The sequence below is a fragment of the Hyperolius riggenbachi genome, chromosome 10 (genome assembly GCF_040937935.1).
Source record: "Hyperolius riggenbachi isolate aHypRig1 chromosome 10, aHypRig1.pri, whole genome shotgun sequence".
In the NCBI taxonomy this organism is placed as follows: Eukaryota; Metazoa; Chordata; class Amphibia; order Anura; family Hyperoliidae; genus Hyperolius; species Hyperolius riggenbachi.
In genome coordinates, this window is record NC_090655.1 from 36,093,980 (window position 1) to 36,166,068 (window position 72,089).

Below are 72,089 nucleotides of genomic sequence, written 5' to 3' on the forward strand. Positions count from 1 at the left end.
CTTAAAGACAGAAGAGTTAACTTTAGGTTTGCCTGAGGTAAAATGTTTCCTGAATACGACATGCCTCATCACCATGGTGATAACTCTAGAAGAGTTATTAAAGACAGGAGATAAGGTTAGTGAATTGAGGCCAAAGACTAAAAACCAGAAATAAGTCTTTAAGTGAACCTGTCCCTTCTTACCTCATTAAGTTGCTCCTACAGGCCAACTATCGCCATCATCTAAGGTTGGCAACAGTCTACTCACAGCTGGCCAATGGAAGCAGCTTAATGAGGGAGGAAAGTGCGGGCAAAATATACAAGTCTGGCTTGAGTCTCACTAAATAAACAGCTGGACACTGGTTCACCTTAGATACCAACTCTAGGTACCAAAGTTGTGATACACGCAGGCACCACACCACCTGCATTTATAGTAATGCATATGCTTATTCAATGGCTGACTAGAGGATTCCAAACTATCACTGTTCAGTCCATTTTCCCTCACACAAGCTGACTAGACCTTATTGCACTGTGTGATTCTGGATCAGGTTGTCCGTGACACTCCCCCATTCACTTGAATGTTCAATGCTTGTTAGCAGAGGCATATTTAGAGGTGTGCAGGCATGGCTTGTGCCATGGGCGCCACAGCACCATGGGCGCCATTCCTGCCCTTGTGCTGCACCGCCATGCCTGCCCACTGTGCTGTGCCGCCATGCCTGCCTTCATGCCTCCCTGTCATTCAGATTGTGTTAGTTAGAAAAGAGGACAGAGAGGGAATAAGAAGAGCCATTTCCCCCCCAAAAAACCTCAGCAAAATCCTGAGCCAAAAATATACTGGCCACCATAACACATGTACAGAGCGAGAAGAGATGCTATTTTTAGAGGGGAAGAGACTCTGAAAGGGGGAGGCGCAATTTCAGTGTTATATTACCCAGATACGCCCCTGCTTGTTAGCATTCAATGCTGTGTCTGACCTCCAAGGAGACTGGATACAGTAGTGGTAAATGGACCAAGTAGTCACATGACCAAAATATGGAAACTATAAGCTAGGGGATTTGGCTTCTTAGAATAGTCATTAGGTTAGGAGTTGGGGTGTCTGGAACTGGCCTTCAACTCTTTCTCAGTGTTTCTTGCAATTTGTGTTAAAGGATCAACATTTTCCTTAGATTCATAGCTTTAAAGAAAAAACGTAACCAGGGATTGAACTTCATCCCAATCAGCAGCTGATACCACCTTTCCCATGAGAAATCTATTCCTTTTCTCAAATGGATCATCAGGGGGCTCTGTATGGCTGATTTTGTGGTGAAATCCCTCCCACAGTGCGATGTCAGCGCCTCACAGCTCTGAGGTCCTGACATCACACTGTGGGAGCCTTGTTGCATTGTGGGAAATGACAGCTGTTTACAACTGCCAAAAAAGCAAGCAGCACAGCCTCTCCTTCCAGTGACATCACCTGCCAGCAGTAAAAATGTCACCATGTCATAAATGTCTGAATGTAAATCAGGGAGAGGAAAGATTTTACAATGGGCAAACACTGACTAAATCATTTATAAATAATTATTGTAAAAGTGAAGCGCTTTTTTATTACATGATTTTCACTGGAGTTCCTCTTTAAGGCACAAAACAGAAATGTTAACCCTGCCCAAATCCTTAAAGGGAACCAGAGATGAATGATTCACACAAAATAAACATATCAGTTGATAGCTTGTAAAGAATAAATGCTCTACCTCAGCCGTGCCCAACCTACGGCCCGCGGGCCATTTGTGGCCCGCGAAGCCAGTTTCTGTGGCCCGCGCGGTGTCTGCCTGCGGAGGGGGAGAGGATCGGGTGGTATTGCGTTGTATCAGCACTCGGCGGGACGCGCATACACCAGCGTGTACTCGTATTCAGCCCCGGGTAGCGCTGGGATAGTCAGAAAGCCTCACTCATTGGTTACTGGAGGAACCTTCCTCCAATAGGAATTAGCCTAATTCCTATTGGAGGAAGGCTCCTGCAGTAACCAATGAGCGAGGCTTTCTAACTATCCCAGCGCTACCCGGGGCTGAATACGAGCGCACGCTGGTGTATGCGCGTCCCGCCGAGTGCCATACTACGCAATACCACCCGATCCTCTCCCCCTCCGCAGGACACCGCGGGCAGACACCGGGGCACACGCTGTGCCAGCCTCCTCAGCCCCAAACACAGAGCTGCCAGCCTCCTCAGCCCCAAACACAGAGCTGCCAGCCTCCTCAGCCCCAAACACAGAGCTGCCAGCCTCCTCAGCCCCAAACACAGAGCTGCCAGCCTCCTCAGCCCCAAACACAGAGCTGCCAGCCTCCTCAGCCCCAAACACAGAGCTGCCAGCCTCCTCAGCCCCAAACACAGAGCTGCCAGCCTCCTCAGCCCCAAACACAGAGCTGCCAGCCTCCTCAGCCCCAAACACAGAGCTGCCAGTCTCCTCAGCCCCAAACACAGAGCTGACAGCCTCCTCAGCCCCAAACACAGAGCTGCCAGCCTCCTCAGCCCCAAACACAGAGCTGACAGCCTCCTCAGCCCCAAACACAGAGCTGACAGCCTCCTCAGCCCCAAACACAGAGCTGACAGCCTCCTCAGCCCCAAACACAGAGCTGACAGCCTCCTCAGCCCCAAACACAGAGCTGCCAGCCTCCTCAGCCCCACACAGAGCTGCCAGCCTCCTCAGCCCCAAACACAGAGCTGCCAGCCTCCTCAGCCCCAAACACAGAGCTGCCAGCCTCCTCAGCCCCAAACACAGAGCTGCCAGCCTCCTCAGCCCCAAACACAGAGCTGCCAGCCTCCTCAGCCCCAAACACAGAGTTGCCAGCCTCCTCAGCCCCAAACACAGAGCTGCCAGCCTCCTCAGCCCCAAACACAGAGCTGCCAGCCTCCTCAGCCCCAAACACAGAGCTGCCAGCCTCCTCAGCCCCAAACACAGAGCTGCCAGCCTCCTCAGCCCCAAACACAGAGCTGCCAGCCTCCTCAGCCCCAAACACAGAGCTGCCAGCCTCCTCAGCCCCAAACACAGAGCTGCCAGCCTCCTCAGCCCCAAACACAGAGCTGCCAGCCTCCTCAGCCCCAAACACAGAGCTGCCAGCCTCCTCAGCCCCAAACACAGAGCTGACAGCCTCCTCAGCCCCAAACACAGAGCTGACAGCCTCCTCAGCCCCAAACACAGAGCTGACAGCCTCCTCAGCCCCAAACACAGAGCTGACAGCCTCCTCAGCCCCAAACACAGAGCTGCCAGCCTCCTCAGCCCCACACAGAGCTGCCAGCCTCCTCAGCCCCAAACACAGAGCTGCCAGCCTCCTCAGCCCCAAACACAGAGCTGCCAGCCTCCTCAGCCCCACACAGAGCTGCCAGCCCCCTCAGCCCCAAACACAGAGCTGCCAGCCTCCTCAGCCCCAAACACAGAGCTGCCAGCCTCCTCAGCCCCAAACACAGAGCTGCCAGCATCCTCAGCCCCAAACACAGAGCTGCCAGCCTCCTCAGCCCCAAACACAGAGCTGCCAGCCTCCCTAGCTCCAAACACAGAGCTGCCAGCCTCCTCAGCCCCAAACACAGAGCTGCCAGCCTCCTCAGCCCCAAACACAGAGCTGACAGCCTCCTCAGCCCCACACAGAGCTGACAGCCTCCTCAGCCAGCACACTACAGGCCACTCTGATACCATTGCTGCATTAATCTGCCCTGTGCATACACCCAGGTACCGTACTGGACTCTGATACCATTGCTGCATTAATCTGCCGCAAACTTCTCATTAAGAAAATGTGCATCAAATGGTGAGTACAACAATTCTTGTCGTTTTCTTCCCATTTCCAACACCATGTTAACTGTTACTAGAAAAACGTTAAAAGTTTTACATCGAAATTTTGTATGCATGTGTTCCGGCCCTCGAGATTTTTCTTGATTTGAAGTTCGGCCCTCGGGCCAAAAAAGGTTGAGCACCACTGCTCTACCTGATCTTTTCGCCACTCTGGTGTGCCTTTTTGAGTGTTTTTTATCCATTATTGCTCCAGGAAATATCCAATATGGACGCCAGCTCATATCTCTTCTGCTTCCAGGTTATAAACTGTTCTGGATGTGCTGTCTAGCCTCTATGAGACTATAGACAAGCAGGGCTGCTGCAGCCTTTCATCTGTCTGCTTTCAACTTTATTATTCTGGTATGTTGTGTGGCTGCCTGTAGGAAGTGTCTCTCATAGAAATGAAACTGCATACAGTAGATAATGACTGGCTGCACACTGCACACAGATACACTTTCTCTGCAGCAGCAGCCCCTCCCATGTCAACAGCTCTGAGTAGGGGGCCAGGAGGGGACAGGCTTGGGCTTGAAAAGACTCCACAGAAGAGTGACTCAGCTATAATGATTCCAGGTCAAACCTCGACTGAATAGTCGGTGGATTCTTATCACAGTTGATAACAGATAGATTAGACTGAGAAGAATAAAACTAAAAGCATGATAGGTGTTTACTGTCATGTTCCCACTGAAAAATGTAATAAAATACATGAGGGTGCTTCGTCTCTGGTTCTCTTTAAAAAGGACATTTGTTTGGAGTTCCACTTTAAACATGTTGCTATTTTTCATTGGAAATTGGCATAATGGCATGTTTCCTTCCTCTCATCCATTCTCATGGTTTGTATATCAATTAAAACACATTTCTAACTACAATGTTGATTAGAGAATGTATTATGCACAAACAATTGTTGCCAGTAAGGTAAATCTCTGTTAAAACTGCCAGTCTGCTTGACCTACTGAGAAAGTGAGCATTGATTGTTTAATCGCTGCACGTTGGAAAAGATAAATATCACGATAAGGCCACAATCTCTCGCGCATCAAACGAGCAGCTTATCTCTTTGCAATCCATTTGCACACGCTGATATAAGCGAGAGGAGTCCAAACCACAACCTCTGTCATTTCCTATGCAGCGATGGCACAGATAACTGTTCTCTCTGTGGTTATCTCTGCTTTTGTGTTTTCTAAGACAACTGAAAGAAATGTTACAGAGCTACAAAGCAGAATATAAGCCCACCCCAAGCTTGCATTTTATCCATGTATCATGGCTGCAATAAAATTCTTAAAACAAAATGTGCACGCATATATTTTCTAATCTATGTAAACTTTTTTTTTTTTGCATTTTAAAATGTCTAAAATAAATCCTGACTGCATCAGTTTTTCTTGATAACTGACCAGAGCATCCTCACTCCTCCTACCTCCCCAATCACCCCCCCCCCTACATTTACCCCTACCGTAAAGTCATCCATGATGGTTGGTCTAAATCTTATGCCTAGTACACACCATACAATTTTCTGTTAGATTTTTCTTTTAGATTTTCTGTAAGATTTTCCGTAATTAAATTATTTTCTCTAAAGTACTGGTAGAAAATGGTCATTATCTCTGGTGCATTGTCTTCTGGTTATCTCCTGCTGAGTAGAACAATGCTTAATTGCTCGGCAGATAGATGGTTAGATAGATAATTTCCAACATGTTGGAAATTATCTATCTGGCAGGTAAATCTTACAGAAAATCTTACAGAAAATTGTATGGTGTGTACTAGGCATTAAACGATACCAGAGGTGACATGTGACATGATGAGAAAGACATGGGTCTGTACAGTGCCTAGCACAATAATAACTATGCTATGTTCCTTTTTTTGTTTCTCTGCCTAAAAGAGTTTAATATCAGGTATGTATGTGGCTGACTCAGTCCTGACTCAGACAGGAAGTGACTACAGAGTGACCCTCACTGAAAAGAAATTCTAACTATAAAACACTTTCCTAGCAGAAAATGGCTTCTGAGAGCAGGAAAGAGATAAAAAGGATCAATAGTTCATAGATTTTTAGCTCTGGCATACTAATGAATGTGTCATTGAGCAAAAACAATAAAACAGTTAAAACTAAAACTTAGAAAGTAGATTTAAACATAAAATAGAACTGTGGAATATCTTAAAAAGTAATTTTTTGGAGAAGGAAGATAGATACAATCATTTATTTCATTAGTTTATTTTCACTACAGGTGTCCTTTACTATCGCTCCTACTGATTGATGAGCAATTTGAATTTTAAGGGACTGTAGGCAGCACACATCCGAGGTGAAAATAAACTGATGAGAAAAACAATTGTATCTATCCTCATTCTCCTAAAAATGACTTTTTTTTAGACATCCCAAAGTTTTATTTTATATTTAAATCTAATTTTACTGTTTTATTCTCTCTGCTCAACGACACCTTCATTGAAGTATGCCAGAGCTCAAATCTATGAATTATTGACCCATTTTATCTCTTTCCTGCACTCAGAAGCCATTTACTGACAGGAAAGTGTTTTATGGCTGTAATTACTTATCAGTGAGGGTTATGCTGTAGTCTGGTACAGTCCAACCCGGACAGAAACTGTCACTTGCATACCTGATGTTTAACTTTTTCAGGCAGAGAAAGAAAAAAAGGAACACAGCTGTGTTATTAGTGTGCTTGGCACTGTACATAAACATGTCAATCTCATCATGTCACATGTCACCTCGGTTGTCCTTTGAATGGAAGGTGCAAGCTCAACCCCCCCCCCCCCCCCCTTATCTACTTACCTAGGACTTCCTCCAGACCCTAGAAGCCTAAGTGTCCCTCACTGCAGCTCCGGTGTCCCGGGATCCTCTCCGTTGCAGATTCCGACCTTGCCACTGACCCTGTATGAACGTGCGCGGCCACGTTGCTGGTGATCACAAGTCTTGGAGCATTCTGCGCAGGCGCAGAGTGCTTCAGACCACGAGAGTGTAAGAGTGAATCATGAGCAGAGTGGACATACGCTCGTGCAAGAGATGCCAACCTGGTGAGGTCTGCATCTGCAACAGAGGGGATCCCCGGACACTGGAGCTGCGGTGAGGGACAAATAGGCTGCCAGGGACTGGAGGAAGCCCCGGTAAGTAGATCTGTTTTTTTGTTGGAGCTTGCAGCTTACTTTTATAGCAGATCCACAGAAGTTATAATAGAGTAGCATGAATAAATGTCCTTTTGTGGCAGAAAATACAGGTTTTGTTATGTAGGCATGCCCCTACTACAAAAACTAACACAACAGTTGTCTGCCTTTGCAAGGGTAGTGATTGTGTCGTTGGAGAGTGGGAGGCAGCTCCAGAGTAGCCTAGATGTGTAATGTACAACTGAGCCAGTCAATCAAAGGATGGGTGGAGGGGAAGATAAAAGGAGTGTACTGCCAACTACAGTGTTCACAGTGAACACTGTCTCAGTCAAAGTAGGTGTAATTTTTGGATCTGTATTGCACAAGCGCGAGTCTGGGCTGGATGGCATTATGGATGCGCCCGTCTTTGGAAGCACTTCAACACGAGTATTTCGGAATCCTGCAGAGGAGTCTTGAAGATGCAACTGGGTGTTTCAGGGGCGTAACTAGAAATCACTGGGCCCCCCTGCGGCTGCATCCCTTGCAAGGAGTATTTTTACGCCCTTTGTGTGTTTATTCAACGGGGATAGTGGTGGAATGACAAGAAGGAGAGAGAACCACGGAGGCTCTACGGTATTGTTACTATTAAACTTTATTTAGAAAGTGCTAACAGATGACACAGTGCTGTACAATAGATAGGGGATTACACAGGGGCATTACAGCATTAATGGTACAAAAATAGTGATGTAATAATAATCAACAGTGCACAGATAGCAATGTAAGGATAAATATATGGTGGGAGAGAGGAGCACACAGGGATAAGGGCCCTGCCTTATAGGCTTATACGGGGGGGGGGGGTGGGGGGACACAAAAGGGGGTTGGGTGTATATCCAAGGGAGGGGGTTATAGCTAGTAAGATGGTGGGTAGGCAATGGTGAACAGATGGCTTGCTTGAATATTCAGAGCGTGGGGGCGAGCCTAATGAGGGGAGGAAGTTCCATTGAGTAGGGGCTGCTCTGGAAAAGTCCTGGAGCCTCACAAGTAGAGTTTTGGAGAAGTGGAGAGAGTGGGTTGGGGAGTATCTCTGGACAAGATCTGAGATGTACGCATACAAATCTAAGGGGGACAGGGAGCCAGTATAGGGACTTGCAAAGAGGGACAGCTGAAGGTATCCAGAGAGTTTCCTTTACATAAGTAAGCATATAACCTCAAGTGAATTTGCTTGCTTTACTTTAATGGCCGTAGCAATTTTTATTGGCTTAGACCTAACCGCTATTTAATCGTTACTGCAAGCTGTGTTTTTCCTCCGTATTTCTGTTGATTGCATTCAGGGAAAATCGGAAAATCGGAATTGCAAATCGGAATTGGAATCGCAAAACGGATTTGCAGTGTGCAGGGAGCCTTAAAGATTTTATTATTGGGCGCCTCCACCCACCAATACTAATGGTTTTGTCAGGCTTGTCTGGTCAATGACTATAGGTCAGGCTGTATGCCCATATGACTGACCTATAACCCAGCCCTAACACCTGCACAAACTCCGACCTAACACAATACTACAATACACCCTGTAGGTAGATGTAGCATACAAAATGACAGATAGCATTCACCAAACAAAGCAGTATGAGTAATACAAGGCACAGTGTTGAAGCCAATGTCGGTCCAGGCTGAGTTCATGGGAGTCCTTTAACAAGTGGAGGTCGGTTCAGGCGGCAATCAGGCAAATCCAGGTACAAGCAGAGCCGGCAACAGGTAATCCAATCCGGAGACGTGGTCAGTAACAAGCAGTGGTCGGCAACAGGGATATCTAGAGTGAAGCTTGGTCAGGATACAGGCAAAGTCGGCAACAAGATCAATCAGATGTGTGAGCGCAATCTCAGCAACAAGTCACAGCGTAAACTATCACGGGCGATGACAGAGGGTGCTCACTTTATCTTTATACACAGACTAAATAATCAGAAAGCAAAAGAATCCAAAGTAACCAATTAGAACACAGCGTGTCAGCAGGAAGGCTGACACGCAATGTGCACAAGTGGTCATTGTTTACAGCAGTGGAGCGCGTACTGAGAGCGGGTCCACCGCTTATCCAATGGGAGCCGAGCGCCGTGCGCTCCAGCGACGTCAGATGCTTGTCGAGACCCAGAGGCTTCCGCCTCAACGTGGGTCTCGGCGATCTGCCGCCATGAGTGACCAACAGATCTTACAGGTTTACATCTCTTTCAAGACGTTGTTCCATTAGTTTAGTTTTCCTGTTTAGAGGTCCTACCTAATTAGCGGACGTGTGGCCAGTGAGGATCCTTACAAGCCTGAATGGTGGCGGGTGATCCTTCACAAACCATTATATTATATTGACATTGCAACCAGAAAAGCAAGAGTAGTTTTCCTGACTCTGCTTTCCTTTCATTCCTTATATCAATCACTATTGGCTCTTGGTTTTAACCCCTTGTGTCTTTTTCAGTACTTGGAGTTCTGTCTATGTTTAAACAAGTCCTATTTGGAAAAAAAAAAAAGTTGAGAATATGAATTCAACATGCAATGCAGCTTTCCATCAGGTGTTTTTTTGGTTAAATATAAAAATTGCTTTAATTGGGCAACCAATCCCCGCTCATCCACGCGTGCGCGCGGATCGATTGCCGCTTGTCCCCGCCGGCGCTTCCTTATCAGCGCTCGATTCCCTGCCATTGTCCGCCGGCGGGAATCGAGCGGCATGATCGGGCCAGCTGAATATTATCAGCTGGCCGGATCAGCTGGTCGATACACGGTACAGAAATGTACCGTGTATCCCCAGCATTAGAGACACAGGATCAGAAGGAGAGTCAGGCAACTGGTATTATTTTAAAAGGACAAATCCATATCCTTCTCAGTTTAGGTTCCCTTTAAGCGTCAGCAAATGTATTCAATGTTTCAATCCCTTCAAAGTTAGCAAGAGTATACAATGTTTCAATCCCTACAGCGTCATAAAGTGTATACAATGTTTCAATCCCCTCAGCATCAGTGCCTCGGATTACAGCCTGGAATCTCTTTCAATAGAGGTGCTGTGGCTATTAGGTGTCGAATGAACACATTTACTTTTAAATTACAGTACATAACTAAAAATACAGGGAAAAATAGTTTAGCAAGTTTAGTAACCCTGAACTACCCCCTCCCTAACCCCTAACCTTAAACACCCCTTTTCCCCTCCTTAACTCATAACCTTAACCACCCTCCTCCCTAACCTAACCCATAACCTACCAACTTAACCCCTTATCCCCCTCCTTAAAGAGAGTCTGAAGCGAGAATAAATCTCGCTTCAGACCTCATAAATAGCAGGGGCACGTGTGCCCCTGCTAAAACGCCGCTATAGCGCGGCTTAACGGGGGTCCCTTCACCCCCAAATCCCCCTCGATACACCCGGGGAGCGCTTCCTGGTTGGGGCAGGGCTAACCGCCGCAGCCCTGCCCCACGCGCGTCTGTCAGCGCGTATCTCCGCCTCTCCCCCGCCCCTCTCAGTCTTCCTTCACTGAGAGGGGCGGGGGAGAGGCGGCGATGCGCCGCTGACAGACGCGACTGGAGGCAGGGCTGCAGCCGTTAGCCCTGCCTCCAGGAAGGGAAATTCTGCGACCTTTCTACGACACACTTTTGCGGGGGGTGGGTTGGGGGTGAAGGGACCCCCGTTTAGCCGCGGGATAGCGGCGTTTTAGCAGGGGCACACGTGCCCCTGCTATTTATGAGCTCTGAAGCGAGATTTATTCTCGCTTCAGAGTCTCTTTAACTCCTAACCTTAGCCCTAACCCTTAACCGATCCCCGATCCTTAACCCCTAACCCTAATCTCTCCAGCCCTTAACTCCTAAACTTAAACCCCTCCTCAACTCCTAACTTTAACCCTCCCTCTCATTAACCCTTAAGAAACTCCCCTTCCTTAACCCCTAACCTCCACCTCCTTAACTCCTAACCTTAACCCCTCAACCTTAGGGAGGGGGTTAGGGTTAAAGTTAGGAGTTAAGGGGTGAGATTAAGGGTTAGGGTTAAGGTTAGGTGTTAAGGAGGAGGGCAGAGAGGATAAGATTAGGAGTTAAGTTGTGGTGGTGGTGGTGGTGGGGGGGGGGGTTAAGGGTTAGGAGTTAAGGAGGGGGGCAAGGAGGTTAAGGTTAGGGGTTAAGAAGGAGGAGGTGAAGGTTAGGAGTTAAGGAGGGGGGAGGTGAAGGGTTAGGGGTTAAGGAGGGGGGGGTTAATATTAGGGGTTAAGGAGGGGGAGGTTAAGGTTATGAGTTAAGGAGGAGAAGGGGGAAGTTAGGGGGGGAATTTAAGGGTTAAGGTTAGGAGTTAAGAAGGGTGAAGGTGAAGGGTTAAAGTTAGGGGTTAAGGGGGGAGGTTAAGGTTAGAAATTGTAAGGCTTGGTGGTGTATTCTCCACAGTCAGCATGCAACGCATGAGCTGACGTGGAGGAGGTACACACACTAGCACCAGGAAACAGGCTATCCCTAGTATAGTGGAGGGGAGGACTGACTCCAATAGGAGATTGTGGCGCACAGAGCCGGTGCAGATCTGACAGCCACAAACAATGCTTTCGTTATAACGTCTCAGCGCAAGGTAGCGCTGAGCGCACAAACCAGAACTGAGGAGATCAGGACAGGTAGACAGAATGAACGCTTGCTAGCTAGCGGCTACTTAGCGACAGCAAGCGTCCAAAACCAGACAGACTGGAGTGAGGCAGCCAATGCGCTGCGGCGATGGCGTGCCTCACAAAGACAGGACAGGACAGTCAGGAAACAGCAGGATCAAGATAGATGAACGTAACACAGATAAATATACAATAAGTATGTTTTCCTAGCGTATTACAATTACAGCTATCAATGAAACTATTTGTAACGTCTGACTAACATATGTATATATCGGCAATGAACCGATATATGACATAAGCAGGAACGCTGACTAGGACTGGAGTAATACAGGGAACAGGACTCAGAAGGATTCGCTATCTCTTCGCAGAGATGAACGCAATCCACAAACAGTAACAGAATAGGATTCAGAAGGATTCGTCATCTCTTCGCAGAGATGAACGCAATCCACAAACAGGACCAGGAACAGGATAACTAGCTCAGCACGGGTGCTCACGGTACGCGCAAACTACCAAAACGTGCTGGAAAACTGACTAACTGAACACAGGAAATAAACAGTTCGTGTACGTATATATCAGCGACACTGATGTATCAACGTAACACGAATACAAGGAAAATAATAAACGTGCTGGTATGCATATATATTGGCAATGAATCAATATATGATGCAAAACCAGCAAAGTATCTTTAGAACAAGAAACACGATCGGGGGCTGAAGCGACAGCAAGACGGGCTTAAACTGAAGCTATGAAAACCCAAGGAAACCCTGCAGGAAGCAGATCTTTATACTGAGGTCATCCAATGGGAGCAGACATGCAGATTCCCACACAGGTGAATGATAATCAGTCACAAGCTGACAGCAGGGAAAGACAGACAAAGCTATGCAGCTTGCATGGAAATAGATCAGAACTGCCTGAGCTGCAGCACTACTACTTCCAGCAACAGCTGCTGCAGCAGCGATCATCACAGAAATTAAGGAGTAGAAGGGGGGAGGTTAGGGGGGAATTTAAGGGTTTGTGTTAAGGGGGGGGGGGGAGTTAAGCGTTACTGATTTTACTAAACTATTTTTTTCCTGTTACTTTAGTTGTGTACTGTAATTTATTATGTAAGTAAATGTGTTCATTCTGCACAGCCACAGCACCTCTATTGAAAGAGATTCCAGGCTGTAATCTATCTGAGACTAGAGATAGCCCGAACGGTTCGCCAGCGAACAGTTCCAGGCGAACTTTGGGTGGTTCGCGATCGCATGCGAACGCGAACTTTCCTGGAAGTTCGGTTTGCCCCCATAGTGCACCATTATGGTCAACTTTGACCCTCTACATCACAGTCAGCAGGCCCATTGTAGCCAATCAGGCTACACTATCTCCTGGAGCCACCCCTTATATAAGGCAGCCTCCACCGGCCATTACAGTCACTCGTGTCCCTGCAGTAATTAGGGAAAGATTAGTTAGACTCTTGTTCCTGGCTGATTCTTATTCTTAAAATAGCACCCCACAACAGCTCTTTTGAGAGCTAATCTTGTTCTTGTGATCTATTTTTTTTTCTCCTCCCTTCCTCCTCTTCCTCTCTTGTCTTCCAGGGATCTTGTCTTCCAGGGATTTGTAGGATGTCAAAAGCCAGCTCACATACATTGGCCAGGAATTGAACCCAGGTCAGCTGCTTGGAAGGCAGCTATGCTCACCACTATACCACCAACACTACATGCTGAAACTTCTTGGAGCAGACTTACTTCCTCCCTCCAAAAGACACACATACATCCCCATAAAATAATTCAACAGCAACTGCATGCACAGTCTCTGTGACACAATCGGTTAGCGCATTCAGCTGTTAACCGAAAGGTTGGTGGTTCAAGCCAACCCAGGGACAGCCCAAGAAGTTTAACGCCACTTTAAACAAAACCTGTATATATCAAATTTCTACATATATTTATATGATCCTTTCATGATGACAAAGGCCAGAAAGAAGTAGGCAAAGGAGTGCCCATTTTTCCGTGCGGCTAAGCGGTCTCACCCACTTTTTACTACAACGAAGCATCTGCTGTACAGCAGAGGAGTGGCGCAGGGGAAGTGTGCTGAGCCCATAACCCAGAGGTCGATGGATCGAAACCGTCCTCTGCTAGGTGTACTTTGGTTTTTACACCTTGCTTTACCACATGGGCCAATCGGTGGCCATAGCCCCGTAAGAGAAAGTGTCATTAGGGACTTGCTGTAACATAGATAGTAGTGTAACTATTTCAACTAATGTACCCTTCTTAAATGTGAAGGTTATATACAAACGTAAGCAGAGTGGTGCAGCGGAAGTGTGGTGGGCCCATAACCCAGAGGTTGATGGATCGATTCGAAACCATCCTCTGCTAGGCATGATTTCATTTTTGCACCTCGCTTTATCGCATGAGCAAAACGGTTTCCATAGCCCTGTAAGAGAAAGTGTAATAAGGGCCCTGTCGTAACATAGATATTACGGTAGCTAAGACTACTCCTGGGCCTTTCTTGTAGTTGAAGAGATGAGTGAACTGTGACACCACACTTAAAAAAAAAAGCAAACAGAGAAGCTTCCCCATATTGGAGCATTGGATTTGGTAAAGTTTTAAGCCAATGTGTTGTAAGACACAAGTAAGCTTTAGGTTAGCAGGAATGGTTGCATGGCCACCTAGCTTTTCATCCTTCCCACCCTTGCCCTGGAATCTTTCAGACTTCAAATTGCTGTCCTTTGCTGTGTGTGTTACACCAGCATCATCCAGGGGGGCACATGATCATTCTGAAGTCTTGAATTGAAGCCTGTAAGCAGTATCACCATGTGTCCCACTGCTTTCATCTAGCAAATTAGGCAAATAAGCAAGCTCCTTTTTCTCTTGGGTATATCACAATGGTACATGCTAGGCTGGCTTCAGCATGTAGCGTTGGTGGTATAGTGGTGAGCATAGCTGCCTTTTAAGCAGTTGACCTGGGTTCGATTCCCGGCCAATGTATGTGAGGTTGCTTTTGACATCCTACAAATCCCTAAGCAAGCTCCTTTTTCTCTTGGGTATATCACAATGGTACATGCTAGGCTGGCTTCAGCATGTAGCGTTGGTGGTATAGTGGTGAGCATAGCTTCCTTCTAAGCAGTTGAACTGGGTTCGATTCCCGGCCAATGTATGTGAGGTTGCTTTTGACATCCTACAAATCCCTAAGCAAGCGCCTTTTTCTCTTGGGTATATCACAATGGTACATGCTAGGCTGGCTTCAGCATGTAGCGTTGGTGGTATAGTGGTGAGCATAGATGCCTTCTAAGCAGTTGACCTGGGTTTGATTCCTGGCCAATGTATGTAAGCTGGCTTTCGACATCCTACAAATCCCTAAGCAAGCTCATTTTGCTCTTCGGTATATCACAATGGTACATGCTAGGCTGGCTTCAGCATGTAGTGTTGGTGGTATAGTGGTGAGCATAGCTGCCTTCTAAGCAGTTGACCTGGGTTCGATTCCCGAACAATGTATGTAAGCTGGCTTTTGGCATCCTACAAATTCCTGGAAGACAAGACAGGAGGAGGAGGAAGAAGGGAGGAAGGATTACACTCCCTGATTGATGTATACACATGCAAGATGTTATAAAGCAGTTTACGCCTGCAATTCAGCATTGAATGTGATTTCTGCCCTTAAAACACTGCTTTGCGTGAAATCTATATTTTTTACGGGACTTTTGACATCTATCCCACCCAACCATGCCCCCCTCCAGGTGTTAGACCCCTTGAAACATTTTTTCCATCACTTTTCTGGCCAGCATAAGTGTTTCTAGTTTTCCAAGTTCGCCTCCCCATTGAAGTCTATTGCGGTTCGCGAACGTTTGCACGAACCGAACTTTCGCGGACCTAAAATCGGAGGTTCGGGCCATCTCTATCTGAGACACTGATGCTGAAGGGATTGAAACATTGTATACACTTGCATATACTGAAGGGATTGAAACATTGTATACACTTTTCCTGAGTGTGTAACTGCCTGGATGGCATAATAGGTAAGTTACGAAAAAAAGTCCTATTTCGCAGGACAGGAAGTAGAGAGGAGTCGTCTGCCTAGGAGATGCGCGTAGGTGAAGAACACAAAATCCGCCCGCTGCGCCAGTACTCTGCATCAGGAGACACAGGAGGGGGGGGGGGGGGCATGGAGAGGAAGGAATGATGTCGGCCGCCTACCCAGATTACGCCACTCATCTGTGCCACTGCTGTGTGTCACCCCTCCCATGGTGACACTACAGTACAATTTGCTCTCCCCCCCCTCCCCCCCCCCCCTTACAAAGCCACTGTGTAGATATACAGTATTTATTTGTACAATTATACTTTTTCAACATATACTATCATGCTGCATGGTGGCGTAGTATTTAGCGCTCTCGCCTTGCAACATTGAGTCCCCGGTTGAAATCCCTGCCAGAGCAACGTCTGCAAGGAGTTTGTATGATCTCTCCCTGTCTGTGTGGTTTTTGGGCACTCCGGTTTCCTCCTACATCCCAAAATCACAGATAAGTTAATTGGCCCTAAACAACAATACATACATAGACATATGTCCATGGTAGGGATTAGATTGTGAGCTCCTCTGAGGGACAGTTAAGTGACAAGACAATATGCTCTGTACAGCTCAGCGGAAGATGTTGGTGCTATTAAATACTAACGTAAATAACAATTATCATAATAATGCTGTATACAAAATGCTAAATTTTTCCCATTATTTTTTTGCACCAGAAAATCTTACAGTCTAATGTCCTCACCACAGCCTCACACTTGCATAGCTCCCAACTGTCCCTCCCTCTTTGTGAGCCCTGTCCCTCTTTCCTCCTCATTTGTCCCTCTTTCAGGACTTTGTCCCTCTTTATATGTAAATTTATATATTTCTCTACTAAAAAATGTGTTTAATTGGCTCTAAACTTTATTCCCATCCTTTAAATTGAAATATTACTAATATTGAATCAGGATAGAAAGGACCAGTGTGGGTTGAATTATAAAACAACATATTTTCCTTATAAAATCTTTATGGTATGTGTGACTAGGGGTGTGGCAGAGGCGTGGTTGGAGGTGTGACAGGGGCGTGGCTTAAGTGTCCCTCTTTCTCATCTCAAAAAGTTGGGAGGTATGCACTTGGTGTATAAATATTTCTGACATATTCCACTGTGCTGTACACTTCCACTTCCAGGTGAAATGATGTTGCTGTGCATGAGTTGCAGCCATTCACCTATGCCCATTGTCCTGAGTATACATCACATTTTCCACTGTGAATGGAACAGGTGTGGTTAGCAGCCATCCCCTAGAAATCTCAGAATCTGTGTGCACACAGCTCCAGCCAGCAGCACAGGGTAGGCGGGGCCCCAGAGAAGTTCTGGCCTAGTGACGGCTGGTGGGCGGTCCCGTCTCAGCGCTGTTTACATCACACGGGTGCCGCCGAGTCAGCTGACCGGTCATACGGATCTGGTGGCGTCAGGCGGTACCCGCCCCCGGTGTCACGTGACGGCGGCGGGTGGAGCTGGTCGGTCGGTGCGCACGGTTGGGCGAGGAGTGCGAACATGGTGAGTGCAGGCAGGTGGGAGGGGGACGTGTGTAGCGGGTCGGCGTCAGAGCGCCCCTCGCAGCCTGACAGGCAGGGCATGTGTCCGGGCCTAGCTGAGCCTGAGCTGTCACTGCTGCACTCCGGGAAGTCCTGCTGAAGTTTCCCTGCGAGTCTCGGGCTGTGTTCTGCCGCCAGTGCCCCACTTCCGGAGCCCAGGGGGTGCTGCCAGGCGGTGCTGGGCTCCTGCTGATTGCATGATGAGGATGGGAGGGCTGCTGGCATTGTGCAATCCTCAGGGCTGCAGTGACAATGAATTGGGAGGTGTGGGGCCATGTCCTGAGCAGTGGCCACTTACTTCCTCTCTGGACTGCAGCTTCACTTTCAGCTGTTGCTTTGTAACTGCATTAGATTATGTTGTTTTTCTACAGAGTGTGAGCTGTTGCAAGGCCTAACAAACTCAGCAGTAAATGCTTTTTTATCAGTTACAAAGCTTCTGTTGCTTTAAAAATATTCAGAAATACAAAAGTTAAGCACAAACAGCATTATATGCAAATCACAAGGGTCGTGCAGAAAGTACTAGTGGAATGGTTTGATATTCCATGCTAGGTACTTCAAGGTGATTTGACCAACTGGTTGTCATGATTGCTGAATGCAAGTAAATGTTTGTTCAGTGGCTTTAACATGAAGTCCCTCCCCATCTCAATTTCACCAACTCCTAGATAGAGGGTGATGCAACTTATGGCTGGTACACATGAGCTACAAATGTAGCTGGTTGCTAGCACACGGGAGCGTGTGCGTGACAGATCGGCGACAGTTTGGGGCGTGTGCGCCATACTCACGGGCGACCTGTCGCTGCACCACGCGCGTGCCACGTGGTTGTGGCGACAATTGTAGCCCGTGAGTATGAGGCTTAAGGGATTGAAAACTTTGTTAAAGAAACTCTGAAGTGAATCTAAAGTCCTTTTTTTAACTTGTAGTTATGTGAAGCAGTATAACCCCGGCTAAAATGCTGCTATCCTGCAGCAAAACGAGGGGTTTTTACCCCCCCAAATCCCCTCTGTGGTGCCCAGGGAGTGCTTCCTGAAGAGGCAGAGCTAAGCCCTGTAGCTCTGCCTCTCAGCGTGTCAATCCCTGCTGATCGCCGCCTCTCCCCGCCCCTCTCAATCTGCCTTCACAGAGAGGGGCGGGGGAGAGGCGGAGATCCGCACGGCAATTGATGCGCATGGAGGCAGAGCTGCAGCCGTAAGCTCTGCCTCCATGAGCAGCAAAATCCACGGCCAAGAAAGTCTTAGATTTTGCAGAAGGGATTTGGGGGGTATTAACCCCTCGTTTTGCCGCGGGATAGCAGCGTTTTAGCAGGGGTTATACTGCTTCACATAACTGCATGGTAAAAAAGGACATTTAGACTCCCTTCAGTGTTTCTTAAAAAAAAAAATTATACATGCTTAAATTAAACCTGTGAGTTCTTTCAAATTCCAATACCTCGGGAGGGGGAAGCCTCTGGATCCTAATGTGGCTTTCCGATCCAGCGCTGGCAGCCCCTGAAAAACAATAAGTTGCTGGTGCGCTTGTTGGCGGTGTGCACAGGCATACTACTAACGCACCGCTCTGTCTCCGGTGGAAATAGCTGAGCCAGATCGGGTCAACTCTGCAGTGCAGGCTTCAAGCCTTTCTTGCTTGCTGGTGGCTCATAGGAAACCTGAAGATAATTAGAGGAACTGTCGTGAAAATCTTAAAATGTAAAACACATACAAATAAGTACATTTCTTCCAGAGTAAAATGGGCCATAAATGACTTGCCTATCTCCTATGCTGCTGTCACTTACAGTAGGTAGTAGAAATCTGACATTACCGACAGGTTTTTGGGTTAGTCCATCTCTTAACCTTCCTGGCGGTAACCCCGAACGTAGTTCAGGGTAAGCCGCGCAGGAGGTTTTCTCAGGCCCTACTGGGCCGATTTACTTAATTTTTTTTTTTTTTGCTGGACGCAGCTAGCACTTTGCTAGCCTTGTCAGCACACCTATCGCCGCCCCCCCGCGCTCGATCGCCGCTATCCGTCGCGGCGCGCGCCCCCCCAGACCCCGTGCGCTGCCTGGCCAATCAGTGCCAGGCAGCGCCGAGGGGTGGATCGGGACTCTCAATGACGTCACTACGTCGGTGACGTCATCCCGTCGCCATGGCGACGGGGGAAGCCCTCCAGGAAATCCCGTTCTTTGAACGGGATTTCCTGATTGGAGATCGCCGAAGGCGATTGAAGCGGGCGGGGGGATGCCGCTGAGCAGCGGCTATCATGTAGCGAGCCCTGGGCTCGCTACATGATATAAAAAAAAACAAAACAAAAAAAACTGCTGCGCTGCCTCCTGGCGGAATTTTTTATACCGCCAGGAGGGTTAATGGGAGATTCTCAGCTTTGCCTTTATTGTTTATAAAGACATTCCCTGAAAAAGATTTGTACAAAGATGCTGGCCAGCCTCCCTGCTCCCCATACACTTTTTAGCAGTTGGACGGAGCAACTGCCATTCACGAAGTGCTTTTAAAAATAAAGAAAACCCTTAGAACCCCCTATGAGAAGATGGGATAGTCCAAAATCTGTCGGTAATGTCAGATTTCTACTACTTGCTGTAAGTTACAGCAACATAGGAGAAAAGTAATTTATGGCTCATTTAACGCTGGAAAAAAAGTACTTCTTATTTATATATGTTTACATGTATTTACAATTTTAAGATTTTCAGGACAGAGGTACTTTAAGTTTCACTTACCTGGGGTTTCTGCCAGCCCCTCCAGCTGCTCTGTGCCTGCGCCGGTCCTCAATGATTCAATGATCCTGCGGTGCAGTTTCGGTATCGCCGACTTGCAAGTTGCCATCCTCTGAGCGGACCTGGCCGCATGCATCCTCGTTCACACTTCCATTGCTGGGAGCGTCCTGCACAGTACGAGGTTTTCTCTACATGTTTCCTCAGTTAAAACATTTCAAATGGTTGTTTCTTTCTGGACGACCCTTATACAAGAGAAGGTATGCTGGAGTTTAAATCCAACCCACCTTGGCCAGTTGCTGGAAATCGGGGGCAGTGTACAAGTTTGCTAATGCTGGTCACTTGTGGGCAGATTGTTCTGACAGGTATTTGTAAGATCAACGGATTACAGCGCGAGTCTACTTTAGGTGACACTGCAGGAAAACTCATAGGGAAGTGTTATTCAATCACCGTACCCTCTTACAGCACAAAGCGGCGTGATTGGCTGAATAGTGTGGGCGTAGTTTACTACAACCTATCTAAAATCTAGCAGTTTGAGAGAGTGTTGTCCACCCAATCACGTCACTGGCTTTTGGAGCGGTGTACTATAGATTTTTAATACATTTCATGATGAAATCTATTAATCCATGTGACAGATCTGGATTATTCTTTGATCAGATGTCGATCAGAAAGGGATAGATCTTCTGGGCACGAGTGCCAGTGTATAGCAGGCTTAACCCTTTGGGGACCGGCGGCCTAACCCCCCCCCCCCCCCTCCTTAAGGACCAGGCGTTTTTGCATGGGGGGGTGCGTTTTGGGGGGGGTGCGTTTGGGGGGAGGGGGGGGGGTCAGGCAGCCGAATCCCTGTTAGGGTTTGCTGGGCTGTGTGAAATGAGTCATGGTTTAGTACAGGCATGGGCAAACTTGGCCCTCCAGCTGTTGAGGAACTACAAATCCCACATTGCATTTGCCTTTATGCGGCATGACTGTGGCTGTCAGACTCCTGCAATGCATTGTGGGACTTGTAGTTCCTCAACAGCTGGAGGGCCGAGTCCCACAATGCATTGCAGGAGTCTGACAGCCACAGTCATGACTCATAACGGCAAATGCAATGTGGGATTTGTAGTTCTTTAACAGCTGGAGGGCCAAGTTTGCCCATGCCTGGTTTAGTATGTCAAGTACAGTGAAAAATGTCATAGCGCTGTAAATGCATGAGTGGTTTTTTGTTGTTTTAAAATTCTCCCTTTTCCCACCATATGAAAGAAGACCCCCTATTTACATCAAGTTGTGCTTTAGGGATGATCAATGAGATGCAAATAATTTTGAGTTGATGCAGCATTAGCCAGACATTGGCCTCGATTCATAAAAGTGCCGTCGAGCGGGGAAAGTTGAGCGGGGAAACACCGCTGTCGGTATTTCCGCCTTCAGGGTGGTAATTCATAAAAATGTAGCTAGATGTGACAGGCGTGCGGAGATATTCCACTGTAGGCAGGCGTTAGGCTGTCCTACGCATGCGGAAACAGGAGAAGCAGGCGGAGTCCCTCCGTGCGGTGTTCTCTCTGCAGCTGCTTGGGAGGTCTGTCCCATTCACTGCAATGTATTCCGCACGCTTCTCGCCACATCAGAGGTAGCGGTAATACCCGTCCGCATACCGCTACCTCTAATCTTTATGAATTGACTACTTGTTACTTTTGCTATGATAATCACCGCGCAAGGCGGTGATTTATCACTCTGCTCGCGAATGTCGGCTTTTCATGTGGAAAAAGCCTTTATGAATACAGATTTTGCTGTGTGGTTGGTAAAGTGAGCTGTTTTCAGCATTTCCGAATGCGGGAATGCTTTATGAATCGAGGCCTTTGTATGTAAAATTTTATGCAGCTTGAAAATAAGCCAATCAAATCCTGTTGAGGTAAAATTCGATTGGTCCGTTTTCAAGCTGCAAAAATCGAATTTGACCTCCAACAGGATTTGATTGGCTTATTTTCAAGCTGCATACATTTTACATACAAAATCTGGATAACGCTGCATCAACTCCAATTATTTTAGATCTCATTCACCATCCCTATTGTTCAGATCTTCCCTTCTGCTTGATGTGCACATTCGGCTGTATATTTTATGACCATTTATGGAACTGCTGTAAACAAACCTCACCTGGGTAAGGAAGATGTACTACAGGTTACAGGAACAGCTCAGGCTGGTAGGCTGAAACTTCCAGCAAGCTGGCATATTGACTGCTAAGGATAAACTAGCTAGAGTGCAATGAGCGTTCATTGAGGGTACACCCTTATGTTACAACAAGCTCTCATTTTATACTTCCTGTTCTTTCCGTTTCACCAGTGCATGTAAACATGGCTTAAAGCTGTGACCTGATTACACTCATGAAGCCTCTTGTACACGCTTGAGCATACATGTCAAACTGGCACTCAGAGCCATTACATGTGGCCACCAAGTGATTTCCCCACTTTGCATTACGTTTGGCCCACTCTAGACCACCAGAGAAGCTGTATTGATGGTAAAGCCCTGGATCACCAAGGAAGCCATGTGGGGTAGGTAGGTAGAAAACACTAAACACTGGTGAACTGTATAGGGCAGGGTGGGGAATACTAGCGACTAGACACCAGGGAACTGTATAGAGGAGGGAGGTCCACTAGACACCAGGGAACTGTATAGGGGAGGGAGGGGGCTATTAGACACCAGGGAATGTTATAAGGGAGAAAGGTGGCCAGTAGACATTGAGGTTGGCCCGCGACTAGGTCTTAGAGTTCAGTTTTGGCCCACTTCGTATTTGAGTTTGACACCTCTGCGCTAGAGGGAACTCAACCAAGACGGCCGGTCTGTGCCCTCTTTGCTGAGGATCTAGTGTGCACAGGAGTCCCATCATGCTTGTTAAAGATAAACCCCAGATCTCCCAAGTGACTGCAATGGATGACCACATTGTTTTGGAGCTTACCCTTCCTGTTGGAAGCAGCTCTGTTGTGTGCTGCTCCTCCACCTCTCTTCCCTTCCCCAGCAGTGTCCCCCTAATGATTGAACACAATTGTTATAGGCATCAACGATGGTATATGCACTTTAAAGAGGCTCTGTAACAACATATACTAGACTAGAGTGTACAGCATTATGCAAGATACACCATTTTAAAGGCCACCTGAAGTGAGAGGCATATGGAGTTTGCCATATTTATTACCTTATAAACAATACCAGTTGCCTGACATCTGGCTCCACGACTCCGGCTCCTTAGTCTAATATTTAACAGGGCTGTGGATTTTGTACAAGAATCACCCGACTCAGACTCCTCAGTTTATGAAACCACGACTCCGACTCAACTCCGGGTGCCCAAAATTGCCCCGACTCCTCGACTCTGACTCCACAGCCCTGATTTAAACAACCAGTCTTCAGAGCTGTATAGACATATGTACTGGCGCAATACTGTTTAAGGCTGGATTCACGCTGTGCATGTTGCATAATGCACACATTAGGAGTCTGAACTGCAATAGAGACTGGCCATAGACCTTTATCCAAAGTCTGCATTGCAGCGAGTTAGAATAACATGATCCGTTACAACACAAGGGGGTTGATTCACTATAACAAATAGCATGCCTTATCAGAGTTAGCGGGCCTTATCAGAGTAGCACAGTGAGCGCTACAAACGTATGCCTGCTAATTGGCAATGACGAGAGCTCCACTCCTCCTGCCCTGAGCCCCTGCGAGTCCAATCACTTTAAGGGCCCTTTTCCACCAGCGCGTTTGCGCTGGCTGAATCGCAAAACCGCAAACCGCTAGCGATTTTACAATCGCTACGGTTTGCTTTTTAACATAGGAATCGCGGTAGGTCATTTCCACTACCGCGATTCGCTTTTGTCGGGAACGCGAACGCGCGGCGGAGCGATAATTGCCGCGATTTTGCTATGCAGTGCATAGCATAGCAAAATCGCGGCCGCAAATGTCGGGGGAATCGCCAGTTTTGCGATTCAGCAATCGCTAGCGTTCAGCGTGAACGCTAGCGATTGCTGGTGGAAAAGGGCCCTAAAGGACATTATCCCTTCACTTTGGTCAAATAGGCTGCCTGTCACTGTCAAGTGACAGGCAGCCTATTGGGCCAATCAAAGTGAAGGGATAATGTCCTTTAAAGTGATTGGACCCTAAGGGGTTCAGGGCAGGAGGAGTGGAGCTCTCGTCATTGCCAATTAGCAGGCATACGTTTGTAGCGCTCACTGTGCTACTCTGATAAGGCCCGCTAACTCTGATAAGGCATGTAGAATTATTCTGCAATGTAAGGGATGTAGTGTGAAAGGGCCCTAAGTCCATAAACCTTGTTTGAAAGAAACTCTTATTGCTTGCAAAGTACTGCAAACTGTCACAGGCATTGACAGATTCATTCCATGGCTGTTAGCACTGAGGTAGGCTACAATCTCTTCATGGCTCCTGATGAGTTTCAGTAATCCTACATGCATCGGATGTAAAAAAAAAAAAAAAAAAATGGCCTAAATATCTAGCTCAATTTAGAGCAGGGACTTCAAATGTGCGTCCCACGGCAAATTTCTGCGCAGCTGGTACCTGAGTAGTTACTGACAGTTGGGAGGGGTTTTGAGTGTTCATTAATGAGACTGTGAATGAGCTACCTATGCAGATTCTGGATCAGCCTCCCCATGCATGTAGGTTTTCTGGTATTCATTTATTTACTTAAAGTAAAAAGAGAGGAAAGTTACAGTATCAATATACAGTGGTTTGCAAAAGTATTCAGAGACATACCCTAAGGGCTCGTTCCCACTGTTGCGACGCGATTTCGGCCGCATTCCGACGCTTGTAAAACGCATGCGGATGCGTTTCCACATGCGTTTTTACCCGCGATTTCACCTGCGATTTCGCATGGCAGGGTGCCATGCGAAATTAACCATGACACTGCCAGGGCTAAATAAAATTGAAAAAGGTGCGAAATCGCGGGTAAAAACGCATGTAACAAACGCATGCGTTTTTACTATTAAATACATTAGCGGCGATTCGCACGGATTCCCGACGCAGGCGAAATCGTTGGCTCTTTTGTGCGTTTTTTTCACGCTGAAAAAAACGCACCTCAACAACGCTACAGTGGAAACAGGCCCATCCACTTGTATTACATGTGCGGATCTGCATGCGTTGGACGCATGCAGATTCGCGATAGTGGAAACGAGCCCTCAAAGACTGGCAGCTGTAATTGCAGCAAAAGGTGTTGACTCAGGGGGCTGAATAATTACGCACACCCCACATTGCAGTGGTTTTTTTTATTATTATTTTTTTTAATGTTTGGAATCATGTATGATTTTTGTTCCACTTCTCACCTGTACACCACTTTTGTGTTGGTCTTTCATGTGGAATTCCAATAAAATTGATTCAGGTTTGTGGCAGTAATATGACAAAATGTGGAAAACTTCAAGGGGGCCAAATACTTTTGCAAACCACTGTATACAGAAATAAAAAGAAATGTATTGCCAAAAGAAGATAATAGACACTATATGAAAAACAAACTCTGCAGTAACTGTTGGTAATAAGATACACAATAACAGGGAGGTTCCCAGCTCCCCAGTCTGACGTGCACTGCTGCTCGTCCCTCCATAGCAGCAGACACGTCGCTAGCCTTTAGGCTAATGGGGTATCTGTAAAGAACTCTGCCCCAAACTGTCGCCTAAGGGATCGACCCCTGCAGTGAATGTGTGTATACAAGGTCTAAATGCTGCAGAGTTTTTTATAAAGATGATAGGTGATGTATTGAGCATTTGGGGACAGGAGGAGGCAGAATTAACACTGTATTGTAAAGTTTGTTCTACTTTGAATGAAAAATAAAGTGATGTTCCTGTACACAAAGCTTAAGCATTTCTTCATAAGAGACCCAGAGATGAAGAAAGGGGACTTTTTTTTTTTTTTACTTACCTGGGGCTTCCTCCAGCCCCATAAGCATAGATACATGCCTCAGTTAAGCCACAATCTTCTCCGGGATTCGGCTCTGTGACATCACCAGGGGGCCTTCTGCGCACGTACGGACTTTCTGCGCAAGCACAGAATACCCCGACTGACGTCACTCGATCAGACTGAGCCGAGTTCCGGGGGTTGATTGGGGCTGAACGAAGGATTGTGTGAGGACAGCAAGGGACGCATCCATGCCTCTGGGGCTGGTGGAAGCCCCGGGCAAGTAAAACGGTCCCTTTCTTCATCTCTGGGTCTCTTTAAAGGACAACTGAAGTGAGAAATATATGGAGGCTGCCATATTTATTTCCTTTTATACAATATTAGTTGCCTGGCAGTCCTGCTGGTCTATAAGGATGCAGTAGTGTCTGAATAATGCCAGAAACAAGCATGAAGCTAATCTTTCAGATCTGATAATAATGTCAAACACTTGGATCTGCTGCATGCTTGTTCAGGGTTTCTGGCTAAAAGTATTAGAGACAGAGAATTAGCAGGATAGCCAGGCAACTGGTATTGCTTAAAAGGAAATAAATATGGCAGTCTCCATATCCCTCTTGCTTCAGTTGCCCTTTAAAAGGAATCTGATGTGAGAGCGATATGGAGGCTGCCATATTTTCTTTTAAACAATACCAGTTGCCTGGCAGCCCTGCTGATCTGTTTGGGTGCAGTAGTGTCTGAATCATACGCCTGAAACAAGCATGCAGCATTTTCCAGTCAGACTTCACTAAGAAACACTTGCTCTACATGCTTGTTCAGAGTCTATGGCTAAGATTATAAGAGACAGAGGATCAGCATAAAAATGGCAACCATATCCCTCTCACTTTAGGTTGGTTTTAGTGAAAGGATCTGCAGTTAGAGCCCTTCAGCTTACATTTGCTCTTCTGCTTTGCATATCTAAGTATGATAAGGCCATATGGAAGCTGGCATAAACAGTATGAAGTGATTAGCTTTTCTTCTGGTCTTGTTTACATCTGTGGCCAGGTCAGTGGATGCACCCGCTGTATATGTTTTTATTTGCTGCCAGAACTACAGCACTTGTTAAAGTGGCTAGTCATGCATTTGCATTGTGGCTAAAAACCTGCGATAGTGGCTGTGACTTCAGAGGAGGCCATCATGCAGAGTTTTTCACTGGCTGATTTTTGGCAATAGACAATGTTCATTTTAATGTTTTATAAACCTTGTTCATTTTTTAATGAGTTACTTTCTTCTTATTCAAGCTACAGAAAATGTTTTTCACTCCAAAGAAAAATAAGTTGCCATATAGTCCTGGTTATCTGGAACTCCGCTAACCAGCAGTCTCAGCCAACCAGCACAAATCGTCGGCAGTGCTCAATGGTGAATGCCAGCTTGTTATGCTGTTTGGGGCATCCTCCAGCCCCCTTCAGGGCAATGGCTCCCTTGCCATCTCCCGGGATCGCTATGATCCCCTACTGGCCAGCTCGGTACATTCGTTCAGTCGCAGTTGGCCTCCCAGCCCCTGGCCAGAAGCATTCTGTGCCTGTGCCTGTGCAGTAGTACTGCGCAAGTGCATAACTCTCTCGGGCTGCGGGAGAATGCGTCCGACCGCAACTGAACCAATGGGCCTGGCAGCGGGACATCGGAGTGGCCCATGGAGGCGGCACTTTAAAGACTGGGTACCACGGCTCCCCCGAATATAGTGCTGTATTAGCTAGGCCTGGTTTTAACATTAAGGCCTCTTCCACGGACTGTTTATAGGCAGTAAAATGCCTCACAAACTCTCACAACTGCCCACTGCTGCCTGGTAATTGCTTGCTGAGCACACAGCTCAACAGTCCGTGGAAAAGAGTCCTACGTCTCAAGCAACAAGAAAGCACACTTATCTGGCTGGACAACCAAGATTCTATTGTATATGACCGTTGTCAGGTGGATGGGAAGGCCTGAATATTTATTTTTTTTGTACTGTGGATGAAAATTACACAGTGCAAGTTAAATCTGATAGTTGTGATACAAACTGTAAAGGAAAGGGATATACAGCTGGGTCCCCAGATTCCTAATACAGTGCCTGATCAAAGATGGGCAATCCACACCAACTTGTACAAGACGAGGATCTGCACGATGTATAGGAGCATTTTATTAAAGGCCATATCTAAAAGCAGCACCAGTAAGGGCTCGTTTCCACTGTTGCGGTGCGGAATCGCCTGGATTCCACCGCTGATGAAATCGCATGCGGATGCGATTCCCCGTGCGTTTTTTACCGTGAATTCGCATAGGTGAGGGTATATGTGATTTTAACCATGTCACTGCCTGTGTGAATTTACATCGGTACCTATGCAAATTCGCGGCAAAAAACGCATGGGGAAAACGCATGCGATTTCCCTATCACCAACGCAACAGTGGAAACAGGCCCATCCACTTGCATACCATGTGCGAATCTGCATGCATTGGACGCATGTGGATTCGCGATAGTGGAAACGAGCCCTCAAACACACAGCCTCATCTTGTGCATGTTGGGATACTAACTGTAATCTTCTTGCAGGCTCTTTCCATAATAACCATTCTTTTCCAATGACCGAGAAAAGGCGCGCTATACAAGCTAATCTTTATTAGCTAGCTATCAATGCTTGAGTTGGCTGATAGTGATTGGCCACTTTTCTCACTGTGCTGAAAATAATACAGTACTGTAGTGCGGGAATCAGTCGGAGACCTAACAGGCTGGCTTGTCATGTATGTACAGTTGTAGTTTGACCTGTGATTTGTACAGTAAGCAGTAATGGGCCATGTGTTGGGCAGTGAGAGGCATTTCTCAAACTGATCATCAGGGGGCCCTGTATGGCTGATTTTGTGGTGAAACCCCTCCCACAAATGTCAGCATTTCACACTGAGGTATTGACATCACACTGTGGGAGCCTTGTTGCATTGTGGGAAATAAACAATGTTTCCAAATGTATCATTTCTTTTCAGAAGTCACCTGCCAGCAGTAAAAATGTCACCATGTGATGAATGTCAGAATGTAAATCAGGGAGAGGAAAGATTTTACAATAGGCAAACACTGACTAAATCATTTATACATAATTATTGTAAAAATTAAGCACTTTTTGCATTACGTTATTTTCACTGCAGTTCCTCTTTAAAGTCGCCGCAAACAAATAAGCAAAGTCAGACAAATGACATTACTCCCAACAAAGAGAAACAGCGAGTCTTTCAGATGACTTGGTCCACACACTGATTCTAAAAGACTGTCCTTTAAATACTGCGCACTGTAGTGACATTCTACACAATGGGTGCATGCTATAGAGCAGTGGTCCTCAAACTAAGGCCCGCGGGCCGAATGTGGCCCTTTGAGACTTTTTTTTTACCAGCCCCCCACACACAAAATGTATTACTTATAGATGCGATCAGCTACATCTTTAAATATTGGCAGCCCACATATAGAATAGCAGTGCTTGCACCTGCCATCCACATGGAAGCCAGAAAGTAGTCATTTGCTGGTTTCCAATCAAATTCCACATCAGGTGACACTGCTGTCCATTTGGACTGCAGGTTGTCACCTGGGTATGCTTCACTGTCTGGCCTGCAAAGACTTCTACATTATCTAATGTACAGTATACTCCGGCCCCCCAGCAGTCTGAAGTATGTTGACCCGGCCCTCGACCCAAAACGTTTGGGGACCCCTGCTATAGAGAATTGTTGTTAGAACGATGTTGTAAACACTTGACCAACTGTACAATGTCTGTAGTAGTCTGAGTTGATCTGCAAGGTGGATTGAGAAAAATGACCCAAATCAGTCACGTGTCATTTGGCTACATTTTCCTCAGCGATTGCTGTAGTTTGGACATTTCTTCTGACTTTTGTAAAGCATATGTACATAACTTTAGAATCGGTTATGTTCTTACCAGTAATGCTTTTAGGATGTTACAAATCCTTATGAAGGCAATATACAAATGCCAGAAAAGCTCAGGAAACTTCCTCTTCCCTAAAATGTCTCGAGTCTGACCTGAATTTTACATTGAGAAATAAGTGACCTAGAAACCTCTGTTACTGCGACTTGCAATGTTTATCCTAGAAAATTATTGGAACCCTGACAAGCCCTGACCTCCCCGCTGCTATAGACTATTACAGTGTGTGGAGGAGTCAGTGGCTGTTTGCTGCACTGTGCCAGAAGAATGGCAGCTCACTTTCATTTTTTTTCAATTCACTTTACTAATTTACAATATTTGCTATAGTTTAGGTAATGGTCTTTAATAATTTAACTTTAATGTGGTTTAGCTAATGGTGTTTGATAATGCATTGGTTGTAAGTTCTATGTAATAAGGGTTGGGTAGTGCATTCAGAGCATGTAGAAGATAATCTGACTACTGACAGATTCCATGTGGACTGTGCTAATCTGCAGAACATATACTGGCTGGAAATGGGACTTGCAAACAGTTTTTTTTGTTTGTTTGTTTGCTATTCAACACTTTAGCAGCCAATTTATTTAGAGGCTTACAAGAGCTCTAGGCCTATTTATTTTAAAACCTTTTTTGTATTTATTACATTTTCTTGTTTCTAATTAGTACTGCTGTAATGTGTATTTATGGGCACTTGTCCCTAGGGGGGCAGTGTGAGATAACAGAGGACTTCTGCTTTCAACTTCTATATTTTCTGCTAAAGTGAGAGATCAGAGCATTCAAAGAATTTTCAGCACGGGTTCTGCCAACTGAGGTGGAAAGCAGTGCGCTTATCTCAAACTAGATAACTTTATTGAAGCTGCTATATAGGAGAGAACAGAGGCGCCAAAAGGATAAAAGGGGTTTTAAAAGAGCTTAAAGAGACTCCGTAAAAAAAATTGCATCCTGTTTTTTATCATCCTACAAGTTCCAAAAGCTATTCTAATGTGTTCTGGCTAACTGCAGCACTTTCTACTAACACAGTCTCTGTAATAAATCAATGTATCTTTCCCCTGTCAGACTTGTCAGCCTGTGTCTGGAAGGCTGCCCAGTTCTTCAGTGTTGTGGTTCTGCTATTAACTCCCCTTTATGCACACTGCCTGTGTGTTATTTAGGATTAGAGCAGCTTCTCTCTTCTCTCTCATCTTTTACAAGCTGGATAAATTGTCCTCTGAGCTGGCTGGGCTTTCACATACTGAGGAATTACAAACAAGGGCAAAGCTGTTTGCAGGAAGAAAAGAGCAGCCTGAAACTTCAGTGCATGGGGGAAAGAAACACACAAATGATCTCTTGAGATTCAAAAGGAAGGGTGTATACAGCCTGCTTGTGTATGGATGTATTTTCTATGTGTGGACATACTGTACATCAACCTACTTCCTGTTTTGGTGGCCATTTTGTTTGTTTACAAACAAACTTTTTTTAAAACTATTTTTAACCACTTTTAATGTGGCGAGGAGCGGCGAAATTGTGACAGAGGGTAATAGATGTCCCCTAACGCACTGGTATGTTTACTTTTGAGCGATTTTAACAATACAGATTCTCTTTAAAAGCCAAAAATTTGGTAATTAGAGGAGGCAGTGGTGGACTTACCTCCTCCAAGCAGACACAACATGACTGTACATTCAGTCTATTTATTAACGAACTCCAGATAAAACAAAGCAACGCGTTTCACGGGTCAGCGCCCGCTTCCTCAGGCAATAGAAAAAGGAGTTACAGCATCTAGCAAAACAAACACTCGGCACCTCTGTCAAGTCAAGCTGCTAATGGGTTAAATGAAAACTATTTTTTTTTCTACAGAGTTTTCTAAGTGGATTATTTGGTCCGATTTGCGAGATCGATGTTGTACTGAATGATGCGGAATCGAGGAAGCTGTCCGAGATAAAAACAGAAGAAGGCAAAATAGAGAAGCACTTCTTGTTTTATGATGGTGAATCAGTGGCTGGAAAGGTAAGCTTTTTATTCATAGATGGTTAATATGCTCTTTTTACTAGAGCAGCTAATTATCTCAGGTATTTTATGCTTTTGTTGGGCTGTTGGAAAATCTGTGGTGCAGATATTCGCTTGTGAGTCTCCTGAGATTAAAAGACCACTCTAACAAAAAAAGTAAAACTTGACAGAACTGACATGTTTTGGACTAGTCCATCTCCTCATGGGGGATTCTTAAGGTTTTCTTAGTTTTCAAAAGCATTTTTCGAACGGCAATTAACAAGTCTAACTGCCAAAATAGTGTGTAGGGAGGCTCGCATCTTACTATTCGGCACTTAAAGAGAAACTCCAACCTAGAATTGAACTTTATCCCAATCAGTAGCTGATACCCCCTTTTACATAAGAAATAGAATGATTTTCACAAACAGACCATCAGGGGGCGCTGTATGACTGATTTTGTGCTGAAACTCCTCCCACAAGAAGCTCTGAGTACCGCGGTACTCTAGGCAAACTGCCACAATGTAACAAGGTTCACAGACAGGAAATGGCTGTTTACAGCTGTCTCTAACAGCCAAAACAGCTAGGAGCAGCTACATAACCTGCCCACAGTAACAATGTTACCATGTAATACATGTCAGAATGTGAATCGGGGAGAGGAAAGATTTTACAATGAGCAAACACTGACTAAATCATTTATCCATACTTATGGTAAAAAATGAAGCACTTTTTTTACTACATTATTTTCACTGGAGTTCCTCTTTAAAGAGGAACTGTAACGACAAAACGGCCCCTGGGGGGTACTCACCTCGGGTGGGGGAAGCCTCCGGATCCTAATGAGGCTTCCCACGCCGTCCTGCATCCCTCGGGGGTCTCGCTGTAGCCCTCCGTGCAGCTGTGACGTAATATTTACCTTCCTGGCTCCTGCGCAGGCGCTCTGACGGCTGTCGGCGCCGAAGTAGGTGGAAATACCCGATCGCCGTCGGGTCCGCTCTACTGCGCAGGCGCAAGTTTCCGGCGCCTGCGCAGTAGAGCGGACCCGACGGAGATCGGGTATTTCCGTCTATTTCCGTGCCGAAAGTCGCCACAGCGCCCCCGCTGGAGCCAGCAAAGGTAAATATTGAGCTGACAGTCGGCACAGTCGCCGGCTGTTCGGAGGGCTGCGGCGAGACCCCCGTGGGACAGAGGACGGCGTGGGAAGCCTCATTAGGATCCGGAGGCTTCCCCCACCCGAGGTGAGTACCCCCCAGGGGATCTTTTTGATGTTACAGTGTCTCTTTAAGCTTAGCAACTGCCGTTCAGGAAATGCGTTTTTAAGAAAAAAGGAAAACTGCAAACGGCCCATCTGCCCCTTATCTATGCATGAACTCCTACCCCATCTTGGGTTGCTATTGAAAACCATATCTTGAAATCTTACACCCTAAAGGGCCTAGTCATTTAACTTTAACTCCGCAGAGGTTTCTCTTCGATCCCCAGTAACTACCCATACTTTTCGAGTCTGGAGTAAATTCCGGCTGTGTGTTTTTTGTTTTTTTTTGTTTTTTTTTTCTTTTTAAATCTAGCTTTAATAACAGCTGTTGTATGAACACACCTGCAATATGTAGTAAAGCTGACACCCTCTATGTTCCTATCATAACTGTAAACTTACAGCAACTGTCAGGTCTGAAACATCCTAGGCTGCTTTGCTTCTGGTGTAAAGCAAAATAGAGAATTTGGAGTAGCCAAGGCTGGTGTTCAGACTGGTTTTAGCTGGTCATGTGGTGATTTTTCTCCACCTCAGCACATCTCCAGTGAGGTTTGTCTTGCATACGAAGCCTCTTCAGAGATTGCGTAAAGAGAGGAGGATTTGGGAAGTAACCTCTGAAGTCTGAGTATGCACAAACTCCGCAGCACAGAAAAGTGCAAGGAATAATTGGAGGAGACCATACCCATTAGCAACATTTGTATCCATTCATGTACCATATATTGGATCTGTGAGTGACACGTGTCCTGTCTCTGGTGTGCACCCTGGAAATCACAGAACGGGCGTCTCACAAGGCTGTTTATCTGACTGTTGAAAGTAGATCTTTACCACATCCATGTTTTACTAGTGTTCTTAGCAGTCATATTGCACGACGTGTACAGTAGAATCTAGCTATAGTAAACTCTGCTGTTGTAAACCTCTGGCTATAGTAAACTCAGTTCCCATGTCACAACCACACGCCTGTATGTATATACATTGTGTTACCAATTCTGATATAGTAAACTACTTGGCCAGGTCCCTTGAAGCTTATTTTATTTACACTATATTTTTAGGATTTACTGTATTTTTCTGTAGTTATAAATGGGGAAAATGTATGCCTGTCTCATCTGTTAAAAACTTAATGACAACATAGTTTTAGGGTCGAGGCCCATGTTTTGTGTATTTTTTTTGTCACAAAGTGAATCAAAAGCAATTACATTTTTGCATATTCTTTCAAAACATAAGACTTGTAAAATGAAAACAGTGTCAAAATATGAAAGAAAAAAACATATGTTACCTTAGGAACGTGGCTTTTTAAATATGTATGCCTTGAGGGTATGTTAATAACCTCCCTAGCGGTATGGACAGATTCTCCGTCCAAGCAAAACATGCTGTGAACAGTATAAACGTGCATACACATCAATACTCTCCTGCACTGTATACTAGACCCTTGCTTAACACATTTTGGCAAGTTACAGGGAAATTTTTTTTTAAAATGTATTTTATCACTTTTTGCACAGAAATCCTGGGGAAATTGAACGCCAGGGAGGTTTTAAAGAACACCCATACTTCTGCTGGCTGTTTTTTTCTTTTTTTTTTTTTTTCTTTTGCCAAGTAAGCAAGGTGTTAATAGGTAAATCATTTGCTAATCAAGTTAAGATCACTCCGAAGTTATTGTATAATATGACATTAATAGATCAACTGGAAAAATAACAAAATATGCATCTCTGCTTTTTCAAAGGATAACATAATACTATTAACATGTAGTTAAGAGTACTTTTAACCACATGAGCACTGTAGGCTTTTACACCCCCTAGTGACCAGGCTATTTTTTACAATTTAGGCCACTGGCAGCTTTAAAAGGAACCCAAGGTGTGAGACCTATGGAAGCTACCATATTTTTTTCCTTTTAAACCATACCAGTTGCCTGGCAGTCCTGTTGATTTTTCTGGTCAGTAGTGACTGATTCACACACCTCAAACAAGCAGGCAGCTAATCTTGTCAGATTTGTCATAGACATCTGATCTGCTTGTTCAAGGTTTACGGCCAGAGCATTAGAGGCAGAGGATCAGCAGGACAACCAGGCAATGTGCATTATTTAAAGAAAGCCTCCATATCCCTCTCATCTCGGGTTCCATGTAAGGCCTTGCTGCAGGGCTGTAACTCAGTACAAGTGATGTCCAAACATCTTCACCCCCCCCCCCTTTTCTGCCCACTAACAAAGATTTCTGTTGGTGGGCTCTGTTCCTTGCTGGCATGTTTAATTTTTATTTATTTTTAATTTATACCTGTGTCTCCCCAGGGGACAGCTGAGTGACATGGCTGTCCCCAGTACAGCGCTGCCTTAGATTGCATCGCTGTACAAAACCCCGCCCCAGGACTTCACGCCAATTGGCATTGAGCAGTCCTGGGGCTGCCGCCGTGTCCATGCCATTTGCCGTGGAGCAGTTTGGAAGTAGTTAAGCTTTATTAACACAAATCTACCTGTGATTACTCTAGTGTATTCTCACTGCAGTAGCTCTGCTGAATTCATTGTAACAGCTACATAGCTACATTGCACATGCAAGAAGTTTTGAATCGGCATGATACCATTTATTGGGCAACTTAAAACAATAAGCATAAGCTTTCGTCTAGTTAGCCTTTTTCAGCCTCGAATTCTGTAAAAGAATTATGGCATTAAATACCATCAATCACTTTCTTATACTGGTATGAGGTTGATGCCATAATTCTTTTTCAGCCTAGACAAATACTGCATCCATTCTACTAGAAGCTTGAAGAGAATCTGAACTCTAAAATTCTTACAATAAAAAGCATACCATTCTATTCATTGTTCTCCTGGGCCCCTCGTTGCTGTTTCTGCCACTCCCTGCTGCAATCCTGGCTTGTAATTGCCAGTTTTAGGCAGTGTTTCCAATCAAAAATCATGGCTGCTAACCAGCATGTGATAGGCTGAGAGAAGCTCCGTCTGTGCGTCATACAGAGCCTGGAGGTGGCATGGAGAGGGTGTGTATAACTTCTACCTATCACAGCAGAGCAGCACATTCCTGCCTGAGCCAACAAAGCTGACAAAGGAAAGAATATTCTATTACATAACAGAGATAATACAGCCACTGTGCAACTAGGAAAGGCTGCAGTAAGACCTGACCACATTAGAACAGGTATAGGAACCTTATAGGATAGAAGAAATAAGGCTGAACATTTTGTTACAGAGTCTCTTTAAAGTGGATCTGAGATAAACTTTTACTCATCGCATAATTGTGTTTCTTTCATATAGTTTATAGGGCATTCCTCAAGCCCAATATTTTTTTGTTTTTGTTTGTTTTAATACTCCAATTCCCTATAAACTAAACAAGCCTCGCCCACAGCTTCTCCACTGCCATGGCATTCTGAGACTCATGTAGCACGGGCTTATGGGACCTCAGTCTGGGCAGGAGAAGGAGGTGTTACTAGCCAGAGATTTCAGAGCGAGGAGGAGAGGGGAGTGAAGTTTTCACTGGCTGACGGTTGGAGATGCAGAGCAGCTTTGCCTGTGTGTAATGACAAACAGAACATGGCTGCTCTCATTGTCTCAAAGGAAGAAGAAATATTCATATACTGTTGAAGCCGTTTGCAGCTAGATTTGTTGTGTAAACTATATCTAAATGTTAGATAAGACGCACGCACGCGCGCTACTTGTTATAGTTATTCATCTTGGATCCGCTTTAAGGTGGCCATACATCTAGCGATCATAGGCAGATTTGACCAAGAGATCAATCTCTCACTAATCGAATCTGATGGAAGTGTAAGCTATTAATTTTATTAATATTGTGTATATGTGTATGTGTAATTTTACTTTTTTGTCCACAAGATGGTGTTAGTGAACACTCTCCTGTTTAGGAAGTGTTCACTTGTTTTTTTTTTTTTTTTACTAAACTCTGACGGCTTCCTGTTTTATGAATGAACGCGGCCGCTGATTGCGGTCACGTTCATTCACTCCAGGCATTGTGATTGGGTAGAGGAGCGCTCAGTCCTCTTCCCCAATCACGGAACACAGATACCCGATGGTAAACGGCGGCGGGAGCGGCGTGCACCGCACACGTGCTGAGCAGCGGCGGGAGCAAGCGACTTATACAAATGTTGCTGTTAGCCGGCTCAAACAGGACGTTTTAATAAGTCAGTTTGCCTTTAATAAGTTACCTGTCAGTGTCCGCTGCTGGCTCCGTCTCTGCACTCTTCCTCAAATACACACACCCCATGTGGTTGTCTGTGCATAACATGGGCACATGTGAAAATTATTCTGTATACTCTATCCCTTTGAGTGAGATGCTATGAATTAGTTGCACTTTTTTTTAAATGAGATTTCTTTTGTACTACATAATGTTTTGTATTTCAGCAATTGCAGTATGATGGGGTTGTTTTGAAGTTACAGTAGTTTTGGTGACTGTGATTTAATTCAGACCTGTACAGCAGTGGGGGATTGTTGGGGAGTACTCTTTTTATGTGTGCTCTTAATGGTTTTTAGATTTTAAAGCTCCATCTACACCATACCATTTTTTTTTTTTGTGCGATTCGGTTAATTGATTTGATTAAAGCGGAACTGTAAACTTTATTTAGACACATAGTTTCACTTACCTGGGGCTTCCCTAAGCCCCCAGCAGCCGCCCTGTCCCGCGCCGGTCCTGCCCGAGCCTCCGTTCTCCCGCCGCCAGCTCCGTTCTTTGCCGTAGACTTTTAAGTCGACGCAAGCGCAGCCCTGCCACGCGTATCTTTTCATTGCGTTCCCCTCTGCAATAGCGGGGACGCGAAGAAAGGATGCGCGTGGAGGGCTGCGCTGGCGTCGACTTAAAAGTCTACGGCACAGAACGGAGCTGGTGGCGGGAGAACGGCGGGACAGGGCGGCTGCTGGGGGCTTAGGGAAGCCCCAGGTAAGTGAAACTGTGTCTAACTAAAGTTTACAGTTCCGCTTTAAATGTCCGATCTGGATTTGATCAGTAATGTGATCGATTTGCTATTGTTTTGCAATGACATTTGACCACACAATCGAATCAAATCCTGATCAGACATGTCTGATTTAATTGAATCGATTAATCGAATCAAATCGCACACAAAATTGTATGGTGCAGATGGGTCTTAAAAACCGAATTGTCCATATACTGCCTGCATATTGTGCATCTACTTTTGAGTATTCAGTGCCTTAAATTGTTGATGATGACATTTTCTTGATTCATAGGGATCTGAGAACCAAGTTTACTATATCCAGAGGTTTACTATATCACAGCTCACTGTAATAAGATTCTACTGTGTGTGGATAGCTTGTCCCTATAGGATACTGAGCTACTCTGTTTATCTGCCTAGGTCAATATAGTCTTCAAGCAGCTTGGCAAAAGACTAGAGCATCAAGGAATTCGAATAGAATTTGTTGGACAGATTGGTAAGATTGCTATTCTACTTTACTAAGTGATTTGCCTTATTAAGCAATTGCAGTTATAAAGATTTATTCATTAATATGTCAAACTACAGTAGCAGGATTCCTTGCGTGGGACATTGCGGTTATTCAAAGTAATGTCTTCCATGTTTTGACATTCCTCAAACTTCCAAGCATTGAACAGTACTGTACAGAATTACAAATATATGCACAGACTATGATAAACAAGAAAGCGGCGCTCACCCAGTAAAACACTACTAACAATTACGGTATATTATTGCCAGAATTAAGTACCCATATAGCTCATGGTGACCCAGAACACGTAGAAGCATCAGGAGACCAAAAAACCCTTTAATTAAAAAAGCTACGCAAACAATAAATTTGCCTTCTTGAAACAGAAGGTATTTGCAGTAATTCAGCTTTTTTATGAGGTCTTTAAGGATACCCGTAGTGGGGGGGAAAAAAAGTTCAGATGTCCAGCCCCGTACAGTCTATCAGGTCCCTCAGAGTCATCCTGATCCAGTTCAGTGTGCAGCTGCCCCCTCTGAAAGATCCGCTAGTTGTGGCTAATGCACATGCACAGTCCTGGCCATGCACCTCCTTGCGAGCGTTAGTTTTTTCTCAGGACAAACTAGGCTTCCTCTGGGTAAAATATATATTGTAATATATTTATTTTAGAAGAATTTTTTTTATTTCAAAGGTAGTTTTTTTTTTTTTTTTTGTTTTTTTTTTAGGAAAGTTGGGCATAAAAAGCAAAAATCATGTAGTTTTTCCCCTCCCACTTTTTCCGTAAGTGCCACAGTTGTAAAACTCATTACTTAGCTCATCAAGGTGTTAAAACGAAACCATACTTCATTACTAGTTGGGAATGTAGCGTACTATTATCGTCAGCCTGTAGCAAATGCATGCGAGTCTCATGTCAAGTAACCAGTAAGTGGCTAAACACTTCCAATCAAATATCGAACACCCCCCCCCCCCCCCTCAGGTTTGCACTGAAGGGAGCCAAAGCCGTTGCAAAGAGTTTCACTTACCGGGGATGTCTATTAGCCCCCCGCAGCAGTCATGTCCCGCGCCAGTCCTCAACGATCCTCTGGTCCCCCTCTGTGGCCTAGTTTCGGTTCTGCTGACTGATCAGTCAGGCATTTCACTGCTGCACCTGCGTGTCTCTGGCTGTTCACGACAGCGAAAGCAAAACCTCATAATGTGCCTGCGCAGTATGCTCTCGCCACCGTGAACGCATACAAGATTGGGCACGGACACGCAGGCGCAGTGGACCTTTGACTGATCAGATGGAAGAACCGAAACTGAGCCGTGATGGGGGAACGGAGGATCGTTGAGGACCGACACAGGACAGGATGGCTGCGGGGGGCTGGTAGAAGCCCCAGGGAAGTGAAACTTATTTACTATGGTTTAGGTTGTCTTTAACCGCTTCGGGACCAGCACCCTCTGCCCCTTTAAGGACCAGAGGGTGCTGGTCCAGTAAACCGCCGCTGCCCGACGAATCGCCGCTAAAATCAGTCGCTCCCGACGGTCACGCCGCTCTGTCCCCACCGCAGGCTGCTCTCTCTGCTGTCGCTATGACTGCAGAGCGCTGTGCGCCGGTCAGGAGCCGCTTTCATTGGCTCCTGACCCTGTCACTCCATGTAAGCCAATGGGAACGGCTTACAAGAATGACAGGGCCAGGAGCCAATGAAAACTGCTCCTGACCGGCTCGCAGTGCTCTGCTGTCATAGAGGCGGCAGGGCAGCATTTAGCAGCGGAGATCGAGGGGGCACAGGGGCGGGGGCGCGCGGTGAATAGGACGTAGAGTTTACGTCCGGTCAGAACCGCAGCGCCCCCTACCCACCGTAGATTCATACTGCGGCGGTCCACAGTAGGTTAATATTACAAACCCACTGTAAAGGTAAGTTAAAAGCCAAAATAAACAAACCTTACTTTTACATATTTTTTTTTGTTTTTTTTTTTTCCCCCTTCCTCAGAACTTTTCAATGACAAAAGCAATACACATGAGTTTGTCAACCTTGTGAAAGAATTGGCTTTACCTGGTGAGCTGACGCAAAGTAGAAGTTATGATTTTGAATTCATGCAAGTTGAGAAGCCATATGAATCCTACATAGGCTCCAATGTTCGATTGCGGTATGTATTCTTTCCTAGTGACGTGTTCATGTATAATTGATGTGCTAGCAGTGTTTCTCAACATTCTATTGGTATGTACCCCTTTTAAAACCCTGAACTCACCAAGTACCCCCTAGCATAGTAAACATTATTACAAGTACCTCTTGACAAATATATATTTAATGATAGTACATAATTGGTTCTAAACAATTTCCAAGCATTTACTATTCCTTTTTAATTATTATTTTTATTATTTAGTATTTATATAGCGCCAACATCTTCCGCAGCTCTGTACAGAGTATATCGTCTTGTCACTAACTGTCCCTCAGAGGAGCTCACAATCTAATTCCCTACCAAAGTCCTATGTCTATATTGTGTAATGTATGTGTTGCAGTCTAGGGCCAATTTAGGGGGGAGTCAGTTAACGTATCTGTATGTTTTTGGGGTGTGGGAGGAAACCGGAGTGCTTGGAGGAAACCCGCGCAGACACTGGGAGAACATACAAACTCTTTGCAGATGTTGACCTGGCTGGGATTCGAACCGGGGACCCAGCGCTGCAAGGCGAGAGCGCTAACCACTACGCCACTGTGCTGCACGGTTAATTAGCGAAAACACTAATTTGGTTGTTTGTGTTTTTTTTTTTTTTTTAAATAAGATTTATAATTTTCTAAAACTCTAAATTTAGTTTTCTTGGTCAAGTATATCAAGCCAGAGTACCCCCTGGAACCATCAGAAGTACCCTCTGGGGTACTCATACCCCACGTTGAGAACCTAGGTGCTAGAATAAGCAGTGCAGGTGTTGAACCTTGCTTCGTAGACACATCAGCGTCTGTTATTACTGATAGGAATTGCATGAGCTCATGTTGATCTTGTCTTACAGGTATTTCCTCAAAGTGACCATAGTAAGGCGCATTTCAGACCTGGTGAAGGAGTATGACCTTATTGTTCACCAGCTCGCTACCTATCCAGACGTCAATAACTCCATCAAAATGGAAGTTGGAATTGAAGACTGTTTGCACATAGAATTTGAATACAACAAATCTAAGTGAGTATTCAGACTAGTCAGGCTCTATGCAAGCGGTTGCCAATGTTTTTGCTGCACAAAGCAGACCCGGACCTGGCAGCTGACACACCCGTCAGGCTTCCTTGTATGGGCGTGTGATGCAGGCGGGGCTACTAAGACTGTAACATACAGTCTGTTATGTGCAATGAATTGGAGAGTGTAAATTTTGCAATGTCTTTGGCCATTTATTGGCTGTGGACAAATATTTTGCAGTTGCTGAGGAAATTTTTATTGACATGCTGTCATTTTAATGTTTGATTTAAAGGGCTATTTTTGTGCAGTGGTGGTGCCAGCTTAAAGGGGAACTGAAGAGAAAGGTATATGGAGGCTGCCATGTTTCCTTTTAAGCAATACCAGTTGCCTGGCAGTCCTGCTGATCCTCTGCCTCTAATGCTATTAGTCATAGCCCCTGAACAAGCATGCAGCAGATCAGGTGTTTCAGACTTTAAAGTCAGATCTGACGAGACTAGCTGCATGCTTGTTTCTGGTGTTGTTCAGATACTACTGCAGAGAAATAGACCAGCAGGGCTGCCAAACAACTGGTATTGATTAACCCTGCTGGCGGATTGCTAAAAAATCGCCAGGGGGCAGCAAATCTTTTTTTTTTTTTAATTTTTTTTTTTTTCATGTAGCGAGACAAAGTCTCGCTACATGATAGCCGCTGCTCAGCGGCATCCCCCCAGCCCCTCCGATCGCCATCGGTGATCAGGAGATCCCGTTCAAAGAACGGGATCTCCTGGAGGGCTTCCCCCGTCGCCATGGCGACTGGGCGGGATGACGTCACCGACGTCAACAACGTCGTGACGTCATAGGGGATTCCGATCCACCCCATAGAGCTGCCTGGCACTGATTGGCCAGGCAGCGCACGGGGTCTGGGGGGGGGGGGGCAGCTGCGGCGCGACGGATAGCGGTGGATCGGCGGGTAGCGGCGGCGATCGGGCACTGCACGCAGCTAGCAAAGTGCTAGCTGCGTGCAGGAAAAAAAAATTATGCAAATCGGCCCAGCGGGGCCTGAGCGGTGCCTTCCGGCGGCATAGCCCGAGCTCAGCTCGGGCTTACCGCCAGGAAGGTTAAAAGGAAATAAATATGGCAGCCTCCGTATACCTTACTTCAGTTCCCCTTTAACTACACGGATTCTATTTTTAGTCATGTAGCCTATTGAGGCCTGACCTGTTAACATATCTTAAAGAGCTTTTTTCACCGTCCAATATACCGATAGTTACAAACAAAATTGTCTTGTAATTTAAGCCTGAATGTTGCTTGCTATCGTATCAGTAAAAATCCAACACCAAAGCATTAACCTTCCTGGCGGTAAGCCTGAGTTGAGCTTGGGCTATGCCACGCAGGAGGATATCTCTGCCCCTGGTGGGGAGATTTGCCCCATTTAAAGTGCTGTGCGCGCAGCTAGCACTTTGCTAGCCGCGCGCACAGCTTGATCCCCGCCGCTCTGCGGCGATCGCCCACACGCAGCGGCGGAAGAGGCCCCCCCCCCCGCCAGAGCCCTGCGCTGCCCGGACCAATGAGTTCCAGGCAGCGCTATGGGCTGGATCGGAGGCGTCTGACGTCATGACGACAGGAGAAGCCGAACGGGAACACGTTATATACGCGTTCCCCTGTTTGCTATTGATGCTGGCGACGATCGCACTAGAGGGACACATGCGCCTTCTAGTGGTGTTTCATGTAGCTGCCACTCTGGTAGCTTTACATGAAACAAAACAAAAAAAAAAAATGGATTTCTGCCTATGTGGCAGAAAAAATTAACCGCCAGGAGGGTGAAAGGGATACTGAAGTGACAGGTATGTGGTGGCTGCCATATTTATAATACCAGCGATCGCCGCTAGGAGACTGTTATATGGCGAAACCGCCAGCTATTTACATGGTACAGCACTGCAATCTATGCTCTCCTGCCTCCCAAGGGGACAGCTGTGTCACATGACTGTCCTCCTGGGAGGCAGGAGACCGATCAGCTCTCATAGGCTGATGTCTGTGAGAGCCGATCACATTGATTAGGTGATTTGGGAAGGGGGGGGGGGTTGTTACAAAAGTAGAAAAAAAATAGCAATATTTATATAAAAAAAAAAAACAAAAAACAAAAAAAACAAAAACAAATATTTGTTAAAAAAAAACCTTTAAGAGCGATCAGAGCCCACCAACAGAGAGCTCTGTTGGTGGGCAGAAAAGGGGGAGGGGGGATCACTTATGTGCGAGTTGTATGGCCCTGCAGCAAGGCCTTAAAGCTGCAGTGGCCTAAATAGTGAAAAATCGTGTAAGCCTACGGTCCTCAAATGGTTAAAGGACATTTTTAAATAAAATTCTAAGTCACCAGTTACTTTACCTGGAGCTTCTTCCAGCCCCCTGAAGTCCTCCTGTTCCCTCACCATCCATCTGTGCTGCTCAGTTAGTCCACCTTCCCCCTCCGAATGCTGCACGCCTCCTTCATCGCACTTGTGCAGGAATTCAAAGTTTCTACTGCACAGAATTGCTCCCTGCAATGGGAGTAACAATCATGGAGTCACAATCGTAACAGGGCAATCATGAGTAACCATGTCACACCCAAAGGAAGTAGAGATCAGAGGACATTTCCCAGCATTACTGTAGAAAAAATGTGACTGTGCTAAAGATAGAGGGGCTGTGATTTAGGCGGAGCATTGAAATAGTTTGCAACATTTTTTCCTTGGTTGCACGGTTCACTGCCCAGCTCATCCACATTCAGTGCTATGGCCTCACTTTCTGAACAGGAAGTCAGCCAGTGTAGCAGTCTTACACCCGCCTAGATGGGTGTACAGCTGCAGGCAACCTCAGCAATAAAATGGATCTTTAAAGTGTACCCGAATTGAAGGCCCTATTTCCACTGCCCAGATGCGATCGCAATGCGCCACATCTAGCCACGGTGACTTCCGGAAGTCTGGATGTGGCTGTCTGTGCAAAGGGGAATCTGATGCGTGCTGCGGATATCTGCAGCATGCCATCTATAATTTCCACGGGTTGCATTGCAAATGAAAATTCACATGCAGTGGAAACTGCTCCATTGACATGCATTGGCTTCAGTTTTGATGTGATGTGAATTCGTGGCTAATGGAAACAGGCCCTAAAAAAAAAAAAAAAACCAAAAAAAAAAACCCCTAGACACTTACCGCCGTAGAGAGAATAGTCTGGAATCTTCTTGCTACCTTTCATTGCCGCACGGTGACCCTCTGAAGATGCCCAACAATATTTTAGAATTCGGTGCTCATGGCTGCACACCCCTCCGTGTATGAGCGCAGCCGCACTGCGCAGGTGCGGCCCACGGCATAGTATTGAGTCACTTGTACACTGCTTATTCCTTTGTGTACAAGTGGCTCAGTGCTACTATGCAGCAGGCGAGAACCCTACTGGCACCTGGGCAGTGCAGCTGCTCTTGTACTTGCATGGGAGTGTGGAAGGCTCAGTGAGGACTGGGGAAGACTCTGGAGTATCCAGAGATTGTGTGTGTGTGTGTGTGTAGTGTGTGTGTGTAGTGTGTGTAGTGTGTAGTGTGTAGTGTGTGTGTGTGTGTGTGTGTGTAGTGTGTGTGTGTAGTGTGTGTGTGTAGTGTGTGTGTGTGTGTAGTGTGTGTGTAGTGTGTGTGTGTAGTGTGTGTGTGTAGTGTGTGTGTGTAGTGTGTGTGTGTGTGTAGTGTGTGTGTGTGTAGTGTGTGTGTAGTGTAGTGTGTGTGTGTGTGTGTGTGTGTGTGTGTGTGTGTGTGTGTGTGTGTGTGTGTGTGTGTGTGTGTGTGTGTGTGTAGTGTGTGTGTGTAGTGTGTGTGTGTAGTGTGTGTGTGTAGTGTGTGTGTGTAGTGTGTGTGTGTAGTGTGTGTGTGTAGTGTGTGTAGTGTGTGTAGTGTGTGTAGTGTGTGTAGTGTGTGTAGTGTGTGTAGTGTGTGTAGTGTGTAGTGTGTAGTGTGTGTAGTGTGTGTAGTGTGTAGTGTGTAGTGTGTGTAGTGTGTGTGTGTGTGTGTGTTTTTATTTATTATATGCCTTCAGATTTGCTTTAAACTTGAAAAGTGCCACAAGTAGTAACTTGCACTCAAAATGTGTTTTCCAACTTCAGTTTTTGGTTTAGTTGCTTTAAAAATGATGGTTTTTACTTTTTGTTTTCTAGATACCACTTAAAAGATGTTATTGTTGGGAAAATCTACTTCCTTCTCGTCAGAATAAAAATCCAACACATGGAATTACAGTTGATAAAAAAAGAAATTACTGGAATAGGTAAAGGGTTATTTTTTTCCATATTCCAGTTTTTCAGACACCTTGTGTGGTTAGTGTGCGAAAACGTGCGTGCGTGTTCAACAGCATCTCCAGTGTTTACTAGGGCAAAACATGCGTGCGTGTTCAACAGCCTCTCCAGTGTTTATTAGGGCAAAACATGCGTGCGTGTTCAACAGCCTCTCCAGTGTTTACTAGGGCAAAACGTGCGTGCGTGTTCAACAGCCTCTCCAGTGTTTACTAGGGCAAAACATGCGTGCGTGTTCAACAGCATCTCCAGTGTTTACTAGGGCAAAACATGCGTGCGTGTTCAACAGCCTCTCCAGTGTTTATTAGGGCAAAACATGCGTGCGTGTTCAACAGCCTCTCCAGTGTTTACTAGGGCAAAACGTGCGTGCGTGTTCAACAGCCTCTCCAGTGTTTACTAGGGCAAAACATGCGTGCGTGTTCAACAGCATCTCCAGTGTTTACTAGGGCAAAACATGCGTGCGTGTTCAACAGCATCTCCAGTGTTTACTAGGGCAAAACATGCGTGCGTGTTCAACAGCCTCTCCAGTGTTTACTAGGGCAAAACGTGCGTGCGTGTTCAACAGCCTCTCCAGTGTTTACTAGGGCAAAACATGCGTGCGTGTTCAACAGCATCTCCAGTGTTTACTAGGGCAAAACATGCGTGCGTGTTCAACAGCATCTCCAGTGTTTACTAGGGCAAAACATGCGTGCGTGTTCAACAGCCTCTCCAGTGTTTACTAGGGCAAAACATGCGTGCGTGTTCAACAGCCTCTCCAGTGTTTACTAGGGCAAAACATGCGTGCGTGTTCAACAGCATCTCCAGTGTTTACTAGGGCAAAACATGCCTGCGTGTTCAACAGCATCTCCAGTGTTTACTAGGGCAAAACGTGCGTGCGTGTTCAACAGCATCTCCAGTGTTTACTAGGGCAAAAGGTGCGTGCGTGTTCAACAGCATCTCCAGTGTTTACTAGGGCAAAACGTGCGTGCGTGTTCAACAGCATCTCCAGTGTTTACTAGGGCAAAACGTGCGTGCGTGTTCAACAGCATCTCCAGTGTTTACTAGGGCAAAACGTGCGTGCGTGTTCAACAGCATCTCCAGTGTTTACTAGGGCAAAACGTGCGTGCGTGTTCAACAGCATCTCCAGTGTTTACTAGGGCAAAACGTGCGTGCGTGTTCAACAGCATCTCCAGTGTTTACTAGGGCAAAACGTGTGTGCGTGTTCAACAGCATCTCCAGTGTTTACTAGGGCAAAACGTGCGTGCGTGTTCAACAGCATCTCCAGTATTTACTAGGGCAAAACATGCGTGCGTGTTCAACAGCATCTCCAGTGTTTACTAGGGCAAAACATGCGTGCGTGTTCAACAGCATCTCCAGTGTTTACTAGGGCAAAACGTGCGTGCGTGTTCAACAGCATCTCCAGTGTTTACTAGGGCAAAACGTGCGTGTTCAACAGCATCTCCAGTGTTTACTAGGGCAAAACGTGCGTGCGTGTTCAACAGCATCTCCAGTGTTTACTAGGGCAAAACGTGCATGTTTTTATTTTACAATGTGAATATTCAGTTGTCATGGAAATGGTGCATATAGACAAATAACCTGTCCTGTGTGACACCGACAGTGGCCACATATAAATGCACAGTTATACGTTAGGGAACAGCGGCGTGCTTGGTCGATTCCCAAAAGATCTGAAATCGATCAGGAATCGAAAGCTGAAATTGAACGGGAATCTGTGTGTGGTGTATGGGCAGCCGACCTTTCTCTCTGTAATTAGATTTGACTAGAGAGAGATTTGTCTTTTGGTCAAATCTGCTCAATATCACCTGATGTATGGCTTCCTTATATCTTGATACATGATGAAACACCCTTTGATTGAATTTGTATGTGGTTCATTATCAGGAATCACAACTTGTACGCTTCTCTTCCAGGTCCTAGTACTACGACTGAGACTGAAACTGTTGCAAAGTACGAGATCATGGACGGTGCACCTGTAAAGGGTAATTGTTTTCTTAACATAGGAGCTGTTAACTAGTTGCTTCTACAGTACATATTCTGAAAACAGTAATGATTTGATTCAGAGATTTTTAATGTCGTCTGAGCCAAACATCCCAGCCTAGCCTTGTAAGATTACACACAGCGAGCCCCAGTCCCAGGCTTTAGGCCTTTGTGCAACAGATCGTTGTCCTGGTACAAGTTTCTCCGTATTGGGCAAGCACAAGTTTGGTCTGCAATTTTAGTAACAGAACGTGTCTTTAGCCTGTAGGCTAACTATGCATCTGTACAGCCTCGGACCAGTAATATGACAATCTAGCGTGTGTATGGGCATTAACCCAGAGTAGAACACTCGCCATTAGAGATGGTCATTGAGATGCAAAAACTTCAGGCTTCTATGCAGCTTGGAATTGGGCCATTTGGATGAACGTCTTGTGGATTTTGATTGGTCCAGTTCCAAGCATACAATTTTTATGCTAGCCAGGATTTGTCGCATCTTGTTGACCACTTATGCTCACTTTGAGTATTATTGCTACATCAGTTAAAGATTAATCTGGATGGTAAATGAGATGGCAATCTGATTTAATGCAGGATTATGCAAATTTATGCAGCTTGAAAATGGACTAATCGAGTCCCGCCAAGGTGGAATTTGGTCTGTGTGCTGCATAAATTTGCATGATACTGCATAAACTCTGATTTCTTTCCATCTCATTGACCATCCCTATCCAGTAAATGTGTCTTCTGAATTATCGGGATGCTAATGTATGCCTGCTCCAAGTGTATAGCAGAGGTGTTAAATACAAATTGAAATCTGGGACCAAATCGTGGGTAAACCTCAACGTCAAGTTGCCACCTCCTTCCCGTTATACAGTTCTCTGGTGTCTCATGCCTCTTCCCTCCCCTACACAGATCCCTGGAATCGGTGTCCTTCCCTCCCCCCCCCCCCCCCCCAACCAAACATTTCCCAGGTGTCTAGTCATACTCTTTCTCCCCTATACAGTTCCCTTGTGTCTAGTAAGCCCCCTCCCCTATACAGGTCCTTGATATCTATTGACCATGCTCCCCTATACAGTTCCCTGGTGTATAGTGCCCCCCCCCCCCCATCCACAATATGGGATTCCATGGTGGTCTTGAGTGGGCCAAACATAATGCAAAGTGGGAAAACCACTCGGGGCCAAATGTAATGGCTCTGCGGTACGGATTTGGCCCACTGGCCAGAGTTTGACATGTATTGTGTATAGCTTGAAGCATTGCTGAAGGCCTCCAGTTTGTACTATTCTGTATTTATTGAACACTGATATTTGTTAATCTTCAGGAGAGTCAATACCGATCCGGCTGTTCCTGGCTGGATATGACCCCACCCCCACAATGAGAGACGTCAACAAGAAGTTTTCTGTGCGATATTTCCTGAATTTAGTCCTCGTAGATGAGGAAGACAGAAGATACTTCAAGCAACAGGTATCATGGTGCAACTCCTACCTTTTTGTTAAAGGCACATTATGACCCAAAAGAGCTTTCTTTGCATAGTGGCTGGCAAGTTGAATTACATGTTATGTTAGGCAGGGATCACACATGCTGGAGTTATGCATGTTTTGCTGCAGATGGCAAAATGTGCACGGCTGCACTGGCCATTTGAATTCAATAGGTCCGCTTGGGAAGTGCACTCGTTTTGTGCTCTTGGATTACCCTGGAATGTTAAACTGCACAGCTTTCTGTATTTCTTTTTTTCAGTATGGTATGCGTGTTCGCAATTACAATGGATTCTGCTGCATACAAAAAATTGCTGCAGGTAACGCAGTCGCAAAAGCACTATGACAGGAATTTTGAAAGGAAATGCTCCTGCAAGTGTTTTCTCCCTGCCTTAGTGTACTGTACAAAGAGAACCCAAACTAAAAACTGATCTTGCCCAATAATTGACATTAAAGGGAAGGTCCAAGCAAAATAAAAAAATGAGTTTCACTTACCTGGGGCTTCTACCAGCCCCATGCAGCCATCCTGTGCCCTCGTAGTCACTCACTGCTGCTCCAGTCCCCCGCTGGCAGCTTTTCGACCTCGGAGGTCGGCATTGCGTACATTTTTACGCATTCCCGCTAGTGCAGGAACATTAACACATACATTTTTACGAGTTAGTGGTTCAATGCGTAAAAATGTACGCATTGAACCACTAACTCGTAAAAATGTATGTGTTAATGTTCCTGCACTAGTGGGAATGCGTAAAAATGTACGCAATGCGGCCCGCCGACCTCCGAGGTCAGAAAGCTGCCAGCGGGGGACTGAAGCAGCAGTGAGTGACTACAAGGGCACAGGATGGCTGCATGGGGCTGGTAGAAGCCCCAGGTTAGTGAAACTCATTTTTTTATTTTGCTTGGACATTCCCTTTAAGGCTAGGTTCACAATGGGACGTAATAGTCGTGCTTTTTGAAGTCTTATAATGCTGTTTACAGGACTGCAGTATGCATTACTCTATGCGACATTTACAGTGCGGCGTGATCGTTAGTCCCCTTTTACACTTAATCAGTTGCTCTGTTACAACTGAAAGAAAACTGATTTTCAAAGTAATGCCCATGTTTTCCTATGGCACCTTTTACACTTAACGCGCTTTAACTTTTTCACAATGCACTGCTATGGAAAAACGCGTACTAACGCACACCAACTGATTACCGTATATACTAGAGTATAAGCCGACCCGAGTATAAGCCGACCCCAACTTTTACCAAAAAAAACCAGGAAAAATTATCAACCCGAGTATAAGCCAGGGGTAGAAAATGCAGCAGCTATAAATATGTATGAAGTGTCAGAAAAGTGTAATCAAATTAGGGAAAGCGTTTAAGCATTAGCAATATCAATGCACAAATAGGGGTGTTCATTACCAGCACAGCACCAATTAAAGATTCTCTGAAGCAAGAATAAATCTCGCTTCAGAGCTCATAGTTAGCAGGGGCATGTGTGCCCCTGCTAAAACACCGCTATCCCGCGGCTAAACGGAGGTCCCTTCACCCCCAAACCCACTCCCGCAAGACTTGGTCGCAAAGTTGGTCGTTCCTGGAGGCAGGGCTAACGGCTGCAGCCCTGCCTCCAGTCGCGTCTATCAGCGGCGCATCGCCGCCTCTCCCCCGCCCCTCTCAGTGAAGGAAGACTGAGAGGGGCGGGGGAGAGGCGGAGATACGCGCTGACAGACGCACGTAGGGCAGGGCTGCGGCGGTTAGCCCTGCCCCAACCAGGAAGCGCTCCCCCGCTGCACCGAGGGGATTTGGGGGTGAAGGGACCCCCGTTTAGCGGCGCAATAGCGGCGGTTTAGCAGGGGCACACATGCCCCTGCTATCTATGAGGTCTGAAGCGAGATTTATTCTCGCTTCAGACTCTCTTTAAACACTAACAAGATGGATGGAGAGCCCCTTTTGAAGCCCCTCCAGGGGTCCCAATGCAGTCACAGCTTCTGCATCCCTATTGCTACACCACTGGCAGTAAAGTGCCCCCGCCATATGTCAAGTGTAGTAGCAACATCCTTGTCTACCCCACCAAGTGCCCACTCCATCAAATGCCAGTCAGCTCACCAGGGCAAATACTTCATTGTGCTGGTGCAATCTCCTTAAGCACAGCAGTGAGGTGACAAGGCGCCCAAGTCCCTAAAACCCCCTCACCCCCGCAGAGCGGAACAAAGCCTTTTCCTGCTGTCTGTGCTCTTACCAGCATACACTTAGTGGTGTCTACCATCCTTGCCGTTAGAGCGGAACAGCAAAGTCTTTGCCTGCCGTGTCTCCCCCCCCCCCCCCCCCACTCTTCCGGATATGCCGATTGTTGAATAGCAGCATTGGGAGCTTTCACTCACTTGTCATAGCGAGCAGCTAAGCATTTGCCTGCCGTGTGTCTCCCCCATGCCGTGTGTTTCCCCCATCGGTATATGTTGACACGCTGATTGATGCTCAGTATAGCGGGACTCCGGAGCGGGAGCTTTTACTCACTCGTTCTCGCCGCCAGGATTCCCCTGCATGCCTGTCATGGTCTCACTCCGATGATGCCCTCTGCTTGGCGTCATCAGAGCGAGACCATAACAGGCAGGGAGGGGAATCCTGGCGGCGCCGGCGAGAACGAGTGAGTAAAAGCTGCCGCTCCCATCCCGCTATACTGAGCATCAATCAGCATGTCAGCATATACTGATGGGGGAAACACACGGCATGGGGGGGGAGACACGGCAGGCAAATGCTTAGCTGCTCGCTCTGATGGGTGAGTGGAAGCTCCCGATGCTGCTAATCAATACTCGGCATATTCCGGCGGGGGGAACCAATGCAGGAACATACTTTGCTGGGCATTTGGCAGAGGGTGCACTCAGGGGGGGGCACTTTTACATGTGGCAGGGGCACTTGGGCACTGCTATGGCTCGAATATAAGCCGAGACCCCCACTTTTGGGACCATTTTTTGGTCCCAAGAACTCGGCCTATATTAGAGTATATACAGTAAGTGTAAAAGGGCGCTTAGTGTAATGTGTTGCTTTGTGGTAACGCACTGCATGCAGGCGTTGCCTCTAAGCACACGTTACCAAATACAGGGAAGCTTACTTAACGTAACGTAACATGGCGGTAATGTGTGGTACGAATTTTTTGTTGTGTTTCTGTTGAACAGGGAACGCAACGTCCCGCTGTGAACCTAGCCTTAGGCCTCTTACACAGAAAGACGTTGCGTTTGATGCGACGTTAAGGTCTCATAACGTGCCCCTAATGCAACGCATTGAAAGACTATATAACTTGGATGTTATTTAGCCCTGCATTTGGTGCGCCGTTTTTGTCGCACAGTGATGGAATGAAAACGGCACATGCGTTACAAAGAAAAAGAAAAAAGAAAACCTTGCTGAATATGTGCAGTCTAACGCAGCTAAAACGTGTATAACGCACAGCATGCAGCACTTTCATTTAACGTGCAGAGTTAGACACCAACGCAACGTCTGCACTGTGAACAGCCTATTGATTTTTCATTGCTGTAAGTTATTGTGCGTTAAATGTTGTTGTAACGTGCGACTTTAACGTCCCACTGTGAAAGAGGCCTAAATGTTACTGTGAAATCTGTTTTTTTTGTTTTTGTTTTTTTTTAACCAGTTCGGCCTATCCGGACGAGCTTCCTCGTCCAGATAGGCACTGCTGTTCCCGCCGCATGGTGCGCGCGATCGGGCGCGCTCCCGCCGCCCGCCGCTAGCCCCCCGATCAGTGAATGGGAATATAATTCTCTTTCACCGATCAAATTTCCCTGTAGAAATACCGACGCTTTCTATCCAGAGAGTGCGGTATTTCTGTCCCCAGGAAACTTCTCCTCTGCTTTTAAAGGGAACCAGAGAGGAATGCTACGTTGAAATAGAAAAAAGATTGTATACATACCAGGGGCTTCCTCCAGCCCCATAAGCCTGAATCGCTCCCACGCCGCCATCCTCCACTTCCTGGATCCGCCGGTACCGGGCCCGTCATTTCCGGCAGACGCGGCCAATTGTCCGCATCACAGGGGCTCCCTCCATACCCGTACGCATGCGGCTGCGCAGTAGGCAGCCGCACGCGTACCTGTATGGAGGGAGCCCCCTGTGATGCGGAGAATTGGCCACGGCCGCCGGCCGACTTGCGGCAATGACGGGACCCGGTACCGGCGGTTCCAGCAAGTGGAGGACGGCGGCGTGGGAGCGATCCAGGCGTATGGGGCTGGAGGAAGCCCCAGGTATGTATACAAGCTTTTCTTCGTCCTCTCTGGTTCCCTTTAAGTTCCTGGATGCGAGATCGTTCGCATCCAGGACTTTTTCCACTGTGGTCATCTTGTGGCCAAATAGTAAATTGCACCCACATACATTTTAAATTAAACAATTATGATGTTTTACATTTAAAATAAGCAGTTTCCCTCCCACACCAAAAATTACCCACATACATTTTTTATTAAAAAAAAACAAAAAAAAAACATAAATAGTTACCCAAGGGTCTAAACTTTTTAAATATGCATGTCAAGAGAGTATGTTATTATATTATTTAAAATTATAAGCTTATAAATAGTGATGGACGCAAATTTAAAAAATGCACCTTTATTTCTAAATGAAATATCGGCACCATAAATTGTGATAGGGACATCGTTTAAACGGTGTAATAACCGGGACAGATGGGCAAATAAAATACATGGGTTTTAATTACGGTAGCGTATATTAATTTCAAACTATAATGGCCAAAAACTAAGAAAGAAATGAAAAAAATTCATTTTCTCAATCTTCCTGTTAAAATGGATTTAGAAAAAAATAATTCTTAGCAAAATGTACTACCCAAAGAAAGCCTAATTAGTGGCGGAAAAAAAAACAAGATATAGATCAATTCATTGTGATAAGTAGCAATAAAGTTATAGGCGAATGAATGGGAGGTGAACGCTGCTCGAATGCATGAGATTTTCGGCACTGCGGTGCTGAACCGGTTAATAGAAACCTCTCTCCCCCAGGGTGTCCTGCTGCGGCTAGGATCATGTTGCATGTTGGAACAACTGCTACACAGGCTCCCAGAATCACAAATGGACACCAAATTGCAAAAACATTGCGAATTTTTGTGTCTTTCATGCACTTTTTTTTGTGTGTGTGCATTTTTGAGATGTAGCTAGATAGTATTTCTCTTTCTCTCCCCCCTCCCTCCCTTCTTTAAAGGAATCCTCAGCTAAAATAAAAAAAAATCTGCTTTACTCACCTGGGGCTTTATCTTCTCCAGCCCCTTGCAGCCGACTGTCCCACGCTGACCGCTCCACCGCCATCCCGGGCTCCCTGCTCGGTGCAGAGGCCGACCTCAAGGTCGTCCTTACTGCGCCTGCGTGAAGCGCTGCTGGCAATCATGGCCACGTTGTCAGTGGCGCACTACGCAGTATGCCGTGGACAACGTGGGCTTGATCGACAGCAGCAATTCATGCAGGCGCAGTAAGGATGACCTCGAGGGCGGCCTCTGCACCGTGTAGGGAGACCTGGACGGCGGCGAATCGGCGGCGATCGGAAACTGCACGCAGCTAGCAAAGTGCTAGCTGTGTGCAGTAAAAAAAAAAAATTTTGAAAATCGGCGCAGCTGGGCTGGAGAAATCCTCCTACGCAGGTTACCCCGAGCTGAGCTCGGGATAACCGGCAAGGAGGTTAAAGGACAACTATCACAAAAAAATGTAAAAGTATAAAATGCATACATATAAATGTACTTTTCTTCTAGACTATATTGCCATCACTTACAGCTTATAGTGAAAATCTGACATCAGAAAGGTTCGCAATCTTTCCTGGTCCTCTTGTTTAGATCCTTGGTAGAGGTGGTCAATGAAATGCTACTTTTCACAATTTGTATGACCTTTAATTGCAAATCCTATGCAGCTTTGAATCAGGTCAGTTTAGGCGAACACGGTGATTCCAGCGCTGGAGACTTGGGCGCAGACGGCGCCACCATAGACTGTAATAGGAATTACAGCTATAGCAGCTCACAGGGAGTAACTTTGTCAGAAGACTGTGCTGAAGTTACTTTTAAAAAACAATAATTCGGCTTCCAGCAATTATTTCATTCCCCACCATCCATGGTGGCCTGGAGGGGGAATAGTATTTAACACGCCCGGTAACTTGTGCAGCAGCAGGATCAGCCGTATACCGGCTGTATCCTGAGCCCAAGTCTCCCGTTCGTACTCCAGTTCAGGTTGTCAGGAAGTGTATTGGATTGGCCCAAGTGTCTGTCTTCAGTCTTCAGAGCCTTGTTGTCACCACTTCGTTATTTTTGAACTATGGGAATGGTAGGAGGGTAACGGCCGTGTTGGTCAAACCTGCTCCTCTTTTATTCCTATTGAGAAGATTATCAGAAAGGGTAGTACATGGTGGGCATCATGGAAGAGACAACTAGAGGATCACTGTTATGACATCAGAAATGTGGAGAAGACACTTTACAGAAAAAGACAATGACTGGGGACCAGCAAGAGGTGAGTATTCTGCTTTCTCCCAATGGGCAAACTCTTTACTGAAGGTTTAAAGTGGGAAGGGGGTTATACTCCCAAAACTAAAACTTTTACTGCAGAGAGCAGTAGAAATTTCCTTACCTCTGGTCATCGGCAAAGGCAAATGTAATCCTTGCTGGCTGTCTGCATATGTCTTCACTCTGCCCCTTTCTTCTGCTGAATCGACACCTCACCCTAGCAACAGCGAAGTCACTTGAGCAGAAAAGGAGGAGGGCAAAGTGAAGATCCATGCCATGCTTATGAGCCAGTGATAAGATAACTGTTACTTGTTACTGCTCTCTGCAGTGAAAATACGTTTTTAGACACAGGAAAGGCTTGGGAATGCTTTCAAATGTTCTTTTATTTAATTAAGAGTAGTTTAAAGTGGTATTATACTCCCAAAACTAAAAAGTTCTTATTTAATATACTTGCATTGGATTTGTAGATTGTGCATTAGCTGCAAGGAACCAGCTTGCCGTGGTGAGTACTCACATTTCACGGTAAGGATGCCAAATGCTCAACATTGGCCTACAGTACCTTCTCGGTCAACAAACTTGTAAAACCAAGAAGTTTGAATTATGATACCATGTATTGGCTAACTTAAAGGAAAAGAGTAAGCTTTTGACTAACAAGCCTTTGTCAGCATTCAGGAATCAAGTCTGAAGAAGTGTTAGAACAGACAGCTTACAGTGCCGTATCTTTCAGAACATTAGACGCTCTGGACCCTGGGAAAATGAATAAAACCCTAAACCTGGTGCGTCTTATAATTCAAATATACTGTATTCCTGGCACCGGAATATACTTCCCGCATCCTGCCGCTCTGCTCCTCGTCCCCTCACTGCGGTTGTGCAGCTCCATACGCAATCCTCTTCTCCACCTGCAGCTTACCTTACACTGCAGCCACCTGCTGCTATACAGATTCACTTCTCTGTACTTCATGGCTGGCTACCTCCTGATTAGTGACCCTTGAGCCGTACGTCATGCCTGATCCCAGCGACCGTGCACCACTGGGATCACGCATGGGACCACTATTATTCCTAACCACTGGCCAGGAAGATTGGAGAACCCAAGCAGTAGTGGAAGAACACAGCCGCAATGTATGGGAAGCTGCAGGAGGAGGAGAGAATCTGATATGTAACTGCAGGACCAGAGGGAGGGGGAGAAAAGAACGACGGCGGGATGCAGTATGGTACATTGAACATCAGGAGGTCATCGCTAGAGAACAGAGCCGCCAGCAGAATAAAAAGTGAAAAAGTTGTAAAATTGCTTGGGAGGCAATGGTGGACTTGCCTCCGAAAAGCAGACACGAACAACTGTGCAAATGAAATACATTATAGGTCCCTTAAATGATGCAACACATTTCGCAATTTCAGGCAATAAGATGGAGGACAAACTGTGGACAAAGACAAACGTTGCTGTATAATTTTTATCTTTGTCCACAGTTTGTCCCTTATCTTATTGCCTGATGAAGCGGGCTGTGCCTGCGAAACGCGTTGCATCATTTGGGGTACCTATAATGTATGTATTTAATTTGGACAGTTACTTGTGTCTGCTTTCCGGAGGCAAGTCCACCACTGCCTCCCTAGCAATTTTAAAACTTGTAACACTTTTTATCCTGCGGGCGCTTCTGTTCTCTAGCAATTATATTGTCCACCCCTGGTGGAGGGGTGACCTACCCCTATCTTTCCAATCTACAGAGAGCGACATCTTGATCGTGAGGACAGGTCTAATCTCCTCACCTGCCTATACAGTGAGAGGTAACCAGAGTTTGTGAGTATCTCAATCTCACACTTATACTTTTCTACCTTTTCCAATACATTCTACACTATATTGGGCTCTCGGTGTCTTCTCATTTTATCAGGTGTTTGTAAGACAACAGAATTCCAATGTTTCTGTCTTTCATTCAAACAGGAGATCGTCTTGTGGAGGAAAGCACCTGAGAAGATCAGGAAAAGAACCAATTTTCACCAGCGCTACGAGCCCAGTGAACCACAAGCATCAGCTGAAGAGCCTGAGATCTAGGAGTTTGTATAGCTCACCATAGATGAAGGACAGAACCACAAGGACAAGGCCAAACCCTCCCACCCTTCTGCCTTCGTCTGACACTGCTGTTCATTATACTACACTAAACATTCTGCGGGTCTGTATGTAATTCCACTTGTACATATATAAATACCAAGTGCTTTTGCTGAAACACTGGACCTTTCTCAGACTAGCATTTTATATATAACTTTTAATTTTGGGATTTTTGCATTGAACATGCATCAAAGCTAAAACAAAACAGCCAGATGTCTCACTCTCTCCTCATGCATGTAGGCTGATGTAAATGGTAAGAGAGCCTTATAATTGGTGCGTCTCATAGCCACTCTTATTGCATTGTCCATCTTGCTGGGAAATTCCGTTCCCTTTTTTGTTTTGAACAGGCAGGTCTTGCATTAACTGTGAATCATCCCAAAATTCATAGGATTCACTTTGGAAATGAAGGCTTTATTAAACATTTTGAAGACATTTCTGTGTGTGTCCATTTTATTTAATGCCTGTCCTAGTCACATGTGCCACATCAGTTTTTGTTTGCTGTCTTCATTAACATTTTACGTTGTACTTTTTGTTGTTTTTTTGTTCCTTGACATAAAATTAAAATTACTTTTTGTCGCTGATCATTTTTTTTTGTCTGTTGTGTGAACAGCTCCGAGGAGTGAAAAGATTGCCACCATTAAAGGTTGGTGCGTTCTAACTGTGACCTTTCTAAGCGGTTTTTAAATATGTGATAGTGTATCCGAGGCAACATGAGATAAACGTGTATGTAAATTACTAAACATATTAATAACCAAGCTGTTTTATTTTGCAGCCTGAAAGAGTTAATTTCTAGGCATGGGAGTGTCGGCTTCTGTCTTGGTAGCTTGTCGGCAATATAGTAAACATCACTGATAAGAAAATTACAGCCATTAAGATTTTCCTGGCAGGATACAACTTCTTAGGACAGGGAGAGATAAAATACATGAACTATTGACGGTTTTCTAACTCTGGGACACTTAATAGGGTGCCACTGATTAGAGAGAGTAAAACATTCAACCTACTTTGTAAATGTTTAAATATAAAATCAAGCCATGGGATATCTCAAGAAGTCCTTTTTAGGAGTATAAATACAATTATTTATCTCATCGATTTATTTTCACCTCAGGTTCACTTTAAAGTCCAACCAGGGAAGGACTTGAGGTATCCGAAAGTATAGCCCCCTCCTAGTGGTGCCGCCTCTGGGCACAGCTCCGCCTCAGTTTGTCACGAGTGCTATCTTGATTGCTCTGTTGGCTGTAATTCAGTGGAGTCGGTGAAATGAGATGCTAATCATTTCAAGCTGATGCAAATTTAGTTAATAGAGTTGTTAGGGCTAATGCCAAGCAGCATTGCACAAGATTTGCACCAATTCTAATCCTTAGCATCTCCTGGACTGTCTCTTTAGTGGACTCCATCTCAGTGTCTGTTGCCATGTACCATCCATACCCTTATAGAGCGCCCTCTACAGTCCGATTGACACAGGTGCTACTTTAGCCTTTCCCATGATTCCTGCAACTGGAAGTGGAAAACCACAATGGTGCATTATAGTGGTGTTGATGATTAGGCCTCAGAGCCAGCAGAAGACAGACCACAGTAAGGCCTCTTTCCTCTACATGACGAGTTGAACAGTAGGGATGGTCAATGAGATGCAAACAATTCCAAGTTGATGCAAATTTTTTTGCAAATCTATGCAGCTTGAAAAGGACCAGTCATATGCAGCATAACATTTTCAAGCTGCATAATATTAGCATCAACTACGAATTATGTCCAGCTCACCTATGAAATAGCAAGTTGTGGTACTTTCTCAATGCCACTTGTCTGTAAGGCCCCTTTTCCACAAACAGCTGAAGGTGGTGAAGTCCACCGGCAGGGCACTTGCTAGCGCTGGACACAGGTGGTGGACAGGTACAATTTCAGTAAAATGAGTAGTGTGCATAGGATGGGATATAATTACGGCAAAGAAAAAAGCTTGAAGGTTGAGGGAGAGATCACAGTTGTCTGTGGGAACAGCAGACTATTCCTCACAAGTGTTTTTCCTCATGATACGTGTGTTTGTGTCTGTGATTAAATGCAGCAGGGTCCACCCCTCCCCAACACTACACAGGATTGCAGATGGCACATGAAAACGCAGGGGCTCCACAGAAAAGCATTTTGCACTGTTTCAAAATGCCTGCGAATCCACCAAGTGTGATCCCTCCCTATCCCTTCTGTACCAAGATGACTTAAAGTTAGCTATGTTGACTTGTTAAAATTGTCTTAGAAAATAAACATGTGCTCCAAAAGAGGAAACAGTTTGTGGTAGATGTGATAATGTTCTTAGTCACATTCCACTTCCTCTTTAGTTGTGTGAAAAATAGTTGGCACCTAAATTTACCCTAAAGAACAGTGAGGACGACAATGTTTGGGCATGACTTGGGCCTGGTTAACTTATGAGCTGTATCACCGTGATGTTGCACTCAGTCTCTGATATCCTTACTCTCTTTTAAAGCAGTAGGATCAGCCATACTATGCCAGGGAATAAAACACATATATAAGTAGATAAATACTTGATCTACTTACATAACACATGTATTATACTGTCCACGTTTTGATTTCAGTGAATGTTATATAGTAAATTACGAGAATTCTGTTCCTGGTGGGGGCCATGTCTAACTCGTGATATCCTTTCTGCCCTTAACTTTTTTTCTTGTCTCCTCCAATCGCTGAGTCGCCTCAGCCTTGCTTGTAAACACAAGTGAGTAGGGGATTAGGTTTCAGATAAGCAGCTGGCAGGGGAATAAAGGGAAGAGGAGGAATAGTTTATAGATAAAAAGAACCCCAAGCATGCAATTCTTTGGCACTAACTACTAAAGGGCCAGTGTTCCTTAAGTATGTGATAACTCCAAATCATAACAGCAGAAAAAGTTTTGAATGCAGGATTAGCATCTTTATCACTTAATACACTCAGACCAGTTGCTGTTGAAATTTGATTTTTATGGTGACGATACCGCTTTACTGCTGACTATATATGAGGACAAGTCTCAGATAATTTTCAACCAGGTTAGCCTGCCAGACGTCCATACACAGGCAATCCAAATTGAATGACCTTAAAAATAAAAACGCAGCGAGAGGTATGCTCTCATAGTGAGTACTGCTTCCACAGTTCACTTGCAAAACACACACTGTGCGAGGGAATAACTACCACCATGAGTGAGGGGATTGACACAACCTCCCCTTTCATCCCCTGCGCACCGGATAATTTATTTCAACTTTGCATAACACTCTCAACGTCGTTCTCCAGCATCTATAGAAACCATGTAACTTTCATAGTGTAAAACCGTTTTAATATGCGCCCAAATGGCCCCAAATAAAAACTGCATACACAGGTATACTTGAACAATTGCATATAACCATACCGTTCCGGTCACCTCTCAGCTCTCACCTCATACATGTCCCGGTTTGGCAGTACTAGGAAGTTGATTAGTGTGCGTCCTGGCTCCACACGCTAATCAACTTCCTAGTAATGCCATTAATGGAAGATCAGTTGGCACGTCCGTTTTGCTGGTCTGTAAAATCTACAGAAAGTCAGTCTGTTCAGCTCAAGAGTGAACCAAGCTTTACTAATTCTCCTAGCTGGACAACATAACTGATGTTGCATACATCATTAGTCACCTATGCTTTTAAGGCTGGCTTGAGTCTCATCAGACCATAGCAAAAGGTTGCTAGGCAATTGTACCACCACAGTTATGTGGACATGCTTTCTAAGACTGGGAGCGACAAGTGTGAAGTTCCGCCCCCTGTCTGAAAGAGGCCGAACTGTGTCAATCAGGTCTTAGGGAAGAGCCGATGGCTGCCTCCGTATGGCCATTCGACTGCGGGAACATTAAATACTCCTTTCTAAGATTGCTGCAGAATTGTTCTGTGTTTTCTAGACACCGATGAGTCATTTGTGGAAAAACACATTTAGGCTTGGCTGTACGTAGGCATTTAGCTGCAATCCCTATTTGTAAAGAATAGATGCTAGCTACTGCTGTGTAACTCTTCTATCCTAGCCAATAATGTCTCTGTTTTCAAGGACCAGAGAGCTGGCACTGGCCAGGTCCTCAGCAGTGACAGCACTGTATCCTTTGGTTGTGTGACATGATGCAGTCTTGTAGCTCATTGCCCATTTTCATCCATCAAAAGGAAGCAAAGCCATATTACCAGTAGTTGTTTCAGCATGATGAACAATAAAATAACAAAAAAAAAAATCTGTGACTCAAAACCGCTGCCTACATCACCGGCGTAAATCTGTTTATTTGCAATTCTGCACACACAAATGAATTTTTGCCTTTGACCAGAGTTCTTTAAGAGTAAGTGCACTTTTGGGGGGAAAAATGGCATTTGAACTAAGCTTCCTGTTTAACTGTTTATTGCGTTTGACATTAAAGGAGAACTGCTACGAAAAAATTGTAAAATTTAAATTACATACGTATAAAATGTATATTTGTCCCAGAGTAAAATGTATTATCAATTTTTCCTATGTTCCTGTCTCCGTTGGTAGTGAAAATCTGACAGGTTTTGGACTAGTGTATTTCCACATGGGGAATTCTTTAATATTTCTTTGTTACAAATATTGAATAGCAGTAGTTCAGTTCAACTGTCAAAACAGTGTGCAGTGATTAGGGAGGCCAGTCTGGCATCTCTGTATAGATCCTTTTCAGTAAACTCTTTTGTAAAGCATAAGATATACTGAGAATCCCCCATGAGGCCATGAGCTAGTCCAAAATCTGTCAGTTCTGTCAGCTTTTTATTGCCTACTGTGACAGTAGCATCGGAGAAAAGTAATTTATAGAGCATTTTACTCTGGAATAAATGCACATATTATAAGTAGGCATTTTAAATGTTATACTTTTGTGACGGTTTTCCTTTGATCCGGCTGTGCAGTATATGTGATGTAAAATATTTTATACTGTCATCTCTGTAAATGGCCATGATTTTGCTGTGGGAATGATAGCGTTTGTATGTCGTGGGACTTGTATTTAATGAATATCTTGGTCCACCCAGTTTTTTCTTTGACTGTATTGCTGGCATTCTGCTTGCAGCTTGTCCTGCTGTCAATTCTTATCTCAAACCTCTCCAGTTGTCCGATAATGACAGCTGCATGGGAATTCTAAAGGTGGCCATATATCAGACGACCTTGATTATTATAATCGAATTGGATGAAAATCCGTGTCGCCAAGTGCATGCCTGACAAAGTGACCAATTTCGGGACTGAAATTGGTCGCATGGTTGATTGCGCATGCTGCAAGATGTCGGGCTGAAGTTAGTTAGTCGGGTGTATGGCGGCCAATTTTGGAACAAGCGACAAAACCCCTGCTGCCGCCGCCGCATTGTATAACTCTGCCCCCGTGTGAGCATTTATACATTACCTGTCCGGTGTCGGCCTCCACGCGGTTTCTGTCAATCTTGCCGGGTTCTGCATACACTTATAGACGCTAGCGGCGCATTGCGTCTGACGTCTGCCATTATGCACCGCTAGCTTGTACGAGTGTATGCGGCTGTTACCTGGCAAGATGGATGGTCACCACGCGGAGGTCGCTACAGGACAGGTAATGTATACATGCACACACTGGGGGTAACATTTATACATTAGGGGGGATGCGGCAGGCTCAGCCGATTTTTCCTGAAAAGTTCATGCTGAAATTGGATGGGAATCTACCTGTAGTATATGGGCAGCTTCGATTTAGACAAATTTATCTCTAATCATATTCGATTAGAGATAAATTTGTCTTTGTCAAATCTGCCCATAATCTTCAAGTCTATGGGCACCTTAACTGTCCTCCGTTCTGTGGATAGGCTACTAAATTGTAAGGCATTGTACTAAAACACAACCAAAATCTAGTAGCTGTATTTGACTTCATACCTTGTACACTGTGCCTCATTCTATAATGTAACCGGAAATATCACATGCTGTACTGTATTCTGCCCTCACAGGCTAAGCTCTGTATGCCTAAATGCCCTTTCTGTACTGAAATCTGGAGGTAGTGCTCACTGAAACAAGCTGGCACTGAATATTCTGTGTGCTGAGGATTATGCTGTATTCTCACTCCACCTAAAGGTGCATACATGCATCCAATTTTGATTGGTCAATTTTGCCACTTCATGTAGTATGAGGGCCAAAAGATTTTGATGGTGGAAAAATTGGCCAATCACAATTGGATGTGTACCAGGTTTACTTTCTGTCTACTTGTGACTAATAAAGTATGGTGGCTGCTGTGTTTGGCCGCATGCATGAAGAAGGGCCCAGCTGGATAACGAAATCTGATAACGATCAACATCGTTGTCAAACTTGGTTAACAATAAATACTGTTGCTAAAACAGATGGGAAATAACGAAAAGATATTAACGTTAAAAATTGTTACATAGTTAAACAATACAGCTTAAACCAACCCTACTCACGCAGAACCTTCCCTTGGTGGTGCATAAAACTAACCACTCCCCTAGTGGTGCCTGACCCTAACTAGCCAGCCCCCCCCACCCCCCCGTGTTGCCTAAAACTAACCGCTGCCCTAACCACTCCCCCTGGTGGTGCCTAACCACGCCCTCTGCATAAACACCCTCTTACACATAGAAACGATAATCGCTTTGATAATGTAAAATCTGTACATAGAGACGAAATGACAAACTATAACATTGCAAGCTTCTAAAACAATAACATTCTTTAAAAACTATAATGTTCTAATGTTGTTAACAATATTTATTGCGGCGCCCTTTTTTTCTGCTTTTTTTTTTTGCAGTATTAACGATAATTGCATTAGTCTATGGCGGCGCCCTTTTTTCCCTGCTACCCTTTGGTCCATTTTCAAGCTGCATATAGTTTGTATCAACTCAGAATTATTTCTATCTCAATGACCATCTCTACTGATATGTTCTGAAGCGGTTTTCTATTTAAAGGACAACTGTAACGAGAGGAATAAGGAGGCTGTCATATTTTTTTTTCTTTTAAACAATACCATCTGTAAGGCTATCCTGCTGATCCTCTGCACCCAGTACTGTTAGCCCTAGATCCTGAACAAGCATATGCAGATCAGATTTTTCTGACAAGATTAGCTCCATGCTTGTTTCTGGTGTTATTGAAATACTACTGCAGCCAAATAGATCTGTAGGGCTGCCGGGCAACTGGTATCGTTTTAAAGGAAATAAATATGGCAGCCTCCATATTCTTCTCACTAAAGTTATAAAAATCACCCATAGCATTGCATTAGCAAGAGCTTTTTAAATCACTAGCATTTAAAAAGCTCTTGCAGTGTAAACCAGCCTGAACTGAATCGGGGAGAGAAGTGGCCTTCGACACCAGGGAACTGTATAGGGGAGAGAGGAGGCATTAGATACCAGGGAACTGAATAGGGTAGAGGGGGAGGCATTAGATACCAGGGAACTGAATAACAGAGAGAAGGAGGCATTACACACCAGGGAACTGTATAGGGGAGGGAGAAGAGGTCCCTAGACACCAGGTAACTGAATAGGGTAGAGGGGGAGGCATTAGATACCAGGGAACTGAATAACAGAGAGAAGGAGGCATCACACACCAGGGAACTGTATAGGAGAGGGAGAAGAGGTCCCTAGACACCAGGGAACTGAATAGGGTAGAGGGGGAGGCATTAGATACCAAGGAACTGAATAGGGTAGAGAGGGAGGCATTATACACCAGGGAACTGAGTAGGATGGAGAGGGAGGCATTAGACACCAGGGAACTGAATGGGGTAGAGAGGGAGGCATTAGATACCAGGGAACTGAATAGGGTAGAGAGGGAGGCATTAGACACCAGGGAACTGAATAGGGTAGAGGGGGAGGCATTAGACACCAGGGAACTAAGTAGGATGGAGAGGGGAGGCATTAGACACCAGGGAACTGAATAGGGTAGAGGGGGAGGCATTAGATACCAAGGAACTGACTAGGGTAGAGAGGGAGGCATTAGTCACCAGGGAACTGAGTAGGATGGAGAGGGAGGCATTAGTCACCAGGGAACTGAATAGGGTAGAGAGGGAGGCATTAGATACCAGGGAACTGAATAACAGAGAGAAGGAGGCATTACACACCAGGGAACTGTATAGGGGAGGGAGAGGGGGTCCCTAGACACCAGGTAACTGAATAGGGCAGAATGGAGGCATTAGACACCAGGGAACTGTATAGGGGAGGAAGAGGCATTGGATATCAGGGGTAAAGGGGAAGGGAGCTAAACAGGAAACTGTATAAGGGAGGAAAGTGGCCACTAGACATTGAGGTTGGTCCGCAACTTGGTCCCAGTGTTCAATTTCAGCCCACTTTGTATTTCAGTTTGACACCCCTGCCCTACAGCCACCTGTAAAAATCCATGCCTTAATGATTATGTGAATGGGGTAACCATAGCATCAAATGGAGTGACAGTACAGCAGTCCCTAGCAGCCGCCACATTCTCTTGCTTGTTTCAGGTGCATTATGGGTATATGAACATAAATACCTGAGTTCTGTGAGCAGCCAGAACTGCTCCTCCTCCAGTAGCTCTCATGGACATGCCCAGTATCATGCCCTGTATGCTTTATTAAACAAAACCCCTTGTCTGGAGCAGCCTGTTATATTGATATTGTACGCGGTTTCCTTCATCTTTCTTACACGCTCTACTTTTTTCCTTGCAGGCCTATTGATAATGATGATCATTGTTTTACTGGCATAATTAACTTTTTTTTTTTTCCTTTTCATGATTTCGAGATATATTTCTTATTCATAGTATATATAAATCTCTTTCCTATATTGTAAAAGTATTTTATATTTCCATGTTATGAGGGCAAATTCTCCTCAAATAAAAGACCTGATAAACACAATGTTGTCTTTTAATGTGTCAGTTTTTACTATTGCATATTCAAGAGAAAATGTACAGTTACACCGCCCCAAAAATGCAGGGTTCACACTTATTTGAATTGCATACATTTTGCCATATAGTGGAAAACCAATGCAAATTTACATGTGGTTTAAAATTGCATAGCAACTTTGCCTGCAATGCTTTACTATAGGGAATCAAAAACCTGTGCCTTCTTTTTTCATGAATGTTGTCAAAACAAATTCATCTGATACTGTATTTTTCTTCATGTTGAAAAGGGAGATTATAAAAAATGCATAAAAAAACCCTGTGAAAACGTAAATGCAGAGAAAAATGCAGAAACAGGGCTAGTTCAGTGGTCAGTTGCGTTGCAGAATACTTCTGCATGTCAACTCACTGCCCATACAATGCTATGGGGCTGGTCACAAGTTCTAACTTGCTGCGTGTGAGCTTTATATTAACCCCCCTGGCGGTATGAAAAATTCCGCCAGGGGGCAGCGCAGCAGTTTTTGTTTTTGTTTTAAATCATGTAGCGAGCCCAGGGCTCGCAACATGATAGCCGCTGCTCAGCGGCATCCCCCGCCCACTTCGATCGCCTTCGGAGGGCTTCCCTCCTGGAGGGCTTCCCCCGTCGCCATGGCGACGGGGCGGGATGACGTCAGCGACGTCGGGACGTCATTGGGAGTCCCGATCCACCCCTCGGCGCTGCCTGGCACTGATTGGCCAGGCAGCGCACGGGGTCTGGGGGGGGGGGGGGGCGCGCGCCGCAACAGATAGCGGCGATCGGGCGCGGGCCGGCAGTGATCAGTGTGCTGGCGCAGCTAGCAAAGTGCTAGCTGCGTCCAGCAAAAAAAAAATTATGTAAATCGGCCCAGCAGGGCCTGAGCGGCACCCTCCGGCGGCTTACCCCGTGTCCAGCACGGGGTTACCGCTAAGGAGGTTAAAGAGACAATACTTGCGCAATAGATGACTCTCAACCTCCTTCCAGGGGAACTTTCCACCTGGCTGCCGGTGCCTACCCCCTGTGGTTCACCACTCCACACAGGAACGATGAACTCAAACGAGGGAAGAACAAATGTTTTTGAGCTACTCTCTCTTCTGTACACCTGAGGAAGAGCGAGTAGCTTGAAAACGTTTGTGTACTGTTGTGTACAATAGAAGGTATATTGCCAAGCAAGAGTGCTTCCCTCGTTTGTTTGTCTGAATTTATATTAGTCTCTGGAACAAAAAATTGACCCTGGGGGAGTACTTACCTCAGGAGGGGGAAGCCTCTGGATCCTATTGAGGCTTCCTCCGTCCCACAGTGGTCTCGTTGGGCCCCTTCCCTGGCTCCAGCGCAGTCTAAAGCGCTTGTTTTGCGGTGGGGATGCAGCGCTTTACATCTAGTGAGAGCACTGAAACGAATTACAAGGTAACAATAGCCAATTTTATTCACTTCAATCTCTTTAAAGGACAACTGAAGTGAGAGGGATATGGAGGTTGCCATATTTAATTTCTTTTACACAATATTGCTTGGCCATCCTACTCATCCTTTGCCTCTCTACTTTTAGCCATAGACCGTGAAGAAGCATGCAGCAGATCAGTGTTTCTGACATTGTCAGATCTGACAAGATTGGCTTGCATGCTTGTTTCTTGTGTTATTCAGACACTACTGCAACCAAATAGACAAGCAGGGCTGTCGGGCAACTGGTATGGTTTAAAAGGAAATAAGTATGGCAGCTGGCATAGTCTTCTCACTTCAGTTGTCCTTAAAGAGGAACTGTAATGACAAAACGTCCCCTGGGGGGTACTCACCTCGGGTGTGGGAAGCCTCCGGATCCTAATGAGGCTTCCCACGCCATCCTCCATCCCTCAGGGGTCTCGCTGTAGCCCTCTGTGCAGCGGTGACGTCAATATTTACCTTTCCGGCTCCTGCGCAGGTGCTCTGACGGCTGTCGGCTCCGAAGTAGGCGGAAATACCCGATCGCCGTCGGGTCTGCTCTACTGCGCAGGCGCAAGTTTCCGGCGCCTGCGCAGTAGAGCGGACCCGACGGAGATCGGGTATTTCCGTCTATTTCCGTGCCGATAGCAGCCACAGCGCCCCCGCTGGAGCCAGCAAAGGTAAATATTGAAATTACAGTCGGGCCTGTCGCCGGCTGTTCAGAGGGCTGCAGCGAGACCCCCGTAGGACAGAGAACGGCGTGGGAAGCCTCATTAGGATCCGGAGGCTTCCCCCACCCGAGGTGAGTACCCCCCAGGGGAGGTTTTTGATGTTACAGAGTCTCTTTAAATGCATGCTTTTCTGCATAGACAAGTGTGCTCCCAAGCTGCCATGACAGCGCCTGATTGACTATTAACTACACCTCTGTTAGGCCCCTTTTCCATGAACAGTTGATAGGCAGTGAAAGGCCTCTCAAACTCTCGTAACTGCTTGCTGAACACACAGTTCAACTGCCCGTGGAAATGAGCCCTTAGGGCAGTGATCAGAATCAGAATTTATTTCGCCAAGTACAACAGTGAATTGTACCCGGAATTGGTTTTGGCGCATACAGGGTCGTTGGTGAAAACAGAAAATAGCATGGTACATACGTGGACGTGGGACAAGCATACATAGGGCAACATTACAGTTTGTGCGTACATTTAAGCAGAGCGTCGTATACAATTAAGCATAGGTACATGCGTATAAACAAAAGCAAAATCAAAGCAAAAACAGAGCATTACATCATACACGTACAGTAACATAATACAAACAGAGCATTACAGCATACACGTACAATTTACGTAATACACACATAGCATAGCAAGACATACACTGATAGCGGGACAGAAAAAGAGTGGGACTGGAGGAGCAGCCTGAGAGCTGATATGAGCGCTGCCATTTTCGGCACTGGACGCTACACAGCGACGCGCTCCCAACTAGACAGGTGCTCCGATTGTCCGCGGAAAGTAGAGAGGATGCTGGGGGGGGGGGGGGGGGTCGTGATGGAGGCGGCCAGCAGGGATCACTTGAGCCAGGTTACTCCAGGAGAATCGCTCCTAATTTCAGGGTCCGCATGGCTGGGTGATGAGGGTTCAGACCCAGTGGGGCCCTGTGGTGCCAGGGGGCAGCAGTGGTGGACGTGGGGCCTGGGGCCACCCAGCAGTGGTGGACATGAGACTGTGGTGCCAGGGGGCACCTTTGCTGGGCAGCAGTGGTGGGCATGGGGCCTGGGGCCACCCAGCAGTGGTGGACATGAGGCCGGGGGGCACCTCGGCTAGGCCCCATTGGTGGACATCAGGCCGGGAAGGGGGCACCCTGGCTAGGCAGCAGAGGTGGACAGGCCAGGGGCAGCATACCTTCTCTGTGGCTGCGAGGAGCAGCCACAGGCCCTCCATCAGCACGGTGGCAGCCTGGTCGTGGTCCTGGTGACTGGGGAGCCGCTGCAGACAGGCCTCCTCCGCACGTGGCGGGTGACCCATGTGTCCTTGCTGGTCCCTGGGCGACCCGTGGTGGAGGGTGACCGGCAACCCCAGCAGTCCTGTGATGGGGAGGTCACTGGGGGAGGTCTCCGGCGGCGGCCCTGGTCGGCAAGTGGTGGCGGCGGGAGCACGTGTTGGCGGCGGGGGCATAATGCGGCTTCTTCCCAGGCGGCAGCCCCTGACAGTCCTGAGCGACCGAGGGCATTGTGGAGCCGCCGCTGCCCCTCTCCGTTTGGTCCCCGGCAGGAGAGCAAACCATGTGCTGCATGGATGCGGCGCTGCGTGCGGTGTCCCGGCTTCCCTGGCTCCAGAGCGGTGTTCCGGCTCCCCTGGCGGATTCCCCAGGTCAGACGATCCCCACCCCGCAGCGGAGCAGAGCACGCGACCTCCCGATCCTCCAGCAGCCCGCGGGGCACATCCGAGCCCCCTGCATCATCCACAGGTGAATGGAGGTGGACGGGAGGTCGCCAGCGGGGGAGTTAGGGGGATAAAACAAAAAAAGACCGGAGCCCTGTGGCCGTGGCGTCCTCACCCGGCGCCATCTTTCAGAGGGCGAGTGCCCAAACTGCGACCTAACATCGACTTTTTTTTATCTCCGAGTGCCACTGGGGGGGGGGGGGGGGTCGCCGAAAAATGGGTGTAGCCATGATATTGTATGGGCGGAGCTAACATAATGATGTAACAGCGAGGCATAAGAAAGCAGTGTTTTCCGCCATGATGTGGTGAAACGAGGATTCGCATCATGGATGTGCAGAAACTGTATGATGCTATTTATATCCGCCGTAACCCCAAAGCAGCAAATATAGCCAACTATGACCATTAAGGGCTCATTCACATTATTTGCTGCACTGTCAGTTTTGACGCAAGGCCCGTTATGTAAGATTCATATGGTAACATGAAAGTCAATAGACTTCCATGTTACCATTCACACTACAGGTGTACGTTCCCATGCGTTACGTTGTAACGCATCTGGGAACATTTTAACGCACAACGCATACTTTTTCCCGATGGGTACAGCTGCCGACGTCCACGCTTTAGCTCACCACAACGTACATTCCGTGCGATCACTGTGCGTTGGCAGCGCATGCATGAAATTGCATTCGTGCATACGTTCTGTAGTGTGAATGAGCCCTTAATAATAAATGCAGCAAGTTACCCCAGACACCAGAAAATAAACGCAATGTGTGCAACATTTCAGCAGAAAATAATGCAATGTGGGCCACATTGCACCAGAAAACAAACGCAGTGGGCCACATTTCACCAGCAAACAAACGCAGTGGGCCACATTTCACCAGCAAACAAACGCAGTGGGCCACATTTCACCAGCAAACAAACGCAGTGGACCACATTTCACCAGAAAACAAACGCAGCGGGCAGCATTTCACCAGAAAACAAACGCAGCGGGCAGCATTTCACCAGAAAACAAACGCAGCGGGCAGCATTTCACCAGAAAACAAACGCAGCGGGCCACATTTCACCAGAAAACAAACGCAGTGGGCCACATTTCACCAGCAAACAAACGCAGTGGGCCACATTTCACCAGAAAACAAACGCAGAGGGTAGCATTTCACCAGCAAACAAACGCAGTGGGCCACATTTCACCAGAAAACAAATGTAGCAGGCAGCATTTCACCAGAAAACAAACGCAGTGGGCCACATTTCACCAGAAAACAAACGCAGTGGGCCACATTTCACCAGAAAAACGCAGCGGGCAGCATTTCGCCAGAAAACAAACGGTGGGCCACATTTCACCAGAAAAACGCAGTGGGCCACATTTCACCAGAAAACAAACACAGTGGGCCGCATGTCACAGGACAGAAACACAATGTGACAAAACATTTTACCAGAAAATAACAGTGGGCTGCATTTTACCTGAAAAAAAAAAAAGTAATGTACTCACCAGACAGAAGTCTTCTCTCTTGGCTGGGCTCTGGCGCGCATCTCCCCCGGACATTCCTCCTGCAGTCTCTCCCGCGCTGCCGCTGACAGGCAGAGTGCAGGGCTACGGGAAGATGGCGCCCGAAGCCCTGTACTGGAGACACAAATAGTCTCCAGTACAGGGCTTCGGCAGCCATCTTGCCGTAGCCCTGGTCTGCCTCCCGGGAGGCTGCGGGATATGAACTGGTGCGGCGGCGTCTAGTTCATAAGCAGCGGTGGCGTGCCAGCAGATTAGGCTACGCGTGCCATAGGTTCGCCACCGCTGCCTTAGGGTCTGTTTCCACTACACGCAGATTGGATGCAGAAAAACTGACTCCAATAAATGCCTATGGGCCTGTTTCCACTAAACAGTTTTTCTGATGCAGATTTTCCCATTAGGCATTCATTGGAGTCAGTTTTTCTGCATCCAATCTGCGTGTAGTGGAAACAG

At 46.0% G+C, this 72,089-nt stretch overlaps 1 protein-coding gene and 1 non-coding gene across 2 annotated transcripts; both read left to right on the forward strand.

Annotated features, from left to right (window-relative positions):
* Positions 1–14,344: 14,344 nt before the first annotated feature.
* Positions 14,345–14,416, forward strand: TRNAK-UUU (transfer RNA lysine (anticodon UUU)). Its single transcript has one exon. It is a non-coding gene; the product is annotated as a tRNA-Lys (tRNA).
* Positions 14,417–16,832: 2,416 nt separating this feature from the next.
* On the forward strand, positions 16,833–57,918 carry VPS26A (VPS26 retromer complex component A). Its single transcript, XM_068257728.1, has 9 exons — positions 16,833–16,977; positions 31,311–31,460; positions 37,993–38,068; positions 40,042–40,198; positions 41,058–41,222; positions 45,360–45,466; positions 47,396–47,464; positions 48,775–48,917; positions 57,322–57,918. The coding sequence occupies exons 1-9, from the start codon at positions 16,975–16,977 to the stop codon at positions 57,430–57,432; spliced, it is 981 nt and encodes a 326-aa protein (XP_068113829.1). The 5' UTR covers positions 16,833–16,974; the 3' UTR covers positions 57,433–57,918.
* The last annotated feature ends 14,171 nt before the right edge of the window (positions 57,919–72,089 follow it).

Bases quoted from the DNA above. Each gene is read 5' to 3' on its own strand.
- VPS26A (XM_068257728.1), top strand. The intron at 41,223-45,359 runs GTGAGTATTCAG...TTTGTTTTCTAG, and splicing joins TTTGAATACAACAAATCTAA to ATACCACTTAAAAGATGTTA. The intron at 47,465-48,774 runs GTAATTGTTTTC...GTTAATCTTCAG, and splicing joins GGACGGTGCACCTGTAAAGG to GAGAGTCAATACCGATCCGG.